Source organism: Brachionichthys hirsutus, chromosome 7, assembly GCF_040956055.1.
Source record: "Brachionichthys hirsutus isolate HB-005 chromosome 7, CSIRO-AGI_Bhir_v1, whole genome shotgun sequence".
Classification (NCBI taxonomy): Eukaryota; Metazoa; Chordata; class Actinopteri; order Lophiiformes; family Brachionichthyidae; genus Brachionichthys; species Brachionichthys hirsutus.
Window position 1 is genome coordinate 2,802,513 of NC_090903.1, and position 72,089 is coordinate 2,874,601.

The following is a 72,089-nucleotide window of genomic DNA, read 5'->3' on the forward strand; positions in this document are numbered from 1 at the left end:
TTATTTTAATGTACATTGTACATGTATTTTAATCGATGTAAACCTGAAAATATAGGCATTGATATATGTTTTTTCTTCATGATGTAACTTAATTTAGAATAGAATAGAATAGAAAGCCTTTGTTGTCTTGGCATAGTGGCTATGCGAAGAGATTAGGAGCACTGCTCCGTCCGGTGCGTAGTACAACATAAAGTTCAATCATAACAAAATGCAAGTAGGTTTAAGCAGAATAAAACGACACAAATTTAAAGTGATCAACAGTGCATGCAGTGAGATTGTCCAGTACTTTGCATAAAGAAATAGAGTACATTAGTTATTGCACATTTAGATATTGCACATAGTGAGTGTTTGTCCTGTTTAGTCCCGTTTGTTGTTCAGAGCGCTGATGGCTCTCGGGAAAAAGCTGTCTCTGAGTCTGTTGGTTCTGCTCTTGTGCAACCTGTAGCGCCGTCCGGAGGGCAACAGGTTGAACAAGGTGTGTCCGGGGTGGGAGGAGTCTCTGACAATGTTTGTAGCTCTGCTGAGGTAGCGAGAGCCGGCGATACAGTCCAGGGGGGGCAGAGAGCAGCCGGTGATCTTCTGGGCTGTGTTGATCACTCTCTGCAGGGTTTTCCTCTCCGCTGCTGTGCACCCGGCGTACCACACCGTGATGCAGTACGCCAGGATGCTCTCCAGGGGGCTCTGTAGAAGGCCACCAGCAGCTTCTCCTCCAGGTGGTTCCTCCTGAGCACCCTCAGGAAGTGGAGTCGCTGCTGGGCCTTCTTCACCACCGCCGTGGTGTTAGCAGACCAGGACAGGTCGTCGGTGATGTGGACGCCCAGGAACCTGAATGAGGGGACCCTCTCCACGCAGCCCCCCATGATGGTCGGTGGAGCCGGGTCAGCGGAGCCGGGTCTGGCCCCATGATGGTCAGGGGAGCCGGGTCTGGGCTGCGCTTCCGGAAGTCCATGATGAGTTCCTTAGTTTTCGTGGCGTTCAGTGAAAGGTTATTCACCGAGTACCACGTCACCAGTTTACCAACCTCATCTCTGTACGCCGACTCGTCTCCGCCCGAGATGAGCCCGACCACGGTGGTGTCATCAGCAAACTTGATGATGGCGTTGGAGGGATGGGTTGGCGTGCAGTCGTAGGTGTACAGCGAGTACAGGAGCGGACTCAGTACACATCCTTGAGGGGAGCCGGTGTTGAGTGTGACGGTGGGGGAGAGGTGGGAGCCGAGTCTGACCCTCTGTGTGCGGTCAGACAGGAAGTCCTTAATCCAGGTGCAGATGGAGGTGGAGAGTCCAAGGTGGGAGAGTTTAACCGTTAAAATGTCCGGTATTATTGTGTTGAACGCCGAACTGTAATCCACAAAAAGCATCCTCACGTAGTGCCCCCGGTGGTCCAGGTGACTCAGTGCAGTGTGAAGCGCTGCGGCGATGGCATCATCAGTGGAGCGGTTTGCTCTGTAGGCGAATTGGTGGGGGTCCAGAGTGGGGGGGGGGGGGGGGGGGGAGTGCGTCTTTGATGTGGTTGACAATCAGCCTCTCGAAGCACTTCATGATCACAGGTGTGAGCAACAGGCCTGTGATCATTCAGGCTGTCGATGGCCGACTTCAAAGGGAATTCTCTCTGTCAGACGGAGGGAAAGGAGGCCCCTTCAAGTAACTCTGGTGCGGTGAAGGCTCGCAGGTCCTGCTGGGTCACATCCTCGTCAGCGAAGGAGATGTTTCCAGAGGGCATGAGCAGGAGGGACCAGGAGGAGATGATGAAGACCGTGGCTCTGTGATCTGGAGGAGGAGCCAGAGATACGGTCAGCCATCGTTTCTCACGCACACACACACACACACACACACACATAATGTGTTTTCCTCTCCACACAAGCATGAACGTTTCTCCGAGCGCTTCCAGCCTGAAGGCAGCAGCAGCAGAACACGTCCCACCGCTGTCATGTTTCCTGCTAACGGGAAACTGAAGACGACTGAAGTAAACAACAAACACATGTTGCTTTCTCAGCTTGCAAGAAAACAACTGTTGAAGCACGGACGCCAAAAAGAATGGCTGCAAAGCAGAATTCCCTTTTTCCATCGCTGTGGCCGGGGGGGGGGACATTTTAAAAATAACATACAAAGGAATGTTTGAGCAGCGCTACAACATTCTTCTCTTTTACGGATCCTCCAGGAGCAGAGAGGGACAGAGGAACTGGATTTCAGGCACCAAATATCTGCTTGCAAATGCTGGAATTTACAAAGTAAATGTACGTTTCCTATTTAAAAGTCACGCTCCCGTTTGGAGGTGACCAGGCGTGTCCCGGACGGGCCTTCAGCTTCGGATGAGCAGTAGTCTCGCCAACCTGATGATGTAAGCAGAATCCACAGAAGGGCGTCAAGACACTGGCTTTAATTTGATTCTTAATATCATGAGGAGGAATTCACACATTGCTTGTTCAAACAAATCATTCCTGTACAAACAGCCGCAACCACAGGAGCTGCACGCCGGACGGAGACGCCGGCGGCTCGGCGTCGGACGGCGGCCGCCTCTTTGCTCAGTAAATTGTACGTTGATCCCTCAGAGTGTGAGGAAAGTCCTGACATTCAGTTTCACAGAGAAACAAAATACAGTTGGAAAAATGTCAGACTGAAATGTTTGTTCTGCTTCAGCAAAATGAAATATGGATGAATTCATTTTCAGAGCTGAGCAGAATATCTATCAAATCTGGATTCAAGCGGATGCTGTTCTGAATTCAGCCCAGTGGTGAATTCTTTACACGGCTCAGTGACTGTAACAGCTGCTTCAAAATCTGTTCTTCTAATTCTAACTGCGAGGGCTAAAAACTGCGCACACGAGGCTGCAATTGTCTCAATACAGCGACACAACTCCACATTCCCCGATGAAGGAGGATGTCTTCATCAAAATCACAGCACAATCCCATCAAATGAGTTCATCCAGAAGAGTCCGGCCTGCATGTTAGCCTTCACGGCTTCATCTCAGAAACCTTTACGTGCGCAGTCGTCTTTTGGTAAACGCGACCTTTAAGGCGTATTTTGAGGCGCACCGATGCAAGAGATTTCTTACAGCACGTTCAGATTGTTTGCAATGAAACCAGTCAAGCTGGTTCAGACAGAAATGCACACGACTAAATCTTGTTTCATAAAATAAAGAACGATGATAATGAAAGAGAGCGAAGACAACACACATCTCATCTCACACCATTCCCCGTCTTTCCACAATTAAGCCTCTATGAGTCACCTGATATTTAATGGAGGAGCAAAGGAACTTGGCAGCCTCATCTCTCTCTGGCTTCAAGGACAAGCAGACACAGAAACACATGATTATCACATCAGACGCAAAACCCCACAACAAACTGACATGACTGCACTGACTCAATGTTATTTCACTGACAGCAACTGATTTCAAAGCCCATGTGTGACTGAATCGCTAATATAAAGGGGACAAAACAGTCAGAAGTAGGACAACTTTGTCATCACCCATGTGGGAGATGTTTGTCTGCAAGACTTTGATTAGATTTGGTGAACAGGTGGTTCTTAGAACATGGAAGAGATGCTGAGATTCAGCGGTAAATGTGGGTGTGGATGCAGATTCAATCAGATCTGTGATGCATCACATGCACAATTGTTAAAGGAGGTCATATTTATAGTGACATTATTTCATGTGTCAGAGAGCTAAAGTGAGCAGAGCCCCAACAGAAAATGCCACCTGTGTTTCATAGGATCTGAACCTTCCGCTCCCTCACTTAAAAACCTGCGCTGTCGGCACATTTAGTGCTGGCCGTTCAAAAACAAGACGGGAACGACACGAAAAATGTGCAAGAAGAGGAAATGTGAAATGTATTCCGCATGCATTCGAATCCATTCTAAGAAACGTCTCCCAACATTCCATACCTTTGTGCAAGAGTTCCTGGAGGCTCTCGGCGCTCTGGCTGAGCACTGCCCACACCTCCTCCTCCTGGAGCGGGCCTCCTCGGACCTCCAAGGCTTCTGCCAGAGACACATGCATCCTCCCTGTGCAGAAACAGAAAGGAGAAACACAGGCGAGGAAACGCATTGAGCATCTGTACGTCACAGATCACTGCCAGAGCAAGCAGGACTTCTAAATTCCATTTCATTCCTGTTCTGGTGAGATAAACATGATTGCAGGTCACCAAGACGAGATTTGTGATCAACAAGCAGCGTCGTGTATCTAAGTGGTTCCGTAATCCATAAAGGACGAGGACGGCTCTTTCATGGGCTTTGCATCTGACACAATGTTCTTTCCATGGATGCCACATTGGAGAGGAGGGTTAATGCGTAAACATGTTGCAAGCCTGCATTTTATGAGATCAATTGGTGCTGTGACCCGTAGCAGCCCAACCTGGAGTCTCAGCAGGGCCACACTTTCAAGTTCTCGTCCAACATGAACTCAAACCCAAACAGCTGGAAGCTCTGGTAGGACAGGTGCTTGGTGCTGATCGCCGGCTCGATGCACGTCAGACAGCTCCTGGGAAACCAGACCACAAAATCACTTCCAGATATCCGACTGTCAACGACAAGCAGACAAATAAATGGCGTGTACAAACACTCATTGGTCAGGAACATTGTGGTACTTGGTTGCTGAGGCCCGAAAAGATTAGTGAAAAAATCTAGAAACACGCAGGAGATCTGAACTGCCACCTTATCATGGTGTGGGGGGGGGGGGTCTGAGTGCCCGAAAGACCCCAGGGGGCGACGCTGTCGGGAGCTTTATGCTCCTGGGAGGGTCTCCCATGGCAAACAGGTCCTGGGTGACGGTTTCCAGCAGCAAGTCAAACGCTGGACTCCGGCAGGGCTGCCCTTTTTCACCGGTCCTGTTCAGAATCTTTATGGACAGGATTTCTAGCCGCAGCCGACCCTTCATTTTCCAGAGCCCCTCACTTTTGGACTCGTCTCTCAATCTCACTTATGGGGCAGTGGCTGAAATCTCTGTCCAGGAAACAGGATGCCGCTCGTCATGTTATCCGTACATTAGTGACACTTTGGTTCAGATAATTATCACAGACAAATCCAACAGTCTTTCACTCCACAGCAGGTTGGCAGCAGAATTCGTTTCCGCTGGAAATCAGCTTAGAATCGATGCCTGGTTGGCTCAGAACCTGAACGTGTTCTAGTTCTAGACATTCCTGTTGCTGCTTCCATGATCAACTAATCCGACCTCGTTTACAGGAGAGAACAAAAGAAGAGGCAACAATAACGCAAACTACATGTAGACAATACAGCGTTCCTGTCTTAATACTTTTACCCCGTAATGCATGAGAATAGTGGGTAAAACGACCCAATGACATATTTATGTACACTCGCATTAATCAGATAGTCCTATGAAAGCTATTTTACAACTTAAGTAGAAGTGAGGATGAACTTTGAATTATGTTACGCTAATGCTAAAAATATCCATCCATCTTCTTCCGCTTTGCTGGTCACGGGAGTTGCTGGAGCCGATCCCAACTTGCTGTGGGATAGAGCAGGGGCGGGCAAACAGTTTCACTCGCGGGCCACAATGGGTTCTGACATTTGACAGAGGAACAGAGGGAGGGAGTGTTTGTGAGGACGAATGTAAATGACATGTAAAAGACGTTACATGAAAGGATTTGAGCCTTTTACAGGCAGCATTACAGGGAAAAGGTCAAATGAATGAGGTTTAATTAGAATAAAATGTAATATGATGATAGAATTTGGACAAGTTAAAGAGCCCAACAGGCCTTAGTTTGCTCATTCCTGGGCTAGAGAGGCTGGGCACACCCAGGATGCGTCGCCACACAGAGACAGACAACCGTTCACGCACACACACACTCACTACGGACAATTTGGAGTAATCAATTCACTTAAAGTGCATGTTTTTGGAGGAGGGAGGAAACCAGGGAGAAAACTCACGCCGACACGGGGAGAAAATACAAACGCTGCACAGACAGGCACCTTCTTGCTGTGAGGCGACAGCGCTAACCACTACGCCACCATGGCGCCCCTGATAAAAGTACATTTATCAATAAATAATGATTCCTGCCATAATTATCAGAAATAATGTAAGAAGAGTCATTCGGAATGGGCAGTTGAACAACTTAGTGGGCCCATTAGCTTACCAAACTCAAGCATATAAATAAATCACTTTCTGTGAAATGGGACCCCCGAAATAAACACTAAGATAAACACGACGGACTTACTTTATTATCTGTTTGATCTGAGGTAAGATGGTGGCTTCCAGCGTGACATTGCGAGTGTTCAGCAGGTACAGGTGCCCTCTTTGTAGCGCCCGTAGTTCTGGGACTGCTCCTTCTGGATACAGTGGTTGGTCAGATGGCTGGTCGTGTCCTGCAGGTCTGAGCTGTTGTAAGGCTCGGAGGAAGTCCGCAGCACACCCTCCCGGTATAAGTAGATGTTGTACTGATGGTCCACTAGCACCCAGATCCTGTAAGCACCATCAAATACATAGATTTGTTACATATACCCTACATATATACATATATATATATATATAATACAAGCCTCACTTAAACACGCTCCAAGTGTTGAGCAAAACGTTTCAAACTTGCCTGATGTCAAACTTCCGATGTCCCGGCTCCAGCAGCAGGGGCTTCTCCAGGTACTTCTGGATCACGTGAACCTGTCCCTGATTATCAGTGTGCTCCACCAGCTGAGCAGCATCATGGGAGATAAACATTCCTGCACCTATTACAGTGACACCAAATCTATTAGTGTGCTCAATTTGCCATCGACAACTTTTTTCAATTCAATCCTGCAAACAAACAAAAAACAGGAGGTTCACCGTGAAAAAGTTCTCTTTTCAAAATAAAATGACTTCATGTCAGCAATTACACGTAATGTAGGGAACGACTCAGAAGAACTTGCACCGTGGACTTAAAGTCCAATATGGGTAATAGATTTCACCTTTAGCTCCAGCAGAAGACTTTGCAATCCACACGACGCCGTCCCCACTTTCTTTCTTAGAGTGGTAGGAAGACAAGAAAACTTCTCGCTCATCTGTCTTGGGATTGCTCTTGAGGTGGTTAATGCCATTCTTTGCTGGGGCAACAGGGGTGTTGAGGTTAGTGGGATAGATGATGTAGGATTCTGGGAACCAGTTACTGGAGTCAGACAGCTCTGGGCTGGTTTTGATCAGCCTGATGGTAAAGGAAGGAGATATGCAACACCCATTTAAACAATTCATCTGTGGAAGGACATCAGTAAATGATGCACAGACAAGAAAATGTGCAGATTTTCTCTTAAAAACTAATAAATATTCACTTGACCAGCGACGCCTTTCTGCAGAGCTTGTCTGCTCCTCTGTAGTAATTCACCAGCTGCACCAGTCCCGGCTCGTGACCTGTAAAGTACTAAAGTTACCGAAATACTTCACGTTACCGGCTGGAAACAAGTTTATTCAACATCACTGTAGTCAGGTTTCCTGGAAGAATATACTGTTAATTTGTTTACAAGAAAAAATAAATCACACAGGTACAATTTAAATATCTCAAACAACTGACAGTTCAAAATCCTGCCCTCACCTTTTAGGGATTTACTGCAGGCTCAAAAGTCTCCAACCTTTTCATGACAACAGAACTTGGTAGATCGCCCAAATTGCTCCTACGACTTGTTGCAAAAGCGAAGCTTCGCCAAACAGTTTTTGGCAGCATTCCATTCCTCAGAGTAAAGCCCCCACATTTCTAGTGCTCCTTGGTTTACATGCTGCAGCTGCCATCTTCAAATCCCAACAGAGATTTTCAATTGGATTCAAGTCAGGCCAATAGACGGGCTATTAGAAGTCATTTTATGTTCAATGTGTAAAACAAAGCACTTTTAAATAAATGACTGAGAAAGTTTAGTCAGTAAATATAATACACATGGATTAAATCATTTCATTTCCCTCAACAATAGTGGGCTATGCTAAAGCACTCAATCAGGAGGATGAGCAGCGCTTACCGAGGCGTCCGTAGGGCAGTCTGTTCCGCTCACCGAGCATCAGGTTAAACCGGGGATTGTCTCTTTTCAGCTTCTTCCATTGCCCGGTGGAGAGCAGGAGTTTGGAAACTTCTGCATAAACGGTGCTGTTGTTGTCCCGGGTCACGAAGGTGTATATCGGGCAACTCATGCTGCGTTGACTTCGATGGGACGTTCAGCCACTCCAGCTAACAAGCTACGTGGGAAGCAGAGCAGATCATATCCAGACCATCCGAATTTGAACTGCTCGGCTGAGACACTCGTCTTACAGGTTTATATGTCGTCTGAATGATTCAGGGAATCATTATCAGGCTGCTGACTCAGCCCAGCCAGAGTGCTGTCAAGTTCCACGCAGGCATTTGGTGTCACTAGTACATGATTGTATTATAGTACTACTGTGTTTATTTGTCTAAATGATGTGTGCTGCTTTGATTGGACCATTGTGTCTCTAATAAAGATTTGATTGATTGAATTCAGAAGTTTATAATTAAAAACAAATAAAATAATTTTCTCTGCCTTCTGAAAAAGCAAAATACAACATGTTCCCATTTTAAGGAGAAGTTCTTGTAAAGTTCATGAATGATAAAGCTGCTGAGGTCTTTCCAGAATGATGTAGAATATGTGCAGATCCAGAAGAGGTGCTGAACGCTCTCAGGATGGTTTTCACAGAAAGAACAATTCACACGAATGTTTCTTCTGAATCTTTTCATGTCGTGGTTGGCAGGGTAATATTTACGAATAATTTAAAATACATTTCTTTCACCGTATTTGTCACAGAAACTTATTGGGAATTCTCCATACTTTCTTCTGGTTGATATCATTTCCAAAAGAATTCCAGTTTGAAACGACGTGTGGAACAGATTATACCTTCTTTTTGAAATAAAGAGCGTATATTCCTATTGCTATTTTTAGAATGAGTAAAACAGATTTTTCCTACTACTGTTACTACAGAATTGGGGAGAGGAACAGGCAGTACATTAAAATCAACACGTCTGACTAAAATTGTTACACCCCGGTATAGCATCAAATACTATTGCATATTCTTTAGGTGTGGATGGAAATGTATATTCAGATTTAAAAAGTCTGAATATGACATAAGTTGTTCATGACAATTAAAAAGTTGAATATTGAGTCGAATCTGTTTCTCAACCCAATTAGAAAAGTATAATGATTTACTTTTGTACAGCATGTCCCGATTATTCCATATCATATATTTATGGGGAGCAAATTGTGCTTATATATTTGGGACCAAGCCAATAAAACTTGTTTATGAAAGAAGGAGAGTTTTTCCTTGAAGTTTGTCTACATTTTAGTTGCAGCCTAATATAAAATTCAAACTACCAAAACTAGAAAAAATAAATTTGTGAATAAAGTTCCACATGGAGATGGTTTTTTAAAGAAAATGTTTGGCCCTGTTCATTTTAAAAGTATTGTTAAGAGTAGTGAAATCTCAAACATTCAATCCACAATTTTCAGTCATTTATCATTAAATTGTTTCTAACGTACCGGTAATGTGTTCTGTTCTTCCATAGAAAATTAAAAAGCACACAATCAATATCCTTATAGGCTTAAACGTCCTTCGCTGCAAGTATATGTTTTGATCCAAAATGGCGCCATCGTCATCTCGCTGTCCGTTATAGAAGTACAGATGCGTTCCCGTTCTATTGGAAGTCGGTAATACTGAATTTTCAACAGTGTTTATTACAAACTATTTACATTTTCAACAAATACAAACTTACATGCTCAAAAGATAAATTAGTGGACAAATAAAAGCAGCACAATGGATCCAGAGTAACACAGAATAAACTGGAAAACGATTTATTTTTTAAAACCATTGAAAGACAGAAGTGTCCCAAAAGGGATCTGTTCAATTTTTAGACATTTCAGCAGAATTTCAAAGTATTTTTCTCTTTCATATTAAAGAAAAATTGAAATTTGTAATAAACAAGTGTGGGCAGATCTTCTGGAAGTTAGACTTCTGTTGGTCTAATTTAAGGCTTCTCACCTGTGTGGGTTCTCATGTGGCGTGTCAATGCGCCACTATGTCTAAAATGTTTCCCACATGTTTTACAACTGTAAGGCTTCTCACCTGTGTGGATTCTCATGTGGACTGTCAAGTCACCACTTTCTCTAAAACGTTTCCCACATGTTTTACAACTATAAGGCTTCTCACCTGTGTGGATTCTCATGTGGACTGTCAATTTACCACTTTCTCTAAAACGTTTCCCACATGTTTTACAATTATAAGGCTTCTCACCTGTGTGGGCTCTCATGTGGCGTGTCAATGCGCCACTATGTCTAAAATGTTTCCCACATGTTTTACAACTGTAAGGCTTCTCACCTGTGTGGATTCTCATGTGGACTGTCAAGTCACCACTTTCTCTAAAACGTTTCCCACATGTTTTACAACTATAAGGCTTCTCACCTGTGTGGATTCTCATGTGGACTGTCAATTTACCACTTTCTCTAAAACGTTTCCCACATGTTTTACAATTATAAGGCTTCTCACCTGTGTGGGTTCTCATGTGGACTGTCAAATCACCACTTTGTCTGAAATCTTTCCAACATGTTTTACAACTATAAGGCTTCTCACCTGTGTGGGTTCTCATGTGGACTGTCAATTTACCACTTTCTCTAAAATGTTTCCCACATGTTTTACAACTATAAGGCTTCTCACCTGTGTGGGTTCTCATGTGGACTGTCAAGTGACCGCTCCGTCTGAAATCTTTCCCACATGTTTTACAACTATAAGGCTTCTCACCTGTGTGGGTTCTCATGTGTTCTATACAGACTGACTTTCTTGTGAAAGCTTTGCTACATGTTGTGCAAACATATGGTCTCCCTTTCCTGGTCTTCCTGCTGTGGGGTTGAAGTGTGGGATCACATTCAACATCCTCTTCACCTGTTTCCTTTCTCTTATCATGGCTTCCAGATGCATGACAGCTGTTAGAGAACAGCAGCTGGTCAATGTCTGCTGCTCCTACCACAGAGCTAATAACTGGCATGAGAACTCCAGACTCTTCTGATGCTGCATCTTCATCAGGTTTCAGGAACAGAGTCTGATCTTTGCTGTGGTCTTTTTCTCCACAAGTAGGACTCAACATGAAGGTTCCAGTCTCCTGCTTCAGTCCAAGCCGCTCTCTCTCCTGACTGGTGGGGATTTCTTCCTGCTCCTCTTTCACACGTGGAGGCTCTGGCTCCTCTTTGTCCACACTGGAGTTCATCTCCTCCTTCCAGAGCTGCTGATCAGCAGGAACCTCCTCCTCCTCCTCCTTACAGACATGTTGCTGTGGACAATCTGGAGGACAGATTGAAGGAATTGGACGCTGCTGTGATGAAACAAACATGCGAGGACAAACATACATACTTATTCTGTGTGATTTCATTCCGGGTCTCCAGGTGATATCTCGCAGTCTTCGCTGATGATCGATCTTCACTCAGTTTTGTTCACTCGTTTCTTTACAGGCAATCGTTGGTCGCTTTTTAAAAAGGCATCCTGTTCAGCTGAAATACCTGCAGACGAAACAAAGTGACTTCCTGTTATCTTCTGCTACAGCTGATTGTACCGTTAATTTAAAATCAATAGAAATGGAGAATCGCCTCCCTTTATTCTTCTAGAAACTACAAATATCAGTTCAAGAACAGGAATACCAATGCAAAATAAATGTCATGGGAAAACAGAAATCTACATAAATGTATGCAATATAACTGGAAAATACGAAACACATAAACCGCTGACATCATCACTGTCTTTTAAACCTATTATATTGATGATTACTTTAGTAATAATCTGTTGTATAAATATAACAAAGAAATCTCAGAACCTAAAAGTAGAATTTGTTCCTGAAAGGCCGAGATAGGAAGTAAATGGTCCAGATAATTAGTTCATGCAGAGTTTCCCCGTTTTACTTTAATATTTACATGTTGACTTTATATTTGTAGGAAATTGTTTTTGCATTTTGCCTCAATGATTCATGACACAAAAACTTGTGTATTTGTCATCAAAAAACAGAAAGTAAATTTACTTTAAACTACGGCTGGGTGATAAAATTTATTTAATCAATTCTGGATCGATTTCCTTTTAGTTTTGAGCAATCGATTCACGTGACGCCCCCTCGCCTCAACGTCATGACGTCAGGCGCACAATCCCGCGTATGCAAAATGCTGACTCAGGTGAAACTCTCATCTGAAATCGGACGCTCGTAACTTTTTCGAGTTAAAACCAAACAAAGAGCTTGATAAATCCAAAATGATCTGAAAAATCTGCCAAGCGGAGGTCAGAAGCACTACAAACCCCAGAAAGCACTTGATCAGGCATTGCTCTATGCTAGCGCTAGCTTCGGACATGCTGGCGCTAGCTTACCACAACATGCTAACGTTAGCTTCCCACAACACGCTAGCGGTAGCTTGCCACAACATGCTAGCGCTAGCTTCCAACAACATGCTAGCGTTAGCTTACCACAACATGCTAGCGCTAGCTTACCACAACATGCTCGCGCTAGGTTCCCACAACATGCTAATGTTAGCTTACAACAACATGCGCGGTAGGTTCGGACATGCTATGTTACGGCGGCAGTCTTTCTGCCTCTGCGTTGTGTTGCTGTAATGCATCTCAGCATAAACCGCACGTTAGCATTAGCATTTTAAGATAAGCGGAGCCTTAGCTTCCCGTCTAGCGATTAGCTATTTATGCTAGCGGAAATTATTAGCATGAAACTCGCCAAACATTCAAACCACAAAGAAAATAAATGAATAGCATGCTAGCGGAGCTACCTAGCATTAAACTCTCTGAACATCAGTACCACACGGAAAACAAATAATTACACACCTGGATTTATACAGAAAAATGCACATTAGCGCATCTCGGGGGGGCCGCTCTCGTCCACCCTCCTACAGCGTGTTCAGACAGGAAGTGGGGGGAAGCAGGAACGGAAGAACGGGGGCAAATCTGAGGATGGAGAGCAAGGAGGGACAAAAAGCTCCAAACCGGAAGTTCCCCGAGATGTACATTGAAAACATTATTAAAAACGTGTAATTATAAAAGGAAAACAAGACAAATACATGAATAGAGAATAAATGAATAAATTCTATTTATGCAGTATTTAACTGCACTACTATTAACTGAGAGGGAGGCTGATGTTCCATGTTTGATGAATATGAATATATGAATATATTTATTAGATAGAATGTTAGAGTACAAGTACAGTCACACAGTAGCATGTATTACAGTACAAATAAGTCAAACATCCTGTCTAAGTGGAGCATTTCAAAAAAGCCCTTGCGGACTTGTTTCCGTTGAAAGTCCTTAGTACATAAATCATCAACATTTAACAATAAAATTTAACAATACAAATAAAAATAAAGCCAATATTAAATTACTCAATTGATGCAAAGTAACATTAGAAAAATAAAATGATTTTACACCACCGATGCAAACTAACAATAAATCTAAATAAATTACACCACTGATGCAAAATGACAACGAACGGCAATAGATTACATAAATTACAATAAATTACCAAGACACTTAATATGTGCAACGTAGGTGGACAAAAAAAGGGGGCGGGTTGATCCGGAGAGAGTCGTGATGACTATGATAACTGGAGCACGTTCATTCCTGATGACGTCTCACCTGATGAGTCTGGGAGCGGCCCGATAATGCCTTAGAAATGGCTTTTCCCAGGTCCTCGATTCGAGCCACCACACGGTCCCCCAAAGCACTGAAGAGCACTTTTAGATCCATGGTCAATTTATCCAGAACTTTGAAAGCCGCCGTCTTGGAGACTTTCCGGTACACCAGGGCAACTCCCCCCCCCCCCCCCCCCCCCCCCCCCACCAATAAACCAAACAGCCAAATATCTTCAGTGTCCTCTACAGATAGGACCGTGAGACAGACCACTCTCCATTTCTCCCAGGGGTCCATGGTGTAGCCTGCTGCGTGGGTCCCGTCTGGACAGGTGGGCCCCCCCGGAGCCCCATGCTTGGGTGAAAAAATGTGATCAAAAGAGACCAGCTAATCAATTCCATGATTTAGTAGACCAGAGCTTTCCACACAAGCATGAACGTTTCTCCGAGCGCTTCCAGCCTGAAAGAGGGGGGGGGGGGGGGGGGGCAAACCTGATCGGGACCTCCCTAATTTCAGCTACACCTCATCACAGGGATCCAAGCACGCTGAAGCAAAATTTGGGGAAAGGTGATAAAACTCCCACCAACAGAGTATTCTGAGGTGTATGTAGCAGGGGACACCACAGGGTGAATGTGCTGGAGGCCACCACAGGGTGTCGCCCTCTCCTGGGGCGCTTCTCCTTAAAAAGGGAGCGGCTGTTGGCCAAGATGATGCCAATTTCCTGTCGGGTGACCAGATTGTTTGCTGGGCCCACATGCATGGTCGAAGCATTTGATGAGCTAAGCCGGTGAATATTTTAATATGTTGATTTTATATATCATGTTTTAGGTTTTAAATGTGTTTTACTTGATAGGGTCTGTTGAAGACCGGAGTGATTCGAGCTCGGATTCGTAAGGGTTGAATGACTGGGCGTGGGAGAACGACGCCTCAGGTATGCGGTCTTTTAAAGTTTTAGACATATCTTATTAAATGTGTTTTAACAAATAATAATGTTGTACTTGTTTTGGTTATTTCAGTGTTCATGTCGCCGCTGCCTGCTGTCTTTTTGTATTAAGTTTAGTTTGAGTTTTGTTTTGAGTTAGTCCGCTCCGTGTCGTACATCTGTGTTTTGTTTATTGTGTAAGCTTGTACGAGCGGACTAACTCTCTTACCTATTTTTATTTTTGTTTATTTATTCTTTTGTTTCATTCTTTTGTTTTGTTTTGTCACTTCCCTCCCTTGTATCCCGTTAGCACTCCAATACCCACCATACCCGATCCTATTTTTACGTGTGGTTTTATTAGTGCATGGGTTTGTGGTGTGTTGCTTTTAAGTTTGCGGTGAGTTGGAGTGTTGACGTTGCGGGTTTCTTCCGCCTTGTAGTGCGGTGCTATTCGGGGTGGACTGGGGACTGGCAGGCAATACGGGATAAGGTGAAGAGTGACTTCCCATCTGTCATTTTGTAATAAATACTTGTAACCCTTCGTCATTGTGCTTGTCCCTCTGTGCTCCCCGTAACATGTAGACTAAATATTTATACCTTCTCTGTCAGACGGAGGGAAAGGAGGCCCCTTCAAGTAACTCTGGTGCGGTGAAGGCTCGCAGGTCCTGCTGGGTCACATCCTCGTCAGCGAAGGAGATGTTTCCAGAGGGCATGAGCAGGAGGGACCAGGAGGAGATGATGAAGACCGTGGCTCTGTGATCTGGAGGAGGAGCCAGAGATACGGTCAGCCATCGTTTCTCACACACACACACACACACACACACACATAATGTGTTTTCCTCTCCACACAAGCATGAACGTTTCTCCGAGCGCTTCCAGCCTGAAGGCAGCAGCAGCAGAACACGTCCCACCGCTGTCATGTTTCCTGCTAACGGGAAACTGAAGACGACTGAAGTAAACAACAAACACATGTTGCTTTCTCAGCTCGCAAGAAAACAACTGTTGAAGCACGGACGCCAAAAGGAATGGCTGCAAAGCAGAATTCCCTTTTTCCATCGCTGTGGCCGGGGGGGGGAACATTTAAAAATAACATACAAAGGAATGTTTGAGCAGCGCTACAACATTCTTCTCTTTTACGGATCCTCCAGGAGCAGAGAGGGACAGAGGAACTGGATTTCAGGCACCAAATATCTGCTTGCAAATGCTGGAATTTACAAAGTAAATGTACGTTTCCTATTTAAAAGTCACGCCCCCGTTTGGAGGTGACCAGGCGTGTCCCGGACGGGCCTTCAGCTTCGGATGAGCAGTAGTCTCGCCAACCTGATGATGTAAGCAGAATCCACAGAAGGGCGTCAAGACACTGGCTTTAATTTGATTCTTAATATCATGAGGAGGAATTCACACGTTGCTTGTTCAAACAAATCATTCCTGTACAAACAGCCGCAACCACAGGAGCTGCACGCCGGACGGAGACGCTGGCTGCTCGGCGTCGGACGGCGGCCGCCTCTTTGCTCAGTAAATTGTACGTTGATCCCTCAGAGTGTGAGGAAAGTCCTGACATTCAGTTTCACAGAGAAACAAAATACAGTTGGAAAAATGTCAGACTGAAATGTTTGTTCTGCTTCAGCAAAATGAAATATGGATGAATTCATTTTCAGAGCTGAGCAGAATATCAATCAAATCTGGATTCAAGCGGATGCTGTTATGAATTCAGCCCAGTGGTGAATTCTTTACACGGCTCAGTGACTGTAACAGCTGCTTCAAAATCTGTTCTTCTAATTCTAACTGCGAGGGCCAAAAACTGCGCACACGAGGCTGCAATTGTCTCAATACAGCGACACAACTCCACATTCCCCGATGAAGGAGGATGTCTTCATCAAGATCACAGCACAATCCCATCAAATGAGTTCATCCAGAAGAGTCCGGCCTGCATGTTAGCCTTCACGGCTTCATCTCAGAAACCTTTACGTGCGCAGTCGTCTTTTGGTAAACGCGACCTTTAAGGCGTATTTTGAGGCGCACCGATGCAAGAGATTTCTTACAGCGCGTTCAGATTGTTTGCAATGAAACCAGTCAAGCTGGTTCAGACAGAAATGCACACGACTAAATCTTGTTTCATAAAATAAAGAACGATGACAATGAAAGAGAGCGAAGACAACACACATCTCATCTCACACCATTCCCCGTCTTTCCACAATTAAGCCTCTGAGTCACCTGATATTTAATGGAGGAGCAAAGGAACTTGGCAGCCTCATCTCTCTCTGGCTTCAAGGACAAGCAGACACAGAAACACATGATTATCACATCAGACGCAAAACCCCACAACAAACTGACATGACTGCACTGACTCAATGTTATTTCACTGACAGCAACTGATTTCAAAGCCCATGTGTGACTGAATCGCTAATATAAAGGGGACAAAACAGTCAGAAGTAGGACAACTTTGTCATCACCCATGTGGGAGATGTTTGTCTGCAAGACTTTGATTAGATTTGGTGAACAGGTGGTTCTTAGAACATGGAAGAGATGCTGAGATTCAGCGGTAAATGTGGGTGTGGATGCAGATTCAATCAGATCTGTGATGCATCGCATGCACAATTGTTAAAGGAGGTCATATTTATAGTGACATTATTTCATGTGTCAGAGAGCTAAAGTGAGCAGAGCCCCAACAGAAAATGCCACCTGTGTTTCATAGGATCTGAACCTTCCGCTCCCTCACTTAAAAACCTGCGCTGTCGGCACATTTAGTGCTGGCCGTTCAAAAACAAGACGGGAACGACACGAAAAATGTGCAAGAAGAGGAAATGTGAAATGTATTCCGCATGCATTCGAATCCATTCGAAGAAACGTCTCCCAACATTCCATACCTTTGTGCAAGAGTTCCTGGAGGCTCTCGGCGCTCTGGCTGAGCACTGCCCACACCTCCTCCTCCTGGAGCGGGCCTCCTCGGACCTCCAAGGCTTCTGCCAGAGACACATGCATCCTCCCTGTGCAGAAACAGAAAGGAGAAACACAGGCGAGGAAACGCATTGAGCATCTGTACGTCACAGATCACTGCCAGAGCAAGCAGGACTTCTAAATTCCATTTCATTCCTGTTCTGGTGAGATAAACATGATTGCAGGTCACCAAGACGAGATTTGTGATCAACAAGCAGCGTCGTGTATCTAAGTGGTTCCGTAATCCATAAAGGACGAGGACGGCTCTTTCATGGGCTTTGCATCTGACACAATGTTCTTTCCATGGATGCCACATTGGAGAGGAGGGTAAATGCGTAAACATGTTGCAAGCCTGCATTTTATGAGATCAATTGGTGCTGTGACCCGTAGCAGCCCAACCTGGAGTCTCAGCAGGGCCACACTTTCAAGTTCTCGTCCAACATGAACTCAAACCCAAACAGCTGGAAGCTCTGGTAGGACAGGTGCTTGGTGCTGATCGCCGGCTCGATGCACGTCAGACAGCTCCTGGGAAACCAGACCACAAAATCACTTCCAGATATCCGACTGTCAACGACAAGCAGACAAATAAATGGCGTGTACAAACACTCATTGGTCAGGAACATTGTGGTACTTGGTTGCTGAGGCTCGAAAAGATTTGTGAAAAAATCTAGAAACACGCAGGAGATCTGAACTGCCACCTTATCATGGTGGGGGGGGGTCTGAGTGCCCGAAAGACCCCAGGGGGCGACGCTGTCGGGAGCTTTATGCTCCTGGGAGGGTCTCCCATGGCAAACGGGTCCTGGGTGACGGTTTCCAGCAGCAAGTCAAACGCTGGACTCCGGCAGGGCTGCCCTTTTTCACCGGTCCTGTTCAGAATCTTTATGGACAGGATTTCTAGCCGCAGCCGACCCTTCATTTTCCAGAGCCCCTCACTTTTGGACTCGTCTCTCAAATCTCAATTATGGGGCAGTGGCTGAAATCTCTGTCCAGGAAACAGGATGCCGCTCGTCATGTTATCCGTACATTAGTGACACTTTGGTTCAGATAATTATCACAGACAAATCCAACAGTCTTTCACTCCACAGCAGGTTGGCAGCAGAATTCGTTTCCGCTGGAAATCAGCTTAGAATCGATGCCTGGTTGGCTCAGAACCTGAACGTGTTCTAGTTCTAGACATTCCTGTTGCTGCTTCCATGATCAACTAATCCGACCTCGTTTACAGGAGAGAACAAAAGAAGAGGCAACAATAACGCAAACTACATGTAGACAATACAGCGTTCCTGTCTTAATACTTTTACCCCGTAATGCATGAGAATAGTGGGTAAAACGACCCAATGACATATTTATGTACACTCGCATTAATCAGATAGTCCTATGAAAGCTATTTTACAACTTAAGTAGAAGTGAGGATGAACTTTGAATTATGTTACGCTAATGCTAAAAATATCCATCCATCTTCTTCCGCTTTGCTGGTCACGGGAGTTGCTGGAGCCGATCCCAACTTGCTGTGGGATAGAGCAGGGGCGGGCAAACAGTTTCACTCGCGGGCCACAATGGGTTCTGACATTTGACAGAGGAACAGAGGGAGGGAGTGTTTGTGAGGACGAATGTAAATGACATGTAAAAGACGTTACATGAAAGGATTTGAGCCTTTTACAGGCAGCATTACAGGGAAAAGGTCAAATGAATGAGGTTTAATTAGAATAAAATGTAATATGATGATAGAATTTGGACAAGTTAAAGAGCCCAACAGGCCTTAGTTTGCTCATTCCTGGGCTAGAGAGGCTGGGCACACCCAGGATGCGTCGCCACACAGAGACAGACAACCGTTCACGCACACACACACTCACTACGGACAATTTGGAGTAATCAATTCACTTAAAGTGCATGTTTTTGGAGGAGGGAGGAAACCAGGGAGAAAACTCACGCCGACACGGGGAGAAAATACAAACGCTGCACAGACAGGCACCTTCTTGCTGTGAGGCGACAGCGCTAACCACTACGCCACCATGGCGCCCCTGATAAAAGTACATTTATCAATAAATAATGATTCCTGCCATAATTATCAGAAATAATGTAAGAAGAGTCATTCGGAATGGGCAGTTGAACAACTTAGTGGGCCCATTAGCTTACCAAACTCAAGCATATAAATAAATCACTTTCTGTGAAATGGGACCCCCGAAATAAACACTAAGATAAACACGACGGACTTACTTTATTATCTGTTTGATCTGAGGTAAGATGGTGGCTTCCAGCGTGACATTGCGAGTGTTCAGCAGGTACAGGTGCCCTCTTTGTAGCGCCCGTAGTTCTGGGACTGCTCCTTCTGGATACAGTGGTTGGTCAGATGGCTGGTCGTGTCCTGCAGGTCTGAGCTGTTGTAAGGCTCGGAGGAAGTCCGCAGCACACCCTCCCGGTATAAGTAGATGTTGTACTGATGGTCCACTAGCACCCAGATCCTGTAAGCACCATCAAATACATAGATTTGTTACATATACCCTACATATATACATATATATATATATATAATACAAGCCTCACTTAAACACGCTCCAAGTGTTGAGCAAAACGTTTCAAACTTGCCTGATGTCAAACTTCCGATGTCCCGGCTCCAGCAGCAGGGGCTTCTCCAGGTACTTCTGGATCACGTGAACCTGTCCCTGATTATCAGTGTGCTCCACCAGCTGAGCAGCATCATGGGAGATAAACATTCCTGCACCTATTACAGTGACACCAAATCTATTAGTGTGCTCAATTTGCCATCGACAACTTTTTTCAATTCAATCCTGCAAACAAACAAAAAACAGGAGGTTCACCGTGAAAAAGTTCTCTTTTCAAAATAAAATGACTTCATGTCAGCAATTACACGTAATGTAGGGAACGACTCAGAAGAACTTGCACCGTGGACTTAAAGTCCAATATGGGTAATAGATTTCACCTTTAGCTCCAGCAGAAGACTTTGCAATCCACACGACGCCGTCCCCACTTTCTTTCTTAGAGTGGTAGGAAGACAAGAAAACTTCTCGCTCATCTGTCTTGGGATTGCTCTTGAGGTGGTTAATGCCATTCTTTGCTGGGGCAACAGGGGTGTTGAGGTTAGTGGGATAGATGATGTAGGATTCTGGGAACCAGTTACTGGAGTCAGACAGCTCTGGGCTGGTTTTGATCAGCCTGATGGTAAAGGAAGGAGATATGCAACACCCATTTAAACAATTCATCTGTGGAAGGACATCAGTAAATGATGCACAGACAAGAAAATGTGCAGATTTTCTCTTAAAAACTAATAAATATTCACTTGACCAGCGACGCCTTTCTGCAGAGCTTGTCTGCTCCTCTGTAGTAATTCACCAGCTGCACCAGTCCCGGCTCGTGACCTGTAAAGTACTAAAGTTACCGAAATACTTCACGTTACCGGCTGGAAACAAGTTTATTCAACATCACTGTAGTCAGGTTTCCTGGAAGAATATACTGTTAATTTGTTTACAAGAAAAAATAAATCACACAGGTACAATTTAAATATCTCAAACAACTGACAGTTCAAAATCCTGCCCTCACCTTTTAGGGATTTACTGCAGGCTCAAAAGTCTCCAACCTTTTCATGACAACAGAACTTGGTAGATCGCCCAAATTGCTCCTACGACTTGTTGCAAAAGCGAAGCTTCGCCAAACAGTTTTTGGCAGCATTCCATTCCTCAGAGTAAAGCCCCCACATTTCTAGTGCTCCTTGGTTTACATGCTGCAGCTGCCATCTTCAAATCCCAACAGAGATTTTCAATTGGATTCAAGTCAGGCCAATAGACGGGCTATTAGAAGTCATTTTATGTTCAATGTGTAAAACAAAGCACTTTTAAATAAATGACTGAGAAAGTTTAGTCAGTAAATATAATACACATGGATTAAATCATTTCATTTCCCTCAACAATAGTGGGCTATGCTAAAGCACTCAATCAGGAGGATGAGCAGCGCTTACCGAGGCGTCCGTAGGGCAGTCTGTTCCGCTCACCGAGCATCAGGTTAAACCGGGGATTGTCTCTTTTCAGCTTCTTCCATTGCCCGGTGGAGAGCAGGAGTTTGGAAACTTCTGCATAAACGGTGCTGTTGTTGTCCCGGGTCACGAAGGTGTATATCGGGCAACTCATGCTGCGTTGACTTCGATGGGACGTTCAGCCACTCCAGCTAACAAGCTACGTGGGAAGCAGAGCAGATCATATCCAGACCATCCGAATTTGAACTGCTCGGCTGAGACACTCGTCTTACAGGTTTATATGTCGTCTGAATGATTCAGGGAATCATTATCAGGCTGCTGACTCAGCCCAGCCAGAGTGCTGTCAAGTTCCACGCAGGCATTTGGTGTCACTAGTACATGATTGTATTATAGTACTACTGTGTTTATTTGTCTAAATGATGTGTGCTGCTTTGATTGGACCATTGTGTCTCTAATAAAGATTTGATTGATTGAATTCAGAAGTTTATAATTAAAAACAAATAAAATAATTTTCTCTGCCTTCTGAAAAAGCAAAATACAACATGTTCCCATTTTAAGGAGAAGTTCTTGTAAAGTTCATGAATGATAAAGCTGCTGAGGTCTTTCCAGAATGATGTAGAATATGTGCAGATCCAGAAGAGGTGCTGAACGCTCTCAGGATGGTTTTCACAGAAAGAACAATTCACACGAATGTTTCTTCTGAATCTTTTCATGTCGTGGTTGGCAGGGTAATATTTACGAATAATTTAAAATACATTTCTTTCACCGTATTTGTCACAGAAACTTATTGGGAATTCTCCATACTTTCTTCTGGTTGATATCATTTCCAAAAGAATTCCAGTTTGAAACGACGTGTGGAACAGATTATACCTTCTTTTTGAAATAAAGAGCGTATATTCCTATTGCTATTTTTAGAATGAGTAAAACAGATTTTTCCTACTACTGTTACTACAGAATTGGGGAGAGGAACAGGCAGTACATTAAAATCAACACGTCTGACTAAAATTGTTACACCCCGGTATAGCATCAAATACTATTGCATATTCTTTAGGTGTGGATGGAAATGTATATTCAGATTTAAAAAGTCTGAATATGACATAAGTTGTTCATGACAATTAAAAAGTTGAATATTGAGTCGAATCTGTTTCTCAACCCAATTAGAAAAGTATAATGATTTACTTTTGTACAGCATGTCCCGATTATTCCATATCATATATTTATGGGGAGCAAATTGTGCTTATATATTTGGGACCAAGCCAATAAAACTTGTTTATGAAAGAAGGAGAGTTTTTCCTTGAAGTTTGTCTACATTTTAGTTGCAGCCTAATATAAAATTCAAACTACCAAAACTAGAAAAAATAAATTTGTGAATAAAGTTCCACATGGAGATGGTTTTTTAAAGAAAATGTTTGGCCCTGTTCATTTTAAAAGTATTGTTAAGAGTAGTGAAATCTCAAACATTCAATCCACAATTTTCAGTCATTTATCATTAAATTGTTTCTAACGTACCGGTAATGTGTTCTGTTCTTCCATAGAAAATTAAAAAGCACACAATCAATATCCTTATAGGCTTAAACGTCCTTCGCTGCAAGTATATGTTTTGATCCAAAATGGCGCCATCGTCATCTCGCTGTCCGTTATAGAAGTACAGATGCGTTCCCGTTCTATTGGAAGTCGGTAATACTGAATTTTCAACAGTGTTTATTACAAACTATTTACATTTTCAACAAATACAAACTTACATGCTCAAAAGATAAATTAGTGGACAAATAAAAGCAGCACAATGGATCCAGAGTAACACAGAATAAACTGGAAAACGATTTATTTTTTAAAACCATTGAAAGACAGAAGTGTCCCAAAAGGGATCTGTTCAATTTTTAGACATTTCAGCAGAATTTCAAAGTATTTTTCTCTTTCATATTAAAGAAAAATTGAAATTTGTAATAAACAAGTGTGGGCAGATCTTCTGGAAGTTAGACTTCTGTTGGTCTAATTTAAGGCTTCTCACCTGTGTGGGTTCTCATGTGGCGTGTCAATGCGCCACTATGTCTAAAATGTTTCCCACATGTTTTACAACTGTAAGGCTTCTCACCTGTGTGGATTCTCATGTGGACTGTCAAGTCACCACTTTCTCTAAAACGTTTCCCACATGTTTTACAACTATAAGGCTTCTCACCTGTGTGGATTCTCATGTGGACTGTCAATTTACCACTTTCTCTAAAACGTTTCCCACATGTTTTACAATTATAAGGCTTCTCACCTGTGTGGGCTCTCATGTGGCGTGTCAATGCGCCACTATGTCTAAAATGTTTCCCACATGTTTTACAACTGTAAGGCTTCTCACCTGTGTGGATTCTCATGTGGACTGTCAAGTCACCACTTTCTCTAAAACGTTTCCCACATGTTTTACAACTATAAGGCTTCTCACCTGTGTGGATTCTCATGTGGACTGTCAATTTACCACTTTCTCTAAAACGTTTCCCACATGTTTTACAATTATAAGGCTTCTCACCTGTGTGGGTTCTCATGTGGACTGTCAAATCACCACTTTGTCTGAAATCTTTCTAACATGTTTTACAACTATAAGGCTTCTCACCTGTGTGGGTTCTCATGTGGACTGTCAATTTACCACTTTCTCTAAAATGTTTCCCACATGTTTTACAACTATAAGGCTTCTCACCTGTGTGGGTTCTCATGTGGACTGTCAAGTGACCGCTCCGTCTGAAATCTTTCCCACATGTTTTACAACTATAAGGCTTCTCACCTGTGTGGGTTCTCATGTGTTCTATACAGACTGACTTTCTTGTGAAAGCTTTGCTACATGTTGTGCAAACATATGGTCTCCCTTTCCTGGTCTTCCTGCTGTGGGGTTGAAGTGTGGGATCACATTCAACATCCTCTTCACCTGTTTCCTTTCTCTTATCATGGCTTCCAGATGCATGACAGCTGTTAGAGAACAGCAGCTGGTCAATGTCTGCTGCTCCTACCACAGAGCTAATAACTGGCATGAGAACTCCAGACTCTTCTGATGCTGCATCTTCATCAGGTTTCAGGAACAGAGTCTGATCTTTGCTGTGGTCTTTTTCTCCACAAGTAGGACTCAACATGAAGGTTCCAGTCTCCTGCTTCAGTCCAAGCCGCTCTCTCTCCTGACTGGTGGGGATTTCTTCCTGCTCCTCTTTCACACGTGGAGGCTCTGGCTCCTCTTTGTCCACACTGGAGTTCATCTCCTCCTTCCAGAGCTGCTGATCAGCAGGAACCTCCTCCTCCTCCTCCTTACAGACATGTTGCTGTGGACAATCTGGAGGACAGATTGAAGGAATTGGACGCTGCTGTGATGAAACAAACATGCGAGGACAAACATACATACTTATTCTGTGTGATTTCATTCCGGGTCTCCAGGTGATATCTCGCAGTCTTCGCTGATGATCGATCTTCACTCAGTTTTGTTCACTCGTTTCTTTACAGGCAATCGTTGGTCGCTTTTTAAAAAGGCATCCTGTTCAGCTGAAATACCTGCAGACGAAACAAAGTGATTTCCTGTTATCTTCTGCTGCAGCTGATTGTACCGTTAATTTAAAATCAATAGAAACGGAGAATCGCCTCCCTTTATTCCTCTAGAAACTACAAATTTCAGAATATAGGATTCTGAACAATTAAAACTCAACATTATTATTTTCTGGCACTTTACTCGTGAAATTGAATTATACTACCATTTATCTCGATGCTTTTATTTTGTGGGACACCGGAAATTAATATATACATGTGTCAAGGGTGTTCTGTAACCGCGATGCCCTCTTGTGGACATAGCAGGTAACTACAAATACATTGACGTGAAGTTAGACGAAACTTCCGGTTACGGCTTTTGAAATATATATTTTTCTTTTTATCGACGGGACGTCCTCGCTACATGCGGATTAAAAAGTCTGTAAACAATATATGCAATATATTGTATGCAATATAACCGGAAAATACGAAACACATAAACCGCTGACATCATCACTGTCTTTTAAACCTATTATATTGATGATTACTTTAGTAATCATCTGTTGTATAAATATAACAAAGAAATCTCAGAGCCTAAAAGTAGAATTTGTTCCTGAAAGGCCGAGATAGGAAGTAAATGGTCCAGATAATTAGTTCATGCAGAGTTTCCCCGTTTTACCTTAATATTTACATGTTAATAGTAGTAGTAGTAGAAGTAATAATTTTTCTTTCAGTCAGTATCTTAAATAAGAACAAAGAATCAAAATTCAAAGAAAAAAACAACAACATAATAATGACTGAAAAGGTATTGGCTGAAGTGAAACACTTATTAATGCCAAACCCTTATTACAGCTCGGTTTTGAATGAAAGCACCCAACTTACATATAAACATACAAAATAAACAATATATATATATATATAATTCCTATATCAATTTTTAACAAAATTAATTTATTTTAGTTATATGCCCATTTCTTCAGGTGAGTATGGTCCATTCAATCAGTGTAAACAACAACAACAAAAAGCAAAAATGCAAAAAACAAAAACAGAACAAAACGGAAAACAGACACAGTTTAGGTGTTTAGTGCTGCATAACCAGTAATTACATTGGATTTAAACCTTCTTTTAAATGATTGTACTGTCGTCGAGTTCTTTAATGTGTCATCCAGGCTATTCCATAAGTTTACTCCTGTAACTGAGATGGATCTGCATTTCGTGTTTGTTCTAGCTTCTCTTTTTTGATATATGTGAGTTCCTCTCAAATCATAACTGGTCTCTCTGTGTTTGAACCTTTTTTGGATACAGTCTGGAAGATTGTTATTGTGAACCCTAAACATAACCACAGCTGTGTTGAGATCGACTAAGTCCTTTAATTTTAATATATTTAGCTGGATAAACAGTGGGTGTGTTGGGGCATAATAATCTGCATAATTAATTATTCTGACTGCCTTTTTTTGCAAATTAAATATCGGTTGGATTATTGTTTTGTAATTATTCCCCCATAGTTCCACACAGTAATTGAGGTATGGAAGAATGAGGGTATTGTACAATAAACAGAGTGCTTTATTGTAGTTGACTTTATATTTGTAGGAAATTGTTTTTGCATTTTGCCTCAATGGTTCATGACACAAAAACTTGTGTCGACTAAATCTCCTAATGAGAGCAGAATGAACAGAAACCATGAACTGATTTGTGTTGTACTCAAATAACGAGGCGAAGCACACGCTTAACCACTTTATATCAAACCACTGGAGCAAAACGGAACAGCGGAACTCGAGGGGATCACCGATCAATGGAACATTCGACATGCGCAGTCGACCTTACAGCTAACTACGGCAGGTCTGGAGGGTCAGTTAGAATGTACATTGCGGTAACATTAATACTAATAATTTAAAGATAATCTGCCACAGCGCATCAACATATATCACACACTTAAATACTACATTAACTAAATGTTACGGCGGCAGTCTTTCTGCCTCTGCGTTGTGTTGCTGTAATGCATCTCAACATAAACCGCACGTTAGCATTAGCATTTGAAGATAAGCGGAGCCTTAGCTTCCCGTCTAGCGATTAACTATTTATGCTAGCGGAAATTATTAGCATGAAACTCGCCAAACATTCAATCCACAAAGAAAATAAATGACTAGCATGCTAGCGGAGCTAACTAGCATTAAAGTCTCTGAACATCAGGATCACACGGAGAACTCCCAACCAGCACCCTCCAGCCATCCTGCTCACTCAGAATAATTTATTTAAAGCATTGAAAGAGAGAAAAGTGTCCCCAAAGGGAGCCGTTCAATGTTTAGGCCCTTTAGCAGAATTTAAAAGCATTTTTGTCATCCATATTAAAGAAAAAAGTACATTCTCAAAAACAATTCAGGAACACATTTATGCTAAAATAATCTTCAACAAATGTGATCTTAAATCAGCGGCGAAATTCGGCGCTTCATTTGCATATTGAATAACTAATTATCGATCGTTACCGGATCGTTCCGACCTACCTTCATCAGAAACGCAGACAGGCATCAACGCAGAACGAACTGGTCCGTTGTGAAGAACGGAAGAACGGAACGTTACTTTCCCCAAGGACCCCTTAGCTGCCCAAGGTGCCTGATGTAAAAACACTAAATTCAGCAGTGGACAGTTCCGGTACAAAACACGCCGTCAGAATAAGGAATTTACCACAATAACCTTTTGGTAATTTCAGAGAAATCGGTAAATTTGACTGATAATGTCAGACATTCCACAAAACGCTTTGGAATGTTTGCAGTCATAAAATAAATGTGTGAATTGCAAATGGAGCAAACATTTTCAGCAAAGCTGTTCTGCCCTTTGTAAGTTCAGCAACGTAGTATAACAGCGGTTCTTACCCTTGTTGGAGGTACCGAACCCACCAGTTCCATATGCGCATTCACCGAACCCTTCTTTAGTGAAATAAATATATGTTTTTATTCACATTCAAGAGATAGCTATATGATTTTTGAATGGTGCACAAAATGAACCGTGCATGAACATCACCTTCTTCAAAGAACAAAACCAACACAGTGCATGAACTCACTAGAAACTACAAACCGGCCAATCAGAGTGATTCTGCTGCTGCCTTTGAGAGTTCAGGTGCGTGGCTTCACCTTGGTGCCGCTCTCATGTCATGTTCACAGCAAAGTCTGTTCCTTTTCTTTGTTTTTATGTCCAGCATCCTCAAAGGATTGCTCACAAAGATATGTTGTAACAAATGGTATTAAACATTCCAGTGTTTCTTAGCAATAACAATTCCCCATCTCCATGTAGCTTCAAAAAGTCTTCCTTCGTTTTTGCCGGTGTGAGACTAGAGCTGCTCAACTTGGCATTGAAGTCATGCAGATTCTCCCCCTGGAAAGCTTATTGTATTTAGTGTTTTTGTTTGTTCTGTATTGACTTGTCATGCATCATCCTCCTGGGACCCAGCCCGCCAGTTAGCATGTCCTCTGTAATGGACAAATGTCCACTACAGAGGACATGCTAACTGGCTGAGAGCTCACATTTGTGAAGTCACATTTTGGATCAGACTCATGCAAGGCAGCAAATCACTCTGACATACCGAGGACATTGTGCTAGAATGTTCACTGCTGCTTTCATCTGTAGTAAATGTACAGAAACATGATGCACTTGTGTGTTTGGGGGGACAGAAAACAGCAGAGATGCAGTAAAGGATTGTGAAAGTGACTCATGATTTAGTGAGATACGTAAATTGCAGATGCTTGGTTGATTTGCTTATTGATTGTAAATAAAACCGTCATCAAACACTTTTCAAATTCTAAAGTGGAGGAACAAATATATGTAAAGCATTTAAGAGAAGAGACGTCTCCTTTATTTCCCTTTTAAATATTGTCCACGATGTTTATATTGATCCACGTGACTCATCAGTCTAACATTCTTTGTCACTTGTCGTGCCAGCTGTTGAATTGAAGGTCAAATCAGACACAATAGCTACAAGGAAGTGTGATGCTGCTTTCAAAATAAAAGCATAATAAAACCAAAGGAATGAATTCGCCCACTCTGTTTCATTCTATGTAAATACAATATTTGTCGTGTTTCTCTGTATTGTGAAGACATTTATTTATTTTAATGTACATTGTACATGTATTTTAATCGATGTAAACCTGAAAATATAGGCATTGATATATGTTTTTTCTTCATGATGTAACTTAATTTAGAATAGAATAGAATAGAAAGCCTTTGTTGTCTTGGCATAGTGGCTATGCGAAGAGATTAGGAGCACTGCTCCGTCCGGTGCGTAGTACAACATAAAGTTCAATAATAACAAAATGCAAGTAGGTTTAAGCAGAATAAAACGACACAAATTTAAAGTGATCAACAGTGCATGCAGTGAGATTGTCCAGTACTTTGCATAAAGAAATAGAGTACATTAGTTATTGCACACTTAGATATTGCACATAGTGAGTGTTTGTCCTGTTTAGTCCCGTTTGTCGTTCAGAGCGCTGATGGCTCTCGGGAAAAAGCTGTCTCTGAGTCTGTTGGTTCTGCTCTTGTGCAACCTGTAGCGCCGTCCGGAGGGCAACAGGTTGAACAAGGTGTGTCCGGGGTGGGAGGAGTCTCTGACAATGTTTGTAGCTCTGCTGAGGTAGCGAGAGCCGGCGATACAGTCCAGGGGGGGCAGAGAGCAGCCGGTGATCTTCTGGGCTGTGTTGATCACTCTCTGCAGGGTTTTCCTCTCCGCTGCTGTGCACCCGGCGTACCACACCGTGATGCAGTACGCCAGGATGCTCTCCAGGGGGCTCTGTAGAAGGCCACCAGCAGCTTCTCCTCCAGGTGGTTCCTCCTGAGCACCCTCAGGAAGTGGAGTCGCTGCTGGGCCTTCTTCACCACCGCCGTGGTGTTAGCAGACCAGGACAGGTCGTCGGTGATGTGGACGCCCAGGAACCTGAATGAGGGGACCCTCTCCACGTAGCCCCCCTTGATGGTCGGTGGAGCCGGGTCAGCGGAGCCGGGTCTGGCCCCATGATGGTCAGGGGAGCCAGGTCTGGGCTGCGCTTCCGGAAGTCCATGATGAGTTCCTTAGTTTTCGTGGCGTTCAATGAAAGGTTATTCACCGAGCACCACGCCACCAGTTTACCAACCTCATCTCTGTACGCCGACTCGTCTCCGCCCGAGATGAGCCCGACCACGGTGGTGTCACCAGCGAACTTGATGATGGCGTTGGAGGGATGGGTTGGCGTGCAGTCGTAGGTGTACAGCGAGTACAGGAGCGGACTCAGCACACATCCTTGAGGGGAGCCGGTGTTGAGTGTGACGGTGGGGGAGAGGTGGGAGCCGAGTCTGACCCTCTGTGTGCGGTCAGACAGGAAGTCCTTAATCCAGGTGCAGATGGAGGTGGAGAGTCCAAGGTGGGAGAGTTTAACCGTTAAAATGTCCGGTATTATTGTGTTGAACGCCGAACTGTAATCCACAAAAAGCATCCTCACGTAGTGCCCCCGGTGGTCCAGGTGACTCAGTGCAGTGTGAAGCGCTGCGGCGATGGCATCATCAGTGGAGCGGTTTGCTCTGTAGGCGAATTGGTGGGGGTCCAGAGTGGGGGGGGGGGGGGGGGGGAGTGCGTCTTTGATGTGGTTGACAATCAGCCTCTCGAAGCACTTCATGATCACAGGCGTGAGCAACAGGCCTGTGATCATTCAGGCTGTCGATGGCCGACTTCAAAGGGAATTCTCTCTGTCAGACGGAGGGAAAGGAGGCCCCTTCAAGTAACTCTGGTGCGGTGAAGGCTCGCAGGTCCTGCTGGGTCACATCCTCGTCAGCGAAGGAGATGTTTCCAGAGGGCATGAGCAGGAGGGACCAGGAGGAGATGATGAAGCCCGTGGCTCTGTGATCTGGAGGAGGAGCCAGAGATACGGTCAGCCATCGTTTCTCACGCACACACGCACACACACACACACATAATGTGTTTTCCTCTCCACACAAGCATGAACGTTTCTCCGAGCGCTTCCAGCCTGAAGGCAGCAGCAGCAGAACACGTCCCACCGCTGTCATGTTTCCTGCTAACGGGAAACTGAAGACGACTGAAGTAAACAACAAACACATGTTGCTTTCTCAGCTTGCAAGAAAACAACTGTTGAAGCACGGATGCCAAAAGGAATGGCTGCAAAGCAGAATTCCCTTTTTCCATCGCTGTGGCCGGGGGGGGGGAACATTTTAAAAATAACATACAAAGGAATGTTTGAGCAGCGCTACAACATTCTTCTCTTTTACGGATCCTCCAGGAGCAGAGAGGGACAGAGGAACTGGATTTCAGGCACCAAATATCTGCTTGCAAATGCTGGAATTTACAAAGTAAATGTACGTTTCCTATTTAAAAGTCACGCCCCCGTTTGGAGGTGACCAGGCGTGTCCCGGACGGGCCTTCAGCTTCGGATGAGCAGTCGTCTCGCCAACCTGATGATGTAAGCAGAATCCACAGAAGGGCGTCAAGACACTGGCTTTAATTTGATTCTTAATATCATGAGGAGGAATTCACACATTGCTTGTTCAAACAAATCATTCCTGTACAAACAGCCGCAACCACAGGAGCTGCACGCCGGACGGAGACGCCGGCGGCTCGGCGTCGGACGGCGGCCGCCTCTTTGCTCAGTAAATTGTACGTTGATCCCTCAGAGTGTGAGGAAAGTCCTGACATTCAGTTTCACAGAGAAACAAAATACAGTTGGAAAAATGTCAGACTGAAATGTTTGTTCTGCTTCAGCAAAATGAAATATGGATGAATTCATTTTCAGAGCTGAGCAGAATATCTATCAAATCTGGATTCAAGCGGATGCTGTTCTGAATTCAGCCCAGTGGTGAATTCTTTACACGGCTCAGTGACTGTAACAGCTGCTTCCAACATCTGTTCTTCTCATTCTAACTGCGAGGGCCAAAAACTGCGCACACGAGGCTGCAATTGTCTCAATACAGCGACACAACTCCACATTCCCCGATGAAGGAGGATGTCTTCATCAAGATCACAGCACAATCCCATCAAATGAGTTCATCCAGAAGAGTCCGGCCTGCATGTTAGCCTTCACGGCTTCATCTCAGAAACCTTTACGTGCGCAGTCGTCTTTTGGTAAACGCGACCTTTAAGGCGTATTTTGAGGCGCACCGATGCAAGAGATTTCTTACAGCACGTTCAGATTGTTTGCAATGAAACCAGTCAAGCTGGTTCAGACAGAAATGCACACGACTAAATCTTGTTTCATAAAATAAAGAACGATGATAATGAAAGAGAGCAAAGACAACACACATCTCATCTCACACCATTCCCCGTCTTTCCACAATTAAGCCTCTATGAGTCACCTGGTATTTAATGGAGGAGCAAAGGAACTTGGCAGCCTCATCTCTCTGGCTTCAAGGACAAGCAGACACAGAAACACATGATTATCACATCAGACGCAAAACCCCACAACAAACTGACATGACTGCACTGACTCAATGTTATTTCACTGACAGCAACTGATTTCAAAGCCCATGTGTGACTGAATCGCTAATATAAAGGGGACAAAACAGTCAGAAGTAGGACAACTTTGTCATCACCCATGTGGGAGATGTTTGTCTGCAAGACTTTGATTAGATTTGGTGAACAGGTGGTTCTTAGAACATGGAAGAGATGCTGAGATTCAGCGGTAAATGTGGGTGTGGATGCAGATTCAATCAGATCTGTGATGCATCGCATGCACAATTGTTAAAGGAGGTCATATTTATAGTGACATTATTTCATGTGTCAGAGAGCTAAAGTGAGCAGAGCCCCAACAGAAAATGCCACCTGTGTTTCATAGGATCTGAACCTTCCGCTCCCTCACTTAAAAACCTGCGCTGTCGGCACATTTAGTGCTGGCCGTTCAAAAACAAGACGGGAACGACACGAAAAATGTGCAAGAAGAGGAAATGTGAAATGTATTCCGCATGCATTCGAATCCATGCATAAGAAACGTCTCGCAACATTCCATACCTTTGTGCAAGAGTTCCTGGAGGCTCTCGGCGCTCTGGCTGAGCACTGCCCACACCTCCTCCTCCTGGAGCGGGCCTCCTCGGACCTCCAAGGCTTCTGCCAGAGACACATGCATCCTCCCTGTGCAGAAACAGAAAGGAGAAACGCAGGCGAGGAAACGCATTGAGCATCTGTACGTCACAGATCACTGCCAGAGCAAGCATGACTTCTAAATTCCATTTCATTCCTGTTCTGGTGAGATAAACATGATTGCAGGTCACCAAGACGAGATTTGTGATCAACAAACAGCGTCGTGTATCTAAGTGGTTCCGTAATCCATAAAGGACGAGGACGGCTCTTTCCTATAAGCACCATCAAATACATAGATTTGTTACATATACCCTACATATATATATATATATATATATATATATAATACAAGCCTCACTTAAACACGCTCCAAGTGTTGAGCAGAACGTTTCAAACTTGCCTGATGTCAAACTTCCGATGTCCCGGCTCCAGCAGCAGGGGCTTCTCCAGGTACTTCTGGATCACGTGAACCTGTCCCTGATTATCAGTGTGCTCCACCAGCTGAGCAGCATCATGGGAGATAAACATTCCTTCACCTATTACAGTGACGCCAAATCTATTAGTGTGCTCAATTTGCCATCGACAACTTTTTTCAATTCAATCCTGCAAACCCCCCAAAAAACAGGAGGTTCACCGTGAAAAAGTTGTCTTTTCAAAATAAAATGACTTCATGTCAGCAATTACACGTAATGTAGGGAACGACTCAGAAGAACTTGCACCTTGGACTTAAAGTCCAATATGGGTAATAGATTTCACCTTTAGCTCCAGCAGAAGACTTTGCAATCCACACGACGCCATCCCCACTTTCTTTCTTAGAGTGGTAGGAAGACAAGAAAACTTCTCGCTCATCTGTCTTGGGATTGCTCTTGAGGTGGTTAATGCCATTCTTTGCTGGGGCAACAGGGGTGTTGAGGTTAGTGGGATAGATGATGTAGGATTCTGGGAACCAGTTACTGGAGTCAGACAGCTCTGGGCTGGTTTTGATCAGCCTGATGGTAAAGGAAGGAGATATGCAACACCCATTTAAACAATTCATCTGTGGAAGGACATCAGTAAATGATGCACAGACAAGAAAATGTGCAGATTTTCTCTTAAAAAGTAATAAATATTCACTTGACCAGCGACGCCTTTCTGCAGAGCTTGTCTGCTCCTCTGTAGTAATTCACCAGCTGCACCAGTCCCGGCTCGTGACCTGTAAAGCATTAAAGTTAAAGTTAACTTAAAATGAAATATAGATAGTTATTTAACAGCATGCTATGGAGTAGTTACATTTATTTTACATCAAATTAAATTACATTTAGTTACACTTTCACTGTGTTCCGGTTACAACTGGCCCTTCGAGGGCGACCATAATGCTGACGTGGCCCTCGGAGAAAATGACTTTGACCCCCCTGATCTCCACCAACATGAGATTTTCCTATCAGGAGGATGAGCAGCGCTTACCGAGGCGTCCGTAGGGCAGTCTGTTCCGCTCACCGAGCATCAGGTTAAACCGGGGATTGTCTCTTTTCAGCTTCTTCCATTGCCCGGTGGAGAGCAGGAGTTTGGAAACTTCTGCATAAACGGTGCTGTTGTCGTCCCGGGTCACGAAGGTGTATATCGGGGAACTCATGCTGCGTTGACTTCGATGGGACGTTTAGCCACTTCAGCTAACAAGCTACGTGGGAAGCAGAACAGATCATATCCAGACCATCCGAATTTGAACTGCTCGGCTGAGACACTCGTCTTACAGGTTTATATGTCGTCTGAATGATTCAGGGAATCATTATCAGGCTGCTGACTCAGCCCAGCCAGAGTGCTGTCAAGTTCCACTCAGGCATTTGGTGTCACTAGTACATGATTGTATTATAGTACTACTGTGTTTATTTGTCTAAATGATGTGTGCTGCTTTGTTTGGACCATTGTGTCTGTAATAAAGATTTGATGGATTGAATTCAGAGGTTTATAATTAAAAACAAAAAAAATGATTTTGTTTGCCTTCTGAAAAAGCAAAATACAACATGTTCCCATTTTAAGGAGAAGTTCTTGTAAAGTTCATGAATGATAAAGCTGCTGAGGTCTTTCCAGAATGATGTAGAATATGTGCAGATCCAGAAGAGGTGCTGAACGCTCTCAGGATGGTTTTCACAGAAAGAACAATTCACACGAATGTCTCTTCTGAATCTTTTCATGTCGTGGTTGGCAGGGTAATATTTACGAATAATTTTAAAATAATTCTTTCACTGTATTTGTAACAGAAACTTATTGGGAATTGTCCATACTTTCTTCCGGTTATCATTTACAAAAGAATTCCAGTATGAAACGACGTGTGGAACAGATTATACCTTCTTTTTGAAATAAAGAGCGTATATTCCTATTGCTATTTTTAGAATGAGTAAAACAGATTTTTCCTACTACTGTTACAACAGAATTGGGGAGAGGAACAGGCAGTACATTAAAATCAACACTTCTGACTAAATTTGTTACACCCCGGTATAGCATCAAATACTATTGCATATTCTTTAGGTGTGGCTGGAAATGTATATTCAGATTTAAAAAGTCTGAATATGACACAAGTTGTCCATTACAATTAAAAAGTTGAATTACAAGTCTACTCTCTCAACCCAACTAGAAAAGTATGATTAATTTTTGTACAGTATGTCCCAATTATTCCATATCATATATTTATGGGGAGCAATTTGTGCTTATATATTCGGGACCAAGCCAATAAAACTTGTTTATGAAAGAAGGAGAGTTTTTCCTTGAAGTTCGTCTACATTGTAGTTGCAGCCTAATATAAAATTCAAACGACCAAAACTAGAAAAAATAAATTTGCGAATAAAGTTCCACATGGAGATGGGTTCTTAAAGAAAATGTTTGGCCCAGTTCATTTTAAAAGTATTAAGAGTAGAGAAATCTAAAACATTCAATCCACAATTTTCAGTCATTTATCATTAAATTGTTTCTAATGTACCGGTAATGTGTTCTGTTCTTCCATAGTAAATTAAAAAGCACACAATCAATATCCTTACAGGCTTAAATGTTCTTCACTCCAAGTATATATTTCTGTCCAAAATGGCGCCATCGTCATCTCGCTGTCCGTTATAGAAGTACAGATGCGTTCCCGTTCTATTGGAAGTCGGTAATACTGAGTTTTCAACAGTGTTTATTACAAACTATTTACATTGTCAACAAATACAAACTTACATGCTCAAAAGATAAATTAGTGGACAAATAAAAGCAGCACAATGGATTCAGAGTAACACAGAATAAATTGGAAATTAATGAAAAAGCTTTTTTTTTTTTAAAGCATTGAAAGACAGAAGTGTCCCCAAAGGGATCTGTTCAATTTTGAGACATTTCAGCAGAATTTCAAAGTATTTTTCTCTCCCATATTAAAGAAAAATTGAAATTTGCAATAAACAAGTGTGGGCAGATCTTCTGGAAGTTAAACTTCTGTTGGTCTAATTTAAGGCTTCTCACCTGTGTGGATTCTCATGTGGACAGTCAAGTGACCGCTCCGTCTGAAATGTTTCCCACATGTTTTACAACTATAAGGCTTCTCACCTGTGTGGGTTCTCATGTGGACTGTCAAATCACCTCTTTGTCTAAAATGTTTCCCACATGTTTTACAACTATAAGGCTTCTCACCTGTGTGGGTTCTCATGTGGACTGTCAATTTACCACTTTGTCTAAAATGTTTCCCACATGTTTTACAATTATAAGGCTTCTCACCTGTGTGGGTTCTCATGTGGACTGTCAAATCACCACTTTGTCTGAAATCTTTCCCACATGTTTTACAATTATAAGGCTTCTCACCTGCGTGGGTTCTCATGTGGCGTGTCAATTCACCACTTTGTCTGAAATGTTTCCCACATGTTTTACAATTATAAGGCTTCTCACCTGTGTGGGTTCTCATGTGGACTGTCAATTTGCCACTTTCTCTAAAATGTTTCCCACATGTTTCACAACTAAAAGGCTTCTCACCCGTGTGGGTTCTCATGTGTTCTATACAGACTGACTTTCTTGTGAAAGCTTTGCTACATGTTGTGCAAACATATGGTCTCCCTTCCCTGGTCTTTCTGCTGTGGGGTTGAAGTGTGGGATCACATTCTACATCCTCTTCACCTGTTTCCTTTCTCTTATCATGGCTTCCAGATGCATGACAGCTGTTAGAGAACAGCAGCTGGTCAATGTCTGCTGCTCCTACCACAGAGCTAATAACTGGCATGAGAACTCCAGACTCTTCTGATGCTGCATCTTCATCAGCTTTCAGGAACAGAGTCTGATCTTTGCTGTGGTCTTTTTCTCCACAAGTAGGACTCAACATGAAGGTTCCAGTCTCCTGCTTCAGTCCAAGCCGCTCTCTCTCCTGACTGGTGGGGATTTCTTCCTGCTCCTCTTTCACACGTGGAGGCTCTGGCTCCTCTTTGTCCACACTGGAGTTCATCTCCTCCTTCCAGAGCTGCTGATCAGCAGGAACCTCCTCCTCCTCCTCCTTACAGACATGTTGCTGTGGACAATCTGGAGGACAGATTGAAGGAATTGGACGCTGCTGTGATGAAACAAACATGCGAGGACAAACATACATACTTATTCTGTGTGATTTCATTCCGGGTCTCCAGGTGATATCTCGCAGTCTTCGCTGATGATCGATCTTCACTCAGTTTTGTTCACTCGTTTCTTTACAGGCAATCGTTGGTCGCTTTTTAAAAAGGCATCCTGTTCAGCTGAAATACCTGCAGACGAAACAAAGTGATTTCCTGTTATCTTCTGCTACAGCTGATTGTACCGTTAATTTAAAATCAATGGAAATGGAGAATCGCCTCCCTTTATTCCTCTAGAAACTACAAATATCAGAATATAGGATTCTATATTCTAATCCTATATTCTAATCCTATCAGAATATAGGATTCTGAACAATTAAAACTCAACATTATTATTTTCTGGCACTTTACTCGTGAAATTGAATTATACTACCATTTATCTCGATGCTTTTATTTTGTGGGACACCGGAAATTAATATATACATGTGTCAAGGGTGTTCTGTAACCGCGATGCCCTCTTGTGGACATAGCAGGTAACTACAAATACATTGATGTGAAGTTAGACGAAACTTCCGGTTACGGCTTTCGAAATATATATTTTTCTTTTTATCGACGGGACGTCCTCGCTACATGCGGATTAAAACTTCTGTAAAGAATATATGCAATATATTGTATGCAATATAACCGGAAAATACGAAACACATAAACCGCTGACATCATCACTGTCTTTTAAACCTATTATATTGATGATTACTTTAGTAATCATCTGTTGCATAAATATAACAAAGAAATCTCAGAGCCTAAAAGTAGAATTTGTTCCTGAAAGGCCGAGATAGGAAGTAAATGGTCCAGATAATTAGTTCAGGCAGAGTTTCCCCGTTTTACCTTAATATTTACATGTTGACTTTATATTTGTAGGAAATTGTTTTTGCATTTTGCCTCAATGGTTCATGACACAAAAACTTGTGTCGACTAAATCTCCTAATGAGAGCAGAATGAACAGAAACCATGAACTGATTTGTGTTGTACTCAAATAACGAGGCGAAGCACACGTTTAACCACTTTATATCAAACCACTGGAGCAAAACGGAACAGCGGAACTCGAGGGGATCACCGATCAATGGAACATTCGACATGCGCAGTCGACCTTACAGCTAACTACGGCAGGTCTGGAGGGTCAGTTAGAATGTACATTGCGGTAACATTAATACTAATAATTTAAAGATAATCTGCCACAGCGCATCAACATATATCACACACTTAAATACTACATTAACTAAATGTTACGGCGGCAGTCTTTCTGCCTCTGCGTTGTGTTGCTGTAATGCATCTCAACATAAACCGCACGTTAGCATTAGCATTTGAAGATAAGCGGAGCCTTAGCTTCCCGTCTAGCGATTAGCTATTTATGCTAGCGGAAATTATTAGCATAAAACTCGCCAAACATTCAATCCACAAAGAAAATAAATGACTAGCATGCTAGCGGAGCTAACTAGCATTAAAGTCTCTGAACATCAGGATCACACGGAGAACTCCCAACCAGCACCCTCCAGCCATCCTGCTCACTCAGAATAATTTATTTAAAGCATTGAAAGAGAGAAAAGTGTCCCCAAAGGGAGCCGTTCAATGTTTAGGCCCTTTAGCAGAATTTAGAAGCATTTTTGTCATCCATATTAAAGAAAAAAGTACATTCTTAAAAACAATTCAGGAACACATTTATGCAAAAATAATCTTCAATAAACGTTATCTTAAATTAGCGGCGAAATTCGGCGCTTCATTTGCATATTGAATAACTAATTATCGATCGTTACCGGATCGTTCCGACCTACCTTCATCAGAAACGCAGACAGGCATCAACGCAGAACGAACTGGTCCGTTGTGAAGAACGGAAGAACGGAACGTTACTTCCCCCAAGGACCCCTTAGCTGCCCAAGGTGCCTGATGTAAAAACACTAAATTCAGCAGTGGACAGTTCCGGTACAAAACACGCCGTCAGAATAAGGAATTTACCACAATAACCTTTTGGTAATTTCAGAGAAATCGGTCAATTTGACTGATAATGTCAGACATTCCAAAACGCTTTGGAATGTTTACAGTCATAAAATAAATGTGTGAATTGCAAATGGAGCAAACATTTTCAGCAAAGCTGTTCTGCCCTTTGTAAGTTCAGCAACGTAGTATAACAGCGGTTCTTACCCTTGTTGGAGGTACCGAACCCACCAGTTCCATATGCGCATTCACCGAACCCTTCTCTAGTGAAATAAATATATGTTTTTATTCACATTCAAGAGATAGCTATAAGATTTTTTAATGGTGCACAAAATGAACCGTGCATGAACATCACCTTCTTCAAAGAACAAAACCAACACAGTGCATGAACTCACTAGAAACTACAAACCGGCCAATCAGAGTGATTCTGCTGCTGCCTTTGAGAGTTCAGATGCGTGGCTTCACCTTGGTGCCGCTCTCATGTCATGTTCACAGCAAAGTCTGTTCCTTTTCTTTGTTTTTATGTCCAGCATCCTCAAAGGATTGCTCACAAAGATATGTTGTAACAAATGGTATTAAACATTCCAGTGTTTCTTAGCAATAACAATTCCCCATCTCCATGTAGCTTCAAAAAGTCTTCCTTTGTTTTTGCCGGTGTGAGACTAGAGCTGCTCAACTTGGCATTGAAGTCATGCAGATTCTCCCCCTGGAAAGCTTATTGTATTTAGTGTTTTTGTTTGTTCTGTATTGACTTGTCATGCAACATCCTCCTGGGACCCAGCCCGCCAGTTAGCATGTCCTCTGTAATGGACAAATGTCCACTACAGAGGACATGCTAACTGGCTGAGAGCTCACATTTGTGAAGTCACATTTTGGATCAGACTCATGCAAGGCAGCAAATCACTCTGACATACCGAGGACATTGTGCTAGAATGTTCACTGCTGCTTTCATCTGTAGTAAATGTACAGAAACATGATGCACTTGTGTGTTTGGGGGGACAGAAAACAGCAGAGATGCAGTACAGGATTGTGAAAGTGACTCATGATTTAGTGAGATACGTAAATTGCAGATGCTTGGTTGATTTGCTTATTGATTGTAAATAAAACCGTCATCAAACACTTTTCAAATTCTAAAGTGGAGGAACAAATATATGTAAAGCATTTAAGAGAAGAGACGTCTCCTTTATTTCCCTTTGAAATATTGTCCACGATGTTTATATGAATCCACGTGACTCATCAGTCTGACATTCTTTGTCACTTGTCGTGCCAGCTGTTGAATTGAAGGTCAAATCAGACACAATCGCTACAAGGAAGTGTGATGCTGCTTTCAAAATAAAAGCATAATAAAACCAAAGGAATGAATTTGCCCACTCGGTTTCATTCTATATAAATACAATATTTGTCGTGTTTCTCTGTATTGTGTAGACATTTATTTATTTTAATGTACATTGTACATGTATTTTAATCTATGTCAACCTGGAAATTGTCACGGCTGTGCCGCTCTTCACGCCCACTTCCCCGCCTCCACATCGCCGCTCTGCCATCAGCTGATTCCTGACTCCTGTGCTCCCTTCACCAGCTGCAACGCATCACCCATCAGCCCAGAGAACAGAACCCTGCCAGATTGTAGTGTCATGTTTGTACTCTTTCCAGCAACCTTCCAGCGCCTGCCTCCCCGTGTACTGACCTTGCCTGACCCCGGAACCCCGTCTGCTCGCCTCCCACCTCCGACCTGTCTGCCTGACCTGCCTGACCACCCGGTGTTTGACCTTTGCCTGCCCCTAACCTGCTCTGTCTGCTACTCTGGACTGACCCCCTGGTAACGACCAATAAATCTGTTTTTGGACTCCAACTCAAACTGCCTCGCATTTGGGTTCCTACCTGCCTTAGGCCTGACAGAAATTTAGGCATTGATATATGTTTTTTCTTCATGACGTAACTTAATTTACATAAAACCCAATCAAATAAAATCTATAAAAGACACTTTATTGATCCAGAAAGAAACTGGCAGTCTTGGAATAAATTGCAAACATTATATTTCAATCTATTGTGTCCAAACTGAATAATTAGCTGTCTTAATTTGATATTTCAAACGGTTATTTGTCACGTGAAACCGAACGTAAGTAACTCTCCTTTTGCCCAGCAGGGGGCTGAGAAGGGTCGAGCTGGATGTTTGCTGAAGCTGTTGGGATTGATACCAACACTTCCGGTCTTTGCATTAAATGAACCCAAATTTATTTGATGCAAAGACTGGAAGTCTTGTTAAGAAGATAAATATATGTTTATGCTAATATCTGCTGTTTGCAATATATCAATGTCAAATAATGATTTAAATGGTGACGACTTTGGGGACAACAGTTGGACTGTTGGACAACTGAAATCCTGGACACGTCCTCACTGGAAGTAAAGCCTTCGTGTCAATTCAGGATGTTATCTCCTCTGCCATAGTTAAACAAAATATGCTGTTAATCATCATTCTCGTTTGGGTGGGGGCTCAACCTTTATTTAAAGTTATTGAAAATACTTCTGACAGTGATAAACTAGTTACTAAGAGCGTAACGTAAGCTACGACGTAGGCAGGAAGAAACCCAGACGTGATGACGTTATTATTAAATACAATGTTCTATATTATCACAGGAAGGGACGTAACGTCAGGCAGCTTATAAGGAACTTTAATATTATTTGTTTTTTGTTCCTGTCATTCAAATCAGTGGCGGGTGGGGGGGGGGGGGGGGGCAGCTTCGTTTAATCCATCGAGTTTCAGTAATAATTGATCATTAATGCAGAATAAAAGCAGGAAGATTCAGTAACTTTCCTTTTGCCCAGTAGGGGGCGCCCTTATATCATCGTCAAAATTATGCCCAGAACTCACAATCCGGAAATTAAACGAGCCCCCGCGGTGTCAGCGCTCAGGACGCTGATTGGCTGAGCATTGGTTATCAGCGACGATGCCCCGCCCTCTGCGGACGGAGAGAGAGGAGAAGCAGAAAATGTTCCATCGTCTCACGGAAGAGTTTCAGTCTTTGCTGCTGCGATGATTATTTTATCTTGATAATCTAAAATATCTGTTAAAGTCTGCTTTGTGAGATAATGACACAGATTCCAGAATCATCTGTGTTTCATGCTGGGGGGGGGGGGTTACAACAACTTGGTTGTGTTTCCCTCCCTTGCTGAGTAAATTCTCTCCATCTTCTCTCATCACCCGAAGCGACTGAGATCCAGGAAGGTCAGCTCCTCCGAAGCGTCTCCTCCTGCTACCTGGTGCAGGAGTTCATCGGGGAAGGGACTTTTGGGGAGGTCAACATCTGTGCCAACCTGCAAACGCAGGAGAAAGTGGCAGAGAAGAAAGGGAAGCTCCACCCGGAGAAGGAGGTGCAGTTCTGCAGTGTGTGTGTGGGGGGGGGGGGGGGGGGGGGTTGGTCTTCGCACGCAGCCAAGAGTTTTCTTACCTTTGACCTTTGTCCTCCCACCTCAGAGCTCCAGAAGTGTCCCTCGGCCTGCCCTTCAACGAAGCCATTGACGTGTGGAGCGTGGGATGCGTCCTGGCGTCCCTCTACCTCGTAGAGAACGTCTTTTCGGTCGACGGCAACGTGCAGATGGTAAAGCGGACCGCAGCGCACGGCCGAGCCGAGCCGGTCTCCACGCCGGAGACTGACGGGACTCTGTTTGTCGTTTGCAGATGAAGGACATTGTGTCTCTGCTGGGCCAGCCAGAGGACAAGCTGCTCTTCGCTGGGGTGTACACCAAAGTGTATTTTAAAAGGGCGCCCCTTTCCGCCAGGCCGAGGTGGAGGTTCAAGGTACGGAGAGCCGCGTTCCAGTGCGTCTGAATGCATCAATTGTGCTCGACATCCTTTGACGCGATCCTCACGTCTTGTCCCCGCAGACCTCACAGGACAGCTCCGCTGACGTCCCCGTGCGAGGCGGGACACCTGGCGACACCTGCTGGATGTGAACGCTCTTTGTTGCAGAACCGGTACCTGCTGATGATCCGTCTCTGAGAGGATCAACTGACCTGAATCCGTTTCCCCATCCAGGTCTATCCGAGAGGCGACCTGGTCCAGTTCTGGGACCGGTGGGCTTTTGTTGACCTGCTCAAATGCCTGCTGCGCCTGGACGCCGCTGAAAGGATGTCCGCCCGTGAGGCCCTGCTGCACCCGTTCATCTCCATGTCCCACCTGACGGAGGACAGTGACTGCAGTGGACAACCGGAGCAAGACGCTGCCGCTGCAGACGCTCCTCCGGCCACGGACAATGTTGCTGCTACTGGAGGTACGAGCTCTGACGCTCCGGAAGCTCCTCTGACCTCAAACGTCTCAGACGACGCTGCAGAAGCTCCGGTCAAGGAAGCGTCTGATGAGGTTCTGCTGGAGGAGCCAGATGGGACTGAACAGGAAGGAGCTTCCAAACGAGATCTAGAAGCTCCTCCGGACTCCACCAGGAGCTTCAAGAAACGAGTCAAAAAGGCGTTGGGGAACATTTTCCGGCGCTGTTTTCGTTGCTTCCGACCAACGACTGTGGAGGACTGAAGTTTTTTATTTTTGTACTTTAATCAAATGACGATCAGATACTTCTCAAATCTTTCTCAGGCCTAAAACGCTTTCTAGTCCCCATCGTGCCTCCAACGCTGATCCGCATCGCAAAACTTTAGGACAGGAGACGTGGACGGTGGGGGGGGGGGGCTGTTTGATCTGCGTTGTTGTCGTCGTGCTTTGTCTCGATGCGTTCGGCTGGTCCCGTTGCCCGTGCAGGTCGTTAGCCGTCTGGCTCTGGATCCCGTTCGCTGGGAATGACTCGTTCTTTTCCTCGTGTTTGTCCTCCCCCTGAAATTGCCCCCGTGCGGCTCCAGTTTCTGCTCGTGTGTTGAATGTCTCTCCTTCCAGAACGCTCAGATCTGCGTCAATCTGAAATGTAACCGCCGTTGGGCCGATCACAGTCTCAACAGTCCGTTGGTCGCTCTCGCTGCTCGTGCCTGCGACCGTCCCGAGGAAATATGGCGCCCCCCCCACCTCCTCTCCCTCCTGGTGCACCTCCTCGGCATCTCGGGATAACGTGACTGCGGTTTACGAGACGCCTCTTTGTCCCGCCTCCATCCGGTCTCTGATGTCCTCCTCGCTGCGTGTCCCGAAGCCACAATGTTCCGATAGTTCACAGAGGGCTCTGCTAAACCTTTCGGCTGCTTCCTTGCCTTCCATGAAATTGCTGGTGTTACGGATAATTTCACAAAGTAACACAATAAGAACGGGCAGGAGACAAAAGGTGAAAGTCAGTATTTCTTTTATAGGTTCGTGTGGACCTCCCGCAAAGTTCGGGATCAAAACAAAACTCAAACTGAAATGCCGCTTCTCTCACGGTTTCTTTGCCCAGCCCAAACCTGAACGTCCGTGGGGCGGCCACTTGTCCAAGTCTCCTGCACCGATCACACAGTAGCGTTCTCCAGCCTCCTTTCCTGGTCTCCTCCTGGAGGGTGGTTCTGTCAAAGTCCCTTGCTTCGGACATCAAAGTTTTGTGGATCAGCGGGTCGCTGGTTTGTTCTCTTCAGGATCTCCACGGTCTCCACCGGCCACTCCTGTCCTCTGCCGTTCGTTTCCGTCCTTTGGCCATCCTCTGCCATCCTCTGCCCCCCTTGAACTCCTTCCTCCAGTGATTACCAGCAGGTGTGTCGGCTCCCACACCTGAATCTCGTCTGGGACCACGCCCAGTGCTGTCCACGCAAGGATCCACAGGGGGGGTGGTAAAAGTCCACATTAATCGGCAGCACATCCTGTACATGCACGACTCAAACAGCAATACATTATCAGTCCGCACATCACACTGGGCCTTGTTTTGTTAGACTGAAACAACACCCAGAAGTGCTCCGTCTGTCTTCTACCGATCTGAATCACTGAAAGCTGTCAGGTTCAAGCCCTCCTCACTTTTCCTGAGACTCAGCTCATAGTCTTGAATATCTCAGAACATGTTTTGCAGCCACTAAGTTCTCTACTTTTGGCCTTGCCCGGGTCTGTGATAGTTTGCTTACAATCCAACTGATGTCAGGTCTGCTGCAGGTCATTGCATAAATCAGACTGCCGACAATCTCACGGTAATCTGTGGGATTGGCAGGTTCACTTTGGTTACATTCATCAGTGACAGGGATGCTCCCCACTTTTTGCTCACATGGAGTAGATCTCGGTTTATATTCTGACATTCCAAATCTTTCCGTTTTTAGAATGTACTTTTTCTGGTTCATCTTAATTTCATCCCCATCTTGCTCAAAATGTATGTCCAAGAAATATGATATTTTTCCAAGGTCTTTCATATTGAATTTTGCCATCATTCTTTCTTTAAATTTGTTAAGTACATCATTGCTGCTTGCTGCAATGGTGAGATCATCCACCCAAATTATTACAATGATTGTATTGTTTTCAATTTGTTTTCTATAGACACAATGATCAGAAAGATTTCTGACAAAGTCACTCTCTTCTAGATGATCATTTAGAACAGGGGTCGGGAACCTTTTTGACTAAAAGAGCCATGAAAGCAAAATATTTGGACATTTATTTCAGTGAGAGCCATATTTATTTATTTATTTATTTATTTGAAAGGATAAAACCCCTTGAGATGAAACCATCTCGTTTTCGAGGGGGTCCTAAATCAAAACAAAACATAGACAGAAATAACAGCAGTGCAAACATGAAAGAACAACCTCAACATCAACAACAACAAAAAAAAAATACTCTCTTTTTACACACAAACACACATCCACACTCAAACTGCACACATACAAACATTCACACGTAGCTCTGTCAAAATAGTAATAATAAACTAAAATTGCAGTTATAACATGAGAAAATAAGATAGCAACACAAAATTAAAATTAAAAGCAGTTACAAACATTTTGAAAATGTAAAAATAGGGCATTTTTAAACATATTATAAGACCTTATAGAGCGGATGGAGGATGGAAGACTATTCCAATCTGCAGGAGCTTTGAAATGGAATGCGAATTTCCCTATTTCCTTCTTTATCCTCGGAACAACAAAAAAGGTTTGGTCAGCATGACGTAAACTATAGGAAGAGTGAAAATAAATGAAATACTGTTTCAAGTAATCCGGATAACTGAGGTTAATGCATTTAAAAATAAACAATAACCAGTGAAACTGTCGTCTACAGGATGGAGTAAGCCAGGACAGTTGTTGATAAAGCAAACAGTGGTGGGTTCTAAAAGGGCAGCGGAGAATGAATCTACACAGACTATTATATGTAACAGTAAGTGACTTCAGAATTGTAGCTGTAGTGTTTTGATAAATAATATCACAGAAATCTAATATAGGTAGTAGCAGTTGTGTAACAATTTTCTTCCTGACAGAAAAACTAAAACAATGAATTGACTGATAGAGCAATTTCAAACGATAGGCGATTTTATTATTAACATAGAGCAAGTGAGAGTTAAATGAAAGTGTGGGGTCCAACCACAAACCTAGATATTTAAAATGCTCAACTGATACAACAGCTGTTTTATCTATAAACACAAGATTAAGTGGTGTACTATTGACGTTTTTATTGAATAACATAGAATGAGATTTTGATTTATTGAGAAGAAGTTTATTGGCATGAAGCCATAACTGTACTCTATCAAAATCAATCTGGAGTGAGTGCTGAATATCCTTGGTGTTTAATATATTTATTAATTTCACAGAGAATAACAAACAGAAATACAGACAATACAAAGAATGAAAATAGAAGTAAAGAAAACAAATAAAATAAAATAAGAGAAAAAAAATAAAAAATAAAATAAAAATAAATAAATAAAAATAATAATAATGTAAATAAATCCCACCCAAACCCACCCCTGTTCACTGTCAATCAAACAACATATTACATTTCACATCAATACAAAATAAGACCTATTGTACTTGAGTCAGCCCAAATATGCTCGATCAAACAGATGGTCACTCCTGGACCTGAGTAGAAGGTTGGTCAAAAAATATTAGAAAGGGCTTCCATACTTTATAAAATTGTTTTTCAGAACCCCTCAAAACAAATCTAATCTTCTCTAGTTTGAGATAGAATAATACATCTTTAATCCACTGTGACACAGTGGGTGGAGCCGCATCCTTCCACTTCAAAAGAATTAAACGTCGTGCCAACAATGTCGAGAATATCCTTAATGTTATCTTTTGTGCAGTAAATAATAGTGTCGTCAGCATAGAGTTGGATATTACAGTCTGCGCAGGAAAGGGGAAGATCATTAATAAAGATCGAAAATAATAGAGGACCAAGAGAGGAGCCCTGGGGCACACCCCTATCTATAGCTCGAAAATTCGAGTGATAGTTTTTAAATGAGACGCATTGTTGACGGTGATGGAGATATGAATTAAACCAAAGAAGCGAAAACCTATCAAGACCGATCGAATGCAATTTGTCCAATAAAAGATAATGATCAACCATATCAAAAGCCTTTGTAAGGTCAATAAATAAAGCACCAGTAAGACAGCTGTTATCGAAGCCTGTGAAAATATCATTGGTAAACTTGAGTAGAGCAGAGGACGTAGAAAAGAACGGTCTAAAACCTGATTGAACGGAAGATAGAATATTATTTTCAAATAAATAATCCGAGAGCTGATTGAAAATAAGTTTTTCAAAGACTTTAACAATGCTATTAATAATAGATATAGGTCTATAATTGCTGAGTTTCCCAGGGTCTCCCCCCTTGTGTAGGGGAATCACTCTCGCACATTTCCAGTCACAAGGTACCTCACAAGAGGAAAAAGATAAATTAAAAAGATCGGCCAAGGGAAACGAAAGAATATGAGAAGCAAATTTAATAAATTTGGCTTCAATACCATCAGGACCAGCACTAGCGCTCGAGGAGAGTCCATCAATGGCCAGTTGAACATCTGCCGGACTCACTTGTGAAAAGGTGAAAGAGCTGTTACAGGACAACGATTCAGAAAAAAAGGATGAAGGAGGAGGTTGTAACTGCGGGAAGCAGGAAAAGTGTTGGCTGAAAGCATTTGCAATGACTGTTGGATCAGTAGTATATTTATCATCAATAGTCATGTTAACAGAAGCGCAATTAGACTTCCCAAGCATAATATTAAGCTGTTTCCAGAAATACCGTGAATTTTTTAAATTATTAGATAATGAATTTTTATAATAATTTGATTTAGAATTTCTGGTTTGCGTTGTACAAGTATTTCTAAGACTTTTATATGCATCCCAGTCAGCAGGGTCATGTGAAAGGTGAAACCTTTTCCAAGCTTTATCTCTTTGCTTAAACAGATTAAGTAATTCTCCAGTCACCCAGGGAAGTTGACGACCTTTGACTTTAATAACTACAAGTGGAGCATGAAAATCAATAATGTTCTTTAATTCGTTGTAAAAATATTTCCATGCCTCCTGAATATATGGTATTAATTTAATTCTATTCCAGTCAACCGTCAACAAGTCATTATTAAATTTGTCACAATTAAAATGCTTATAATGACGAACAAAGATAAATTTAGGCGGCAGACGTGGAATTGTAATTTTCCAGCGACAAAAGATCATACAGTGATCGCTGAAGCAGTCTGACAGAACACCAGATTCTGTAAATCTATCGGGATGTGTGACTAAAATCCAATCTAAAAGAGATTTAGTCAAAGAGTTAATTCTTGTTGGCTTATCAATAAGTTGAGAAAAATTTGCACTGTTAAAGACATTACGCTCAGTAGACGACGAAGCAGATAGCCAGTTAATGTTGAAATCACCCAACAGAATTATTTCACCCAAGTAACCTAGAGAAGAAACGGTATTAATAATATTCTTAACGGAATCAGAAGGGGAATTTGGGGGTCTATAAATATTTCCTATTAATAATTTTTTATTTTCATGCAAAATTACTTTAACAAACAAACTTTCAAAGCTAACTGGTTTTTCTTTTGGAAGAACAAGGTGCGATTGTAAATGAGAAGAAACATAGGTAGCAACTCCACCCCCTCTAGAACCTCTATCCGCTCTGAACAAAGTATAATTATCTAAATAAATATCACTGTCAGAGATATAATTAGAAAGCCATGTTTCCGATATGGTAATAATACTTGGTTTATTGTATGTGAGCCATGCCCTGAGCTGATCAATTTTGGGAAACAAACTCCTAATGTTAACATGAACAATATAAAGACCATTAACCATACTCAGTGAAGAAACAATAAAGAAAAAGTAATTTACAACGCAGAAAAAATAATACAAGAGAGCAAACACACACATCAACAAGCACACATGCACACATACAAACATACATACTCACCCATTCATTCAGTTCAACACACACAAACATTGCACAACAAAAAAAAAAAAAAAAGGAGAGGAGAGGAGAGGAATAAAGAAAAAGAAAAAAAAAAAAAAAACCAGCAACCCCAAAACAACTCAATCCAATAAATCCTTAGAATAATTATAATAAGAATAACAAACTGCGCAGACAAAGAGAAAAGAAAATAAAACTACATAGTAATCCAGCATTGCGTCGCAAAGACAGACGTGTTTACGGCCAATATTCTACAAGGCGACCAAGCCGCACATAAGAAACGCATTAAATAAAGAAATGTCAAATGCACTTCTTCTTCTTGGCGACTTCTTGAATGAAAGCCTCCGCTTCACCTGGAGACCGAAAAAGTAGCGTAATATCATCATCCGCTTGGACTCGGAGCATAGCAGGATACAGCAAAGCATATTTAATATCGAGATCACGGAGCTGCTTTTTGATTGGGATGAATAAGCGACGCTTTTCCATCACGCCAGCGCTGAAGTCAGGATATATGTGAACACGGGTTCCCTTGAACACAAGCTCCTTTTTTTCACGGGCAAGACCGATAATTTTCTGCTTATCCTGGAAGCGTAAAAACTTCACCAGGATCGGCCTTGGTCCAAATCTGGAGTCCCCGCGCCGGAGCTCCCCAGGAGTGCGATGTGCGCGTTCAATCACAGGCGGGGAAGGAAACTGGTCTTGGCCGAAGAGCTGAATGAGAAGCTGCCCGACAAAGCCAACCGTATCACGTCCTTCGGATCTCTCCGGAACTCGAAGAAAGCGAAGGTTCGTGTCGTGTCTTTATGTTTCAATAAAGACTCGCGTGGGACAAACTGTGAGCTGACGTGATAACTATTTTATTGAACAACCTCACGTTTCCCAACCTAAGTCACATGACCCTCTTGGCCTCATCCCATTGGTCCTTAACCATTCAGCATGCATCAGCTTCAAGTGACGTTCAAGAACACAACTGTCATTTGTTAACAAAACCCCAACACCACATCTCCCCTTTTACGAGAACACAGAACACACATTCGAAAACATACAAACCCTGCAAGGAATAACAAGGTTAGACAGTTTAGTAACAACCATATATACCCTGAAACAAACACATCAATTATGCAACCAAAAGCTTCTGAATCCCTAACTTGTTGCTATGAAACTGAACTCCCTATCCTGCAACATCTCTTACACGAACCATCATAACACAGGACTGTACTTCACAGATTAAGCCTAATTGGCTTAACTACAGCTCTCCCAGATCTAGTTCTGAGAGTGTTAGTCTCTGTAGGGGAGGCTGGAGATGCCACCGCGGGCGACATGGGAGCCTGCTCAGGAACTGGCCCTGTCACCTGTTGCTGTGGTGCAGACCTGTCCTGTGCAGGTGTCTGTTCAGGAACCAGGTGTATGCGGTTGCGTCTCACCACACCCTGGGGTAAGTCCACGAGGTAAGATCTTGGAGCGGAGTGGGTCTTGATCACAGTCCCAGGTGATTTTACGTCAGTGACCCATACATGTTCTCCTGGCGTCAGATCCCTGAGAGTCTTTGTACGGTGACGCCTATTGTAATTTTCAGCATCACGCATCCTCTTCCCCCTTTCCTGCCGAACCAGCGTGCAGCTGTCAGGCAGAGCAGGATCCAGCTGAGTGGAAAGCGATGGCACTGTGGTGCGTAGACGCCGGCCCATGAGGAGCTGAGCTGGGCTGTAGCCATTCTGAAGAGGAGTGGCTCTATAAGCGAGTAGAGCCAGGTAGGGATCAGCTGCCTTCTTCAGAAGACTTTTCACCGTTTGGACAGCACGTTCAGCTTCGCCATTACTTTGTGGAAACCGAGGGCTACTGGTAACGTGTTTGAAACCATATCCGGCCGCAAAGGAAGCGAAAACTTGTCCAGAGAACTGAGGCCCGTTATCTGACATCATGACCTCTGGGATGCCATGGCGAGCAAAGATCGATTTTAAATGTGTGATAACATCAGCAGACCTGGTGTGAGATAAGAGTGCAATCTCAACATACCTGGAGAAATAGTCAACAACAAGTAGGTACATTCTACTTCCCAGTTGGAAGAGGTCTGCTCCCAACTTCTGCCATGGTTGGTCTGGAAAGTCCGATGGAATGAGTGGCTCATTGGGGTTGAGACGCTCATGTAGACACGTTCTGCAATTCAGTACCATTTCATTCACTTGTTGGCTGAGTCCTGGCCACCACACAGACTGGCGAGCACGTGCTTTGCATTTCACAACACCTTGATGTCCTTCGTGAAGTTTGGCTAGCACGTTGTTGCGCATTGCTGCAGGTATAACAAGCCGTGTGTCTTTCAGCAATAAACCATCCTGCACTGTGAGTGTGGCTCTCTCAGTCCAATAGTTTTTCAGCAGCGGTTCCTGTTTTGCATGTGCTGGCCATCCCTCTGTGCACAGCTTCATGACACGTGAACATACGCTGTCGGCCTTCAGCTGCTCTTTCAGGTTTTCCGCATATGACGGACTGACCGGTAGATTTTCCATAATACAGTCCACATATATGTTAGTGCTCTCCATCAACTCTTGTTCCTCCGAAGTCGAGTGCACTCTCACTGGCGAGCGCGACAGTGTGTCTGCCGTCCAGAGTAACTTTCCTGGCACATGCACTATTGAATACGAGTAGCGCATTAGCCGCATTCTGAAGCGCTGGATTCTTGGTGGCAAAAGATCCAGTGCTTGCGCTCCAAGTAGAGAAAGAAGGGGTTTATGGTCAGTCTCCAGACAAAAATGTTTCCCTAATAGGAAATCTCGGAACCGCTCGCATGCCCATGTGAGGCCCAGAGCCTCCTTTTCAACTTGCGCGTAGCGTTGTTCAGTTGGAGAGAGTGACCTTGACGCATAAATCACAGGCCGCCAGTCCTCCTCCCATTTCTGAAGAAGAACCCCACCCAGGCCATAAGATGAGGCATCGGCTGATACTTTAGTCTCTCTGTTCGGATCGTACATGGCCAGCACTGGAGGAGAGGACAAAGCTTCCTTTAGCTCTTTGAATGCTGTATCCTGGTCCACGCCCCACAGCCAACAGTTCTTTTTCGAGAGGAGGTCACGGAGCGCTTTATCCTTTTCTGCCAGCTGGGGAATAAATTTCCCCATTTGGTTGACCATGCCAAGAAAACTCCTTAACTCGCCCACATTTGTCGGCTCCTTCATCTCTGTGATGGCCTCAGTCTTGCTTGGGTCAGGGCTGATGCCTGAGGCTGCGATGATGTGCCCCAAGAAGGCCACCTTGCTTTTGGAGAGTTCACACTTTTCCAGATTTAAAGTGATGCCTGCCTCTTCCACTTTCTGAAGCACGGCGAGGAGACGAGCGTCATGCTCCTCTTGGTCCTGACCCCACACCAGCAGGTCATCGATGTGGCAAACCACACCTGCTAGCCCCTCTATGACTTCGGCCATTGTGCACTGGAAGTGCTCAGGTGCTGAGTTGATGCCGAAGGGAAGACGGTTGAAGTGGAACCGCCCAAAGGGTGTTATGAATGTGGTGTACTTGGAGGATTCTTTAGTTAGGGGAACCTGCCAGAACCCCATGTTGGCGTCCAATTTGCTGAACACTTTGGCCCCAGCAAGCATCCCAAGACTCTGCTCCACAGATGGCAGAATGTACTTTTCACGGCACACATACTCATTCAGGCCAGTATAGTCCACACATAGACGCAGTTTTGGACTGTTCTTCTTGGGTACGACCACTATGCCAGCACACCACTCTGTTGGCCCCTCTACGCGACTGATGACGCCCAACTTTTCCATGCGTAGGAGCTCTTCTTTAACTTTCCCCATCAGCGGCAGGGGAATTCTCCTGGGGGTTTTCAGTGAGAACGGAACAGCGTCTGGTTTAAGCTTTATGTGGTAGGGCCGTTGTATATTGCCCAGCCCACTACACAGTTTGGGGTAGTCTGCCTTGAGAGTGTCCATGGTCATACTGTCGACCCGCTTGATTAAGCCAAGGGATATAATGGCTGGCAACCCAAGCAAAGGCGTGCTTAAGTTCTTGACCACATACACCTTATCCATGGTCTCTTTAGCTCCATACTTGAGCTGCAGTCTGGTGAAACCCGACACGTCCAGCGGGATCCGTCCTGGACCAAACAAAGGTGTTTGGTCAATGGGCCTTTCCTTCTGCTGCCTGCTCTTAAAAACTCTGTCCACAGAGCTGCCATCCATCTGCATTACAGCACTTGTTTCATTCCTCAGTGTGTTTTGTTGCTTTTTAATCTCCTCTGATTGTCTTGCCATGTTTATGGCTTTTTCCAGGTCTAAATTCTTCTCCATTTGCATGCGTTCTGAAAGTCTTGTGTCAGCCAGCCCCACTACTATCCTGTCTCTTATCAGCTCATCATGCAGTTGTCCATAATTGCAGTGTTCAGCTAATGCATGCAGGGCAGTAACGAACGCATCAACAGTCTCAGTAGTTCCCTGTTTGCGCATATTAAACCGTGCGCGCTCATACACAACATTCTTTTTGACAACGAAAAAGTTCTGAAAGCCATCCTTGACTTTAGCGTATTCATGCTGGTCTGCATCGCTGAGCTTTAAGCCTCTCAAGACGTCATCTGCTTCATCTCCCATGCAATAAATCAATGTATTCACTTGATTTTCCTCAGAGCTTGAGGATAGATTGCTTGCCTGTCGGAATCTCTCGAATCTCCGGATCCATTTCGTCCACTCGTGCGTCCTGGAGAAATCAAAGGGCTCTGGTGGCTGGATGCTAAACGTAGCACTGGGCGCGCTAGCCGCCATGCTAACTGCTGCTCCGTTCTGCTCGTCTTCTCCGTCACTCGCCATACACGTATCCGCAGAGCGTCCCTCTTCTCCCTCCGCAGCGGCAGACCTCGCGTCAAATCCCGTCGGAGCCTCACAGCACTTCTGACACCATGTCGTGTCTTTATGTTTCAATAAAGACTCGCGTGGGACAAACTGTGAGCTGACGTGATAACTATTTTATTGAACAACCTCACGTTTCCCAACCTAAGTCACATGACCCTCTTGGCCTCATCCCATTGGTCCTTAACCATTCAGCATGCATCAGCTTCAAGTGACGTTCAAGAACACAACTGTCATTTGTTAACAAAACCCCAACACCACAGTTCGAGGCTCTGCTCCGGTTCTCAGCCTCATCCATTTTCTCCACCAGGTTAGTATTCTGTAGCTCCAGCGCCTTAACGCGCAACTCCAGATTGGTGATACTGTCCAGGTTCGTTCCAACTCCGCTTTCCAGTTCGTCAACTTTGGTTCCCAGAGAGTGGATGGATTTGGACAAAGCATTAACACTACTTTGGATGGTGTCGAATTTAGAATCAAAGTGAGACAACAAGTCAGTCTTCATCAGCTGTAGCGCTTCCAGCAGAGAGCTTTGCGTAATTGTTTGATCCATTGCCAAGCCGTGCGCTGACGTCAAACAAACAATTAAGGTCAATTAAGCCAGTAGCAGTACGGAGGAGAAACTTAGTGACTTAATGACTTAAGCCATAGAAGAAGAATAAATGCACATCAAAAAAGAGGAGAAAAAAAGAACAAATTAATACATTACGGATTGAGTTTTTAAACGGAGCTCACACCCGCACCACTGCAGTAGCAGCCATCTTGACGGTGCTTTGAAAAGTCACTCTCAGCTGTGACACCGGCGACCGTGAATTCAACTAAATGTCAGTACAAGTGGTAAGCAGGTAATGAAACTAGTATAATAAGCCTCTGAATGTTACGGACTAACGTGAGCGGACCCCAGAAAGCAGAGAACAGAGACAGTGCGATGGTTGAATTTATCATTTACACCTGGAGCTGCACACAGGACGAGGGGCGGCTGGAGCCCAACGATAATACACAGCCGAGAGAAAACCAAAAAGCAAGTGTTGCCCTCTTGAAGCAAACGCAGGGCCCCGTCTTTTTCATACATTTATTCCAAAAGAAGGTCAGAGGTAAAAATACATTAAAATAGTGTGTTGGCAGTTTTTTTGTTCTTTTAACTAATTGTATAATAAAGACACATGATCATGTGGTTTGGTCTTAAATTGTTTTATCAAAGCTTTGGGCTTCAGACATCCAAGCAGAACGGTTGGCTGAGCGAAGCCAAGAAGAGTGAAAACATCTTGCTTATATAGGCACCCATTCTTTCATTCTTAGAACAGGAAACAGGCGTTGTACAAGGGAAATTCTAAGTAACAATATGGGAGGAAGTCATAAATTCTAAGTATCAATACGGAGATGCAGTTCATGAACCTTTACCACAAAAACAACTGCATACGAGGGTTTTTCGTTAAAGCGTACATCCTGTCAAGCACATTTGTTTTTTCGTCTTATCACACCTCTGCAGACGGTTATTTAGCGAGTGGAAAGGAACATTGTGTTTTTTCACACCTTTGCAGACAGTTGTTTTCGTACTACCGTCCCTGTAGGTCAAAGTTACTTAGCATTGTTTAATCGCCACTTAATGATTATTTGATCGCTCTTACAATTAACGTTATGTAATTATCATTATACTTAGGAATTACTTTACTGCCAATACAATTGCCAGGAATCTGGAATTAAGGTGGAGCCAAACAAAGTCCACTCTGCCACCGTGCACACCTGGCCACACCCACCCCTAATGGCGGGATGACAGCCTACTTTTAAAGTGGCAGCCCAGGCTCAGGGCGTAACTGTGACAGCGTGCTAACGCTCTTTGATTTTTCACAATAAAATGCCAGCCGTGCAAAATGCCCCTGCAACACAAGCTCTACTAACAGGCGGCGACTGGCTGGTGCCGCAAAGAAAACGGAACATAAGATCCAGACACACGTGAACAAGTTACTTACAACAAAAAACACGACACACGACCTGGGCGCAGAAACCAGCTGGGGTCAGCATGGGCAAGGCGAGTAAAAAAAAAAAAAAAAAGATTTTTTTTAATCTGAGCGCGAGCCATATGCGATCATCAAAAGAGCCATATATGGCTCGCGAGCCATAGGTTCCCGACCGCTGATTTAGAAGTTTAAACCAATTCCTTCCTGATTGTTTTAGGCCGTAGAGAGACTTCTTTAGTCTGCACACAAGCTTTTCCCCTGTCTCTGAGGAATGTTCAAACCTCTCTGGCTGTTCCTAGTAGATCTCTTCCTTTATCGGAGCATGTAAATATGCTGTCTTTACATCCATCTGATGGACGACGACGATGTTTTGTACAGCTATCTGCATCAGTGCCCGTACTGATGTGATGCTGGCTGTTGGAGCAAACGTTTCGTGATAGTCGATGCCCTCTGTTTGACTGTAACCTTTGGCTACATATCTTGCTTTGAATATTCCTTCTCTTTTAGCATTTTCTTTAAGGGTATAGAGTAAGCCTATTGTTGGCACAGGGGCGCAAGGGGAGATTATAGTGGTCCAGACGAAGATGGTGAGTGATTTTGTGACCAAATTCATCCCAGACCTTGACGCAGACACGTGATCTGACTATCTTGGAGCTAAGCTTGGCCGCAAGGTCAATTGTGAGCGCATAGCTACTATTGGCACTCATTATAGCTCTTCAAAGTGTGTGCAGACTAGAGTGTAAGGAAGTTGCAGAGATGTACACACCCGATCTCTGGCCTGAAGGCTCGGTGGTTAGGCGCTACTATGAGCCGCGTAAAGCGGGTGCGGTGGCGGCTAAACTACCACCGTCTCAGCCTGCAGGCGGTGAAAATGCACAAGGGAAAATCATGGCTAAACGACTATGCTGGTTGGCTCCTTTAACTGTCGGGGGCTGCGTCACGGGGGCAGCGATGGGGACAGAGCGCGCCGCGTAACTGTGGAGAAGAATTATTGTTGGAATGCAACATTCTCTGCTTGCAGGAGACGCTCCTCTCCAAGCAAGCCTTCTGAACACTTTTAATGTAGATGTTCATGGAATTGGTGAATCAACTACTGACCTGACTCTGGGTATAATGAGGGGGAGAACAGCAGGAGGTGTTGCTATCCTCTGGACTCAGTGCTCAGTGCCATTCGGCTTGATGTACACTGGGCTGTTGCTGTCCAGTACAAGTCTAATGGCAAGGAGTGTATTGTTCTTCATGTGTACATGCCTTATGAGTGTAAGGAGAACGAGGATGACTACCTGATGATTTATGTACGAAGGACTTCCAACGGAAACAAGACCGCAAGGGCTTCTTTTGAAATGCTCCTCTTAGACAGGATGTTTGACTGTACTTGTACTGTAATACACAATACTGTACTTGTAATTTAACATTCTATCTAATAAATATATTCATTATCATCACCTGAGTAAACTTTCTTTTATCCATTATTTTGTGCAGTACTATTCCTGTACTTGTACTTATTTAGTCGGTGACTGGAACGCTGACATGTCAGGTAAAAGCTCCGTATTTGCCAAGCACACGGTTCACCTTTGTGAGGATAGTGACCTCATCATCTCCAGCCAAGTGCTCTTGCCAGCTGACAGTTTTACTTATATCAGTGAAGCCTGACACACAACATCCTGGTTGATCACTGTGTTACCACGGCCGATGCCCATGTAGCCTATATCCATTTAGTGGTGATTCAGTGTGAAGCGTCCCTGAGTGACCATATACCTCGTGTGTTTTTATGTTGAGGCAGATAGTCTGCCTGAGTTGATTCAGGAGAATAATGACAGTGCTAGAAAGAAAGTGGTCAAAACTCTCTGATGATGTTTTGTGTTACTGTGAGAGAACTGATTCACTTTTAAACAATGTATTTTTGCCATGTGATGCTATTATATGCTCTGATCTTAACTGTGAAGATAAAGTCCACTGTAACAAACTTTGTGTGATGTATGATGCTGTAGTAGAAAGCCTATGTGAGGCTAGCAGCACCGTATCTACTTATAGGTCTAATATAGTAAGTCAGGTAAACCAGGCTGGCATAAACATGTAGCTCCTCACCATGCTGCAGCCAGGGATGCTCACAGAGAGTGGGTTCAGGCAGGGGCCTGTTCTGGACCATAGAAAGCTCACACATGCCAGCTATAAATTAGCCATTCACTCTATAAGCAGGCGTGTGTCTTGATGCGTAGTATGATATACTATGTGACCAGCAGAGGGCACAAGAGCATAAAGGATAGAGCAGGAGGAATGGTAATACAGACTGCGACATTAAAGTTAGAACGCAAGCTCCTTTGTTCATTTAAGAAGTCTCATGATGATCTAAGATGAACAACACAGCATGAACAGCTGATGAGAGCTGACTCTCTGGCAGAGAAGCTCATACCTGTCACCCTCCAAGGCTCCATGGCCTTACAAACCGTTGATTTTTTCCTTACAAAATACAAAATAACCTTACACCATATATTTTTTTTCAAATGCGTTTATTTATGTACATAGTTGGACATTATTAATTAGGATAGAGTTTAATTTTGATATTTTAACTAAACTAATAGTCACTAAATATCTTTATATGTAAAATGTATTTCGTGTCAAAACCGGGAAAAAATATGGAAGAATTAAAATGCTGGAAGTTTAATGTTCTCTATAAACTGAAAAACATGGATTATTGAGTCACGTCCGGTTCCGCTCCTCTTTGTTCAGGAGGGCCGGGATTATTTATTAGAGATTAAGCTAGAACCTTCTGATGGTCTGGGTTCCAACCAGAACCTCTCGTCTCCAAGGATGGTTGTTGGATGGATGGATGGATGGATGGATGCATCTGAGCCTCTTTAGGGGTGCTTTCACACTGCACCAAGAGGACTCGGTTCCTTTGGGAGCAAACTCCTGCATTTATAATTCGCTGAAAGGTCTGCGTTCACACTGTGATTTATTCACAAAACGAACTTTCGGAGCAACGTCATGTGGCTGAAAGGGGCGCTCGTCGATTGGACAAAGTAGAAGGGGAAGTCCTGCCCTCTCCCATGTTAAATGTTACACAACGCTAGTCGTTTCTAACAAAGACAAAGTCGCTAGAGACTGAAGTGGACTCCAGGACTACAAATAGTTAATAAAATGGACTCCAGGACTACAAATAGTTAATAAAGTGGACTCCAGGACTACAAATAGTTAATAAAAATACAGTACAAGACTTTTTTTTTTCTTGTTGAAGATTCATGTAAATATTTACACCATCAATATAATAGACAAGACAAAGATAGACATTTTCTAATTTTTATTCAATAATTCATTTATGTTTGTGAATTTTATCGCTCTAAATTGTCAATACAGTATGTGTGGCGACATGTTCAGGGTGCACCCCCGCCTCTCGCCCATAGCCAGCGGTGATAGGTGCTGCAACACCTATGACCTGCAAGGCGTGGGGGGGCGGGGGTACACGATGCCGGGCCGTGAATGGTTGTCTGTGTGGCGACATGTTCAGGGTGCACCCCCGCCGCTCGCCCACAGCCAGCGGTGATAGGTGCTGCAACACCTATGACCTGCAAGGCGTGGGGGGGCCGGGGTACACGGACCCCCCCCTCCTTTTTTTTTGTCCACCTATGTTGCACGTATTAATTGCTTTAGTAATTTATTGTAATTTATGTAAGTTATTTATTGTCATCTCGCATCAGTGGTGTAATTTATTTTAGATTAATTGTTAGTTTGCACTGGCGGTGTAATAACATTTTATTTTTGTCTTTCTAATGTTACGTTGCATCAATTGCGTAATTTAATATTGGATTTATTTTTATTTGTATTGTTATTTGTATTGTTTTTTGTGGATGATTTATGTACGAAGGACTTTCAACGGAAACAAGCCCGCAAGGGCTTTTTTGAAATGCTCCTCTTAGACAGGATGTTTGACGTTATTTGTACTGTAATACATGCTACTGTTTGACTGTACTTGTACTGTAATACATGCTACTGTTTGACTGTACTTGTACTGTAATACATGCTACTGTGTGACTGTACTTGTACTGTAATACATGCTACTGTGTGACTGTACTTGTACTCTAACATTCTATCTAATAAATATATTCATCATCATCATCATCACCTAATCGTCTCACCGAAAAGACTTGGATGGGTCTTCGGATTTCTTTGACCTCCGAAAGAGGCCACAGAAAGACCTGAAGACCCAAACAAAAGCGTTGCTCTTCTGTTTCTTTGTCTTCTCCAGACATGTCACCAGCATGTCGACGACCAGCGTGTAAATTGGCACTTTCTTCCCCATCAGGATCATGCAGACTGTCCATGTGTCGTCCATCAGTTTGCAGAGCTTCTTATGGACAGCTTTGGCGAGCTCTTTGACCTGTTGCAGGTTCATCTCCAGAGAGATGCTCGACTCCTGGACCCTGGCGACTAACAGACTCGTCATCAGCTCGGTCATTTCCGTCATGTCCGTTATGTCAACGTTCGTCCCCTGGAAGATCCTTGAGAAGAGCACTGTGATAATCCAGCGGCACCGCTTCTCCAAGTCTTCAGGCAACGTTGCTGTTTGGACGTCACTCCTCTCTTCAGTGGGGAGATCTTCCCCTTCCACAGGCACCAAAGGCACCCCTTCCATGATGGCCGGGGCCTCTGGTGGCGGCTCTGGAAGAAATTCCTTTTTCCTTTCTGTGGGTTCACAGACGACATTTTCCCTTTTAAAATCGGTACTATCTATGTCTTTGACGACGGCATCGGTGGCATTTTTAATGGAACATCGCACGTCGTCTGGAGGAATAAAATCTCCCACTTTCACTGCCGGCACTTCCTTCGCTTTCTTCCTGCAGAGGAATTTGCGGACCTTGGGTGCAAATCTCTGGAGGAGCACCTTGAAGTGCAGCAGTATCCTCAACCAATTGTTCCCGGGATTTTTGAAGACATGCGGCCCACTTGCTTCCGGCGTGTTCGCAGTTTTTACGGGGCTGCTGTGTGACAAAGAGCATAAGCTCTTCATCACCTCGTTGGATAAAAGCCGTGACATTTCATACGGTGTCATGACCTCAACGACCTCTGGAACACCCATTGTAAAGGCCAGGACCGGTGGAATCACGTCTTCCAGCGCTTCCTGGACTTGCTGGTGTGCAACAGCAAAGCCGGTCCCTGACGTTTTTGGTTTCAGGGGAGAACTGGGAATCTTTTCAAGCAGTTCTGGAGCTTTTTCCAGAACTGCTTGACGCACATCATCAGTTACGACTTGAACTAAATCTGTGAACAAATTTCCAAGCTGTGCGTCAGTATTCGGATCAACGGTCCCTGACTGAAGACCCTCCCACTCTTCCTTGGTAAGATTCCCAAGGAATCCTGTGAAAAGCTCACCGAGCTGTAAAGTGGATTGTGCATGGAGGGCCAGAGCCTTGTCCTCGGAGTTCTGTGGTGATGCTTGCATCTCTGTAATTGTCATTGATCTTTGGTAGATACCTGAGAGTGTTAGTGTGTTTGTATATATAGGTTTCCTCCAGATGACTTCAACAGCACATCAAAGTGGAATATCACCATACACATCAATAGGTAACCCTTTGATGTGCACCCCCCCCCCCCCGCCACCATCAAAGACAATAGTATGACACGTTACATCAAAGACAATAGATCTACGTCAAAGATTGCATTCAGTGTCAGGAAATAGAATGGTCAAATGGCAAAGAATTAGAGTGCATTGGCATAAATATAGTTTTGTCACAACAAATGTCATTTGCTCTTATACTGATCTATCGCCCTCCCTCATCAAAGAGTAATTTCTATGAGAAATTTGAGAACTTACTTAGAGAATGTAATTTTAACAAAGAAGTAGTTATTATGGGAGATTTTAACATTAATTGGGAGGACAAAAAATCTCGAAAATACCTTAAAAAGATTACAGATCAATTTGACCTGGTGCAGCTAGTCAATGGACCTACAAGAATAACCAATTCTTCTAGTACGCAAATCGATTTAGTATTTTGCAATAGACCGGATAGGATTCCTAAATCATTGAACATGTTAACTGGCATGTCTGACCATAACTTCATTATTGTTGTCAGGAAACTAACAAATAAAAGATTTAATCCATTAATAAAAAAACATGAATCATTCGGTATTCCTAAAACTAAAATGGAGACATTAACAAATGCTATTCTACATACTGAATGGGATGACATGTTGCAGGGGATAGACCTGGAAGAAGACAGCAATGCTTTCTCAAAAAGCTTAGAGAACACTATTATAAACCATACTTGTAAATTGAGGCATAGAAATAGGAAAAATAACGTCCCTTGGATAAATGCAGATATCTTAAAAATTATGAAAGAAAGGGACAGGGCCTTAAAAAAGTCAATCAGAACTAAACTTAGCCATGACAGACATCTTTTTGTAATGATGAGGAACAAAGTGATCAATAAAATTAGACAAGCAAAGGCAGATTATTTCATAACTATAATCGAAAAAGCAAGAGGTAATAGTAAAATTGTCTGGAAACACTTGAAATATTTAACAGGAAATCACAATAAAGTAAAGGAATTGGTTGAACTTGAAATAAATGGAAAAATCATAAATAGTCCGTCTGAAATTACAGAGGTTCTCAACCATTACTTTGTTGACTCTGTGTCTACAATTGCTCAATGTTTTCCTGATGGCAAAACAAATATCAGAACAATAAGCACAAATGAACCAGCATTCAGTATAAGAAATGTTAGTGAAATGGAGGTTAGGAGAATTATTCAATCGTTAAATACGTCAAGAGCAAAAGATGTCTTTGGTTTGGACACAGTCATGCTCAAAGAGCTCAGTTCATCAATACTTTATCCATTAACCAAAATTATTAACCTTTCAATCTCCCAGGGAAAATTTCCAAGTGTTTGGAAAAAGGCAGTTGTGACTCCTATATTTAAAGGTGGAAATCCTCTGCTGCCTAGCAACTATAGGCCTATTAGTATAATCCCGACACTGTCAAAGGTGGTAGAGAAATTGGTAGCAGAACAAATAACTTGCTATCTGAATACTGGCCCGTTTTCTCTGCATCCAATGCAATTTGGCTTTAGGGCCAAACACTCGACTGAAACGGCAAACTGTTTTTTCATTGAAAGGATCAAATCTTTAATGGATAAAAGTGGTGTTGTCGGAGCAATATTTCTTGACCTGAAAAAGGCGTTTGATACTGTCAATCACAGAATCCTCCTGTCTAAACTGTCTACCTTTAATTTTTCACTGCGCACACTTGGATGGTTAGAATCATATCTATTACACCGTTCTCAGTGTGTTCAACTACAAAACCATCAATCAGCTGTTCTAGGTCAGTCTACAGGTGTTCCTCAAGGTTCTGTCCTGGGACCATTGCTGTTCTCTTTATATGTTAATGATTTACCTTCTGTTTGTCCTGACATCGACTTACAAATGTATGCTGACGATACGGTTATCTATGTTTTTGGTAGCAGTACTACACAAGTTGCTGAAGAACTCACAGACATCATGGTTCATGTAACAACTTGGCTGAAGCAGTGCTGTTTGCAATTAAATCTATCGAAAACGGTCTGCATGTTTTTCTCAAAGACAAAGTGCTCTGGTGCTGACCCAGATGTCTTTGTTTTGGGGGAAAGACTGCAGATTGTTTCCGAATACAAGTACCTTGGAGTCCTTATAGATTCACAACTTAATTTCAAAAAACAGGTTAAAAAGGTCTGTAATAGAGTTAAATTCGGTCTCTCAAACTTTAGATTCACTCGGGATTACATGTCGACAGGGGCGTCGTTGATGTATATGCATTCTATGATTCTTTCGCATATCACTTACTGCTTAACAACCTGGTCGCAGGCCAGTATCACTACTCTAATACCTCTGCAGTCTCTGTACAAACAAACGCTTAAAATACTGGACAAAAAACCAGCATATTTTCATCACTGCCCAATATTAAATAAATACAAATTGTTAAACTGGGAAAATTTGATTAAATATATAAATTCATGTCTGATGTATAAAATTATTAATGGTTTAACATCTCCTCCGCTCGGACAGTTTGTGGATGTAAGAACTGCCACACATCGAGTTTCTAGAGGTGCTGCAAGAGGGGACTGTGTTATCCCACTCAGGAAAAGCAAATTTGGTCAATCTGCCTTTTCCTTTAAAGCTGCACATGAGTGGAATTCTATCCCAGTTATCGTCAGAAATCTTGAGAGCTGTAATGCATTTAAATTTCACCTTAAGGAATGGCTCATTAGCACACAGTTGTGTCGTCACTGAGAGAAACTGCTGTTTAATTTGTTGTTTTTTACTGTCACCTGTTTTTATGATTTTAGTTGCTTTATAAAATTTTAGTTAATAGACATTAAGTTTTACTGTTACTTGAAATTGTTTTAGTTGATATAGTTTTTAATTATGTGGTTATTGTATATCTGTATTTTTATTAATTTTATTTCATATGTATTTATATTTTGGGGCCATGGAATTTCTGTCCAGGGACAACAGATGAAAAATAGCCTTTTGGCTAATTCTGGCACATTGACAGAAATGTTTATTAATGTGCGCTGTCCCTGTTAAATAAACGAATCATTCATTCATTCATTCATTCATTCATTCATTCATTCATACATCAAAGACACAGTAACACAGCATGGCAGCAATTTCATCACAAACATGGTCCCAAGAAAACTCTGATCTTGATTCCCATTTACAAACAAACAATCTCATTTTTAAATGCTGAAGTCTCAAAACAAAAAAACGAGAACACACTCATCAGAGGGCTTCTTGGTTAAATATGAATGAATGCTATAATAATAAATCAATTTAACATGCTGATCAAAATATCTGTATCAATTCTAATGAGTGTTTGTCGCGTGTGTGAATATATTTCCATGCAAACACATCCTTTTCTTCTCATGCCCGTTGCCTGTGACCTGCAGGTGTCCTCCAGTGCTGCAGATGGCGCTGTTCATTCTGACATCATCCTGACCTTGTACTATCTATCAGTGTAGTGGATTTTCATTGGGACAGCTAGTGCTGCCAAACCATATAAAACATGTCAGAGAACCCGATGCCTGATTTACGCACTGAAACAGATCCGTGACGATTTCACAGGTTCTCCAGAGAAAATAGTAAAACCGCTTGATCTCAATCCTCCGTGTAAAGTTACAATTTCAGAGGTGTGTTCAAACTGAGTCAAAGACGAGTTAGACCAGGGGTCCCCAAACTTTTTCCTGTAAGGCCCACATAACGTCTCCCTTCTCTGATGGAGGGCCGGGGTCAGTTTGTACAGGAAAAGTGTGACGATGGCAGGGGGGGCTAAACATTTATTGTTTTCCAGACAGCCACCAAATACCCAAATAATACAATAAATAATATTTATTATTATATATATATATATTATATTATTACACTATTAATAAAGTAAATAATAACCAAATAACCCTTTCTTCACAGAAAAAAAAGTCAGGAAATAAATAGAACACTATTAATAAAATAACCAAATAACCCTTTCCGGGTTCCTCACAGAAAAAAGGTCCATGGAACATTACCTTCCTGGTCGTATGTGATCATCATTAAAATTGTCCCAAACAAAAGGAAGAATGCTTTTCTTCAGAATATTAATATATTCTCCACTATCAATATTATTTTTAGGAAACAAAATATTGAATTAATGACCCCTCTTAAATGCAGCCCATACAATTATTGACCCCCCCACCGGCGGCTCATGTTGAATGGAAAGGAAAAAATATATATATATATTTTATTTTTTTATCTGGGATTGTTCAGGGGGGCGGGCCAAATGTGGACCCCTGAGTTAGACTGAAAGAGCTGATTGGACTACAGTATTGGCAATAAACGTGTTTATTACTTCGGAACCAGCTTTTCCTTCCGGACCCGGGTCCTCTCCGTTTCTGGGTCGGGGTCCAGTCGAACTGAATCAGACTGAACCGATCCAGAAACTGGGTCAGTGGGTCATTTTGGCCTGAGGGGTATTTGATCTGCCCCACCTTCAGACAGCAGCATCATCCTGCCCCGTTACCCCCCCACCCCGTTCTCCTCCATCGGTAGACCGGAGGTGCGGAGCCTGACAGGTATTGGAGCTGCCGTCTCCCGGTCACTCACAGGAAATGCAGCGCACAGCTTTAGTAAATATCACCGACATACCTGTCAACCTCCAAGGCTCCATGGCCTTACAAACCGTTGATTTTTTCCTTACAAAATACAAAATAACCTTACACCATTTTTTTTTTTTCAAATGCGTTTATTTATGTACATAGTTGGACATTATTAATTAGGATACAGTTTAATTTTGATATTTTAACTAAACTAAAATATCCATTAATAATGCTTGTAATTTAATTTTTTAAATAAGAACAGATATTTCGGGGGGGAAAATCGTTAGCATTTTTATTTTTGTAAACCAAACTTAAGTATTGATCAATGATGCTTGTAATTTAAATTTCAAACAGGGAAGGAAAATACAAACCTTTGCTGGCTTGTGATTGGGAAACATGTTTTTCACGTTTCTTGATATTCGGTGCAGACCGGATGGGACTGTAACAGTTCGTGTTCGTGTTCGTAATTCCTACTCTGCAGAGAGTCAGTGAAGGCATCCAGGGAGGAGGGGCGGGGTGTGTGTGAGCGTGGAGGCGGTGAGAGAGACGGGAGAGGATATCTGTTCTGTTAGCGGCGGGGTTACCGATTAATAAAAGCTTGTTCTGAGACCCATCTCGTCCTTGTTTCAGCGTCTGACGGACGCTACAAATTTGCGTTTTCCCGTACAGATGTTCTTCTACGCCGTACACGTCTTAGAATGCATAAAAACCGTACTTTGTACGGCAAAAACGTACTGGTTGACAGGTATGGAAGCTTCTCAGCTGTAATGTGACTGGGTTCTGGAGGGGGGTGAGCTCCTTGAACAGGGGAAGCATGCCCCTGCCATGTTCGGTTAAGGGAGTCACTGCATCAGGTAATATCCCCGAGTTGTGGAGGCAGCACTACTCGGCTATTTTTAATCGTGTTGACGGTGATCCCTTTCTGGTAGGGAGCCCCCCTCAGTGAGGTCGTGGGGGTCTCAGCTACTGAGCTGCATGGAGCTAGAATACAGCTGGCAGATAATAAAGCTGATGCTCCAGATGACATCACTTCAGAGCATTTAAAGTATGCTAGCCCGAGGGTTTCTGTCCTGCTCGCCTTATGTTTTACCGGCCTCATGTCGCATGGGCTGCTGCCGAACTCCATGCTGCCTGTTACCTTGGTGACAGTTATCAAGAATAAAACAGGCAGGGTGGGGAGCCTGGATAATTACCGGCCGATTGCACTTGCTCTTGTACTCGCTAAGGTTTTAGAAAAACCTTTATTAACTTGTTTATGTACTTTTTTAAATACCTCTGACAATCAATTTGGGTTTAAAACCAAGGATGGTACTGACTGAATGTGTATTTATGGATTGAAAGGATTCATTGACGTGTATAAAGCAGAAAGCTCCTCTGTGTTGGTGGACTTTATTGATGCCTCGAAGGCCTTTGTCCGTGTGAACCATCGGAAACTGTTCATAAAGTTGAGGGAGAGAGGTGTGCCCAGCAGTCTTATTAGACTCCTGACATGTTGGTATGCAAATCAGACCATGCAGGTCAGGTGGGGTCATGTGGCCCCTCCTCCTTTTGGGGTGGGGAACGGTGTCCGCCAAGGTGGGCTTCTTTCACATGGACTCTTTAACCTTTATAAGAACGATCTTTCTGTGCAACTCAACAGCAGTAATACTGGATGTATTCTTGGTGACGCCCTGATAAATCATTTTATGTATGCTGACGAGGTGATAATGATGATGATGGTGATGATGATGATGATGGTGATGATGGTGATGATGATGATGATGATGGTGATGATGATGATATGTACAGACAGCGGCGCGTGCTGCATGCACAGGCCAACATGCTGAGGAGGAAATGTAGTTTCTGCTCTGAAGAGGTTAAGGTCACCCTCTTCAGGGCTGATTGTACTCCGCTCTATACTGCCCCCTTGTGGGTCAGGTGCAAACAGGCCAGACTACAGAAGTTAAAGGTTGCATCCAATGACTGCATGCGGATACTTCTCAGGAAGCCCAGATGGTCCAGTGCCAGTGAGATGTTCTGTGGTGTCGGGTTAACACCCTTCATGCTCAGCTGAGACACTCGTCTTACAGGTTTATATGTCGTCTGAATGATTCAGGGAATCATTATCAGGCTGCTGACTCAGCCCAGCCAGAGTGCTGTCAAGTTCCACTCAGGCATTTGGTGTCATTGGTACATGATTGTATTATAGTACTACTGTGTCTAAATGATGTGTGCTGCTTTGATTGGACCATTGTGTCTCTAATAAAGATTTGATGGATTGAATTCAGAGGTTTATAATTAAAAACAAATAAAATAATTTTCTTTGCCTTCTGAAAAAGCAAAATACAACATGTTCCCATTTTAAGGAGAAGTTCTTGTAAAGTTCATGAATGATAAAGCTGCTGAGGTCTTTCCAGAATGATGTAGAATATGTGCAGATCCAGAAGAGGTGCTGAACGCTCTCAGGATGGTTTTCACAGAAAGAACAATTCACACGAATGTCTCTTCTGAATCTTTTCATGTCGTGGTTGGCAGGGTAATATTTACGAATAATTTAAAATACATTTCTTTCACCGTATTTGTCACAGAAACTTCATACTTTCTTCCGGTTGATATAATTTACATAAGAATTCCAGTACGAAATGACGTGTGGAACAGATTATACCTTCTTTTTGAAATAAAGAGCGTATATTCCTATTGCTATTTTTAGAATGAGTAAAACAGATTTTTCCTACTACTGTTACTACAGAATTGAGGAGAGGAACAGGCAGTACATTAAAATCAACACTTCTGACTAAAATTGTTACACCCCGGTATAGCATCAAATACTATTGCATATTCTTTAGGTGTGTCTGGAAATGTATATTCAGATTTAAAAAATCAGAATATGACATAAGTTGTCCATTCCAATTAAAAAGTTGAATTACGAGTCTCATCTCTTTCTCAACCCAATTAGAAAAGGATAATGATTTATTTTTGTACAGCATGTCCCAATTATTCCATATCATATATTTATGGGGAGCAAATTGTGCTTATATATTCGGGACCAAGCCAATAAAACTTGTTTATGAAAGGAGAGTTTTTCCTTGAAGTTTGTCTACATTGTAGTTGCAGCCTAATATAAAATCCAAACTACCAAACCGAGAAAAAACATTGTTGGGATTAAAGTTCCACATGGAGATGGGCTTTTTTTTTAATGTTTGGTCCAGTTCATTTTAAAAGTATTGTTAAGAGTAGTGAAATCTAAAACATTTAATCCACGATTTTCAGTCATTTATCATTAAATTATTTCTAATGTACCGGTAAAGTGTTCTGTTCTTCCATAGTAAATTAAAAAGCACACAATCAATATCCTTATAGGCTTAAACGTCCTTCACTCCAAGTATATATTACTATCCAAAATGGCGCCATCGTCATCTCGCTGTCCGTTATAGAATTACAGATGCGTTCCCGTTCTATTGGAAGTCGGTAATACTGAATTTTCAACAGTGTTTATTACAAACTATTTACATTGTCAACAAATACAAACTTACATGCTCAAAAGATAAACTAGTGGACAAATAAAAGCAGCACAATAGATTCAGAGTAACACAGAATAAATTGAAAATTAATGAAAAAACAAATATTTTTTTTAAAAGCATTGAAAGACAGAAGTGTCCCTAAAGGGATCTGTTCAATTTTCAGACATTTCAACAGAATTTCAATGTATTTTTCTCTTCCATATTAAAGAAAAATTTAAATTTGTATTAAACAAGTGTGGGCAGATCTTCTGGAAGTTAGACTTCTGTTGGTCTAATTTAAGGCTTCTCACCTGTGTGGGTTCTCATGTGGACTGTCAATTTACCACTTTGTCTAAAATGTTTCCCACATATTTTACAATTATAAGGCTTCTCACCTGTGTGGGTTCTCATGTGGACTGTCAATGCACCACCTTCTCTAAAATGTTTCCCACATGTTTTACAATTATAAGGCTTCTCACCTGTGTGGGTTCTCATGTGGACTGTCAATTCGCCACTTTCTCTAAAATCTTTCCCACATGTTTTACAATTATAAGGTCTCTCACCTGTGTGGGTTCTCATGTGGACTGTCAATGCACCACTTTGTCTAAAATGTTTCCCACATGTTTTACAACTATAAGGCTTCTCACCTGTGTGGGTTCTCATGTGGACTGTCAATTTACCACTTTGTCTAAAATGTTTCCCACATGTTTTACAACTATAAGGCTTCTCACCTATGTGGATTCTCATGTGGACTGTCAATTGACCACTTACTCTGAAATGTTTCCCACATGTTTTACAATTATAAGGCTTCTCACCTGCGTGGGTTCTCATGTGGACTGTCAATTTACCACTTTGTCTAAAATGTTTCCCACATGTTTTACAACTATAAGGCTTCTCACCTATGTGGATTCTCATGTGGACTGTCAATTGACCACTTACTCTGAAATGTTTCCCACATGTTTTACAATTATAAGGCTTCTCACCTGCGTGGGTTCTCATGTGGCGTGTCAATTCACCACTTTGTCTAAAATGTTTCCCACAGGTTTCACAACCATAAGTCTTCTCACCTATGTGGATTCTCATGTGGACTGTCAATTGACCACTTACTCTGAAATGTTTCCCACATGCTTTACAATTATAAGGCTTCTCACCTGTGTGGGTTCTCATGTGGACTGTCAATCTACAACTTTGTCTAAAATGTTTCCCACATGTTTCACAACTATAAGGCTTCTCACCTGTGTGGGTTCTCATGTGTTCTATACAGACTGACCTTCTTGTGAAAGCTTTGCTACATGTTGTGCAAACATATGGTCTCCCTTTCCTCGTCTTTCTGCTGTGGGATTGAAGTGTGGGATCACATTCAACATCCTCTTCACCTGTTTCCTTTCTCTTATCATGGCTTCCAGATGCATGACAGCTGTTAGAGAACAGCAGCTGGTCAATGTCTGCTGCTCCTACCACAGAGCTAATAACTGGCATGAGAACTCCAGACTCTTCTGATGCTGCATCTTCATCAGCTTTCAGGAACAGAGTCTGATCGTTGCTGTGGTCTTTTTCTCCACAAGTAGGACTCAACATGAAGGTTCCAGTCTCCTGCTTCAGTCCAAGCCGCTCTCTCTCCTGACTGGTGGGGATTTCTTCCTGCTCCTCTTTCACACGTGGAGGCTCTGGCTCCTCTTTGTCCACACTGGAGTTCATCTCCTCCTTCCAGAGCTGCTGATCAGCAGGAACCTCCTCCTCCTCCTCCTCCTTACAGACATGTTGCCGTGGACAATCTGGAGGACAGATTGAAGGAATTGGACGCTGCTGTGATGAAACAAACATGCGAGGACAAACATACATACTTATTCTGTGTGATTTCATTCCGGGTCTCCAGTTGATATCTCGCAGTCTTCGCCAATGATCGATCTTCACTCAGTTTTGTTCACTCGTTTCTTTACAGGCAATCGTTGGTCGCTTTTTAAAAAGGCATCCTGTTCAGCTGAAAT

General features: G+C 43.0%; 5 protein-coding genes across 5 annotated transcripts in view; all 5 read right to left on the bottom strand.

Moving 5' to 3' along the window:
* Positions 1–6,227: 6,227 nt before the first annotated feature.
* Positions 6,228–8,094, bottom strand: LOC137895916 (tubulin--tyrosine ligase-like). The gene is made up of 5 exons (XM_068741443.1): positions 7,926–8,094; positions 7,251–7,329; positions 6,894–7,126; positions 6,539–6,674; positions 6,228–6,414 (listed from the first exon to the last, which is right to left on the bottom strand). The coding sequence occupies exons 1-5, from the start codon at positions 8,092–8,094 to the stop codon at positions 6,228–6,230; spliced, it is 804 nt and encodes a 267-aa protein (XP_068597544.1).
* A 1,569-nt stretch (positions 8,095–9,663) lies between these two features.
* Positions 9,664–36,841, bottom strand: LOC137895910 (zinc finger protein 546-like). The gene is given in 3 exon segments (XM_068741436.1): positions 9,664–10,536; positions 23,422–24,177; positions 36,406–36,841. Coding segments are annotated over 3 exon segments (1,794 nt in total). The 3' UTR covers positions 9,664–9,934.
* LOC137895917 (tubulin--tyrosine ligase-like) lies at positions 19,701–21,567 on the bottom strand. Its single transcript, XM_068741444.1, has 5 exons — positions 21,399–21,567; positions 20,724–20,802; positions 20,367–20,599; positions 20,012–20,147; positions 19,701–19,887 (listed from the first exon to the last, which is right to left on the bottom strand). The coding sequence occupies exons 1-5, from the start codon at positions 21,565–21,567 to the stop codon at positions 19,701–19,703; spliced, it is 804 nt and encodes a 267-aa protein (XP_068597545.1).
* Positions 30,609–34,555, bottom strand: LOC137895969 (tubulin--tyrosine ligase-like). Its single transcript, XM_068741498.1, has 6 exons — positions 34,387–34,555; positions 34,057–34,135; positions 33,700–33,932; positions 33,344–33,479; positions 32,875–32,990; positions 30,609–30,763 (listed from the first exon to the last, which is right to left on the bottom strand). Exons 1-6 carry the CDS (start codon positions 34,553–34,555, stop codon positions 30,609–30,611), a joined length of 888 nt encoding a protein of 295 aa, XP_068597599.1.
* Positions 36,842–70,398: 33,557 nt separating the features above from the next.
* LOC137896006 (zinc finger protein ZFP2-like) overlaps positions 70,399–72,089 on the bottom strand; it is a 13,264-nt gene continuing 11,573 nt past the window's right edge. The window contains exon 5 of the mRNA XM_068741535.1: positions 70,399–71,434. Coding sequence (XP_068597636.1) covers positions 70,399–71,434 — 1,036 coding nt within the window. The remainder of the gene's footprint in view (positions 71,435–72,089) is intronic.

Excerpts from the sequence above, each read along its gene's own strand:
- LOC137895916 (XM_068741443.1), bottom strand. The coding sequence starts at position 8,094 with ATGAGTTGCCCGATATACACCTTCGTGACCCGGGACAACAACAGCACC. Across the intron at positions 7,127-7,250 it reads AGAAAGGCGTCGCTGGTCAA|GCTGATCAAAACCAGCCCAG; the intron begins GTGAATATTTAT and ends CTTTACCATCAG. Across the intron at positions 6,415-6,538 it reads CATCGGAAGTTTGACATCAG|GATCTGGGTGCTAGTGGACC; the intron begins GCAAGTTTGAAA and ends TGGTGCTTACAG.
- LOC137895917 (XM_068741444.1), bottom strand. The coding sequence starts at position 21,567 with ATGAGTTGCCCGATATACACCTTCGTGACCCGGGACAACAACAGCACC. Across the intron at positions 20,803-21,398 it reads ACTGCCCTACGGACGCCTCG|GTCACGAGCCGGGACTGGTG; the intron begins GTAAGCGCTGCT and ends AGTACTTTACAG. Across the intron at positions 20,148-20,366 it reads GTCTTCTGCTGGAGCTAAAG|GTGCAGGAATGTTTATCTCC; the intron begins GTGAAATCTATT and ends TCACTGTAATAG.
- LOC137895969 (XM_068741498.1), bottom strand. The coding sequence starts at position 34,555 with ATGAGTTCCCCGATATACACCTTCGTGACCCGGGACGACAACAGCACC. Across the intron at positions 33,933-34,056 it reads AGAAAGGCGTCGCTGGTCAA|GCTGATCAAAACCAGCCCAG; the intron begins GTGAATATTTAT and ends CTTTACCATCAG. Across the intron at positions 30,764-32,874 it reads CCAGGAACTCTTGCACAAAG|ATCACAGAGCCACGGGCTTC; the intron begins GTATGGAATGTT and ends CTCCTCCTCCAG.